Consider the following 54,589-nt stretch of genomic DNA (forward strand, 5'->3'; position numbering starts at 1 on the left):
GATGGTATAGAAACAGGGTGACCTAGATCTGGAAGATCTCGACGAGACGAAGCTGCTGGTACAATGCTTGTAGTCGTCAGAAGTATAGCTGGGCGGCAACGCATGGAGAACACGCGCAGAAACAAGCTGCACGTGAGGATCATGCACCGATCTTTTTGGCACGACTCCGCATTGTCCCAGTAGATCGGCAGTTGTAAGATAGAGTGGTGGGGCGCATGTAGGCAGATGGCAGCCGGAGAGCAACAGATCTAACTAAAATTGAACGAGTAAAAGGATGGGAGAAAAAATACTATCTTAAAAATATATATACAATACAAAAATAAAAATGAGAAGGAGATGAGGGTGAGAGATACAGCTCCACCCTCTTCTCTGACAATGGCTCTGACGGAAATGAGGTTTTTCGAGGGAGAATGTAGACGTTCTCTCTCAAATGGTTCCTCCTCCTTTTGACCTTTTCGGCAGTCCTTTTTCATTATTTAATTGGTTAGAGATATGATTTGAAATTCAATATTTAAAGACTAAAAATCTGATCATTTTTTTTTATATATTTTTCCTCGACAAAAAACAACCAGCTTTTAGATTTGGTGGGCGTTGTACCATGATCTTAATTGTTCTTATTTTGGTAGATCTAGACCATATTATATGTATTAATTATATCTTCGCTAGGATCAATGTTCTTGCAAGGATTAATATATATATATATATATATATATATATTAACCAAAGTCATGGAGTGCTAGCTAGCTAGCTGCTTCTAGAATAATCTGGAGATCAAATTCGAAATATTAATTTGAGGTCATGGCCCACCTTGGACCTATCTTCCACCTTGCATATCGACAAATTAAAAGGGATGAATCAAACAGAAATATTTTGGCTATAAAATAGATTATAGAAAAATAAATTAATTATAAACTTACATAATTTAAAATAATATATTAGATTGTAAATTTATTTTTATTATAAAATAAATTTATAAATTCTATTAATTTATATATTTATTTTTATAAAATCTCTTTGAAATTACTTCTCTTAATCAAATACATGCATTGGCTTCCCATGCATTCCCGTGAAAGGTGGCGTAATTCAATATTTCAAAAGCAGTACTACTTGGTACTTAATTGCGCAGGCTAGCCAGCTTTGAGTGTACTGCGCGCCTGTGTTCTTTTTCTTGGTTCTGATCTCATGTGATTTTCTTGCAAACACTATGACAAACAAGGATCCAAAACAAAACAGATCGATCGACTATTACAACGCATTTTTTCGTACGTCCATGTCCAACCAAGAAAATTAATTAAGCTTAATGTCTGTGAACATAAGCTTTAAGAAATTATTAAATGGCACTCATGAGATTTAAGAAATGAAGATCAGAGGTAGCATAGTCTTGCATGCATGCATCTTCGCACCTTGTGTACGTCTGTGAACATCAGTGCGTAAATGCATAACGTTTCACTAGCAATGAAATGCAGATAACTTCTGAACCACAATTAATAGTGGAAGCGTGAGGTTTAGTACTGATCTATCTCATGATCAGTACTATCGATCTCGGCGTACCAAAATGGCAAAGTGAAAAGTAATATATCATGTGGTGATGGCCGGCAACTATCATGAAGCTGAGATCAGTATGGTGAGCCTGAAAGACTATTATTTTCATGTTTTTCCTTGGTAATTTACTGCCACAAGATTTTCCAATGAGCCCCCACAATTCACGGGGAAACAAGCAAATACACACTTGCTATGTGTATTAGCTAGCTAGTCACGCCAGTTTCTTTCTTTCGATCTTTTCATGCTTTCACGTCCATTTTATTTATGAAACCAATCATTCATGAATGACAAAGATAATCATGGCGCCCCTATTCTTTTTTCTGCATGATGATTTAATTTGTAAAGCTTAAAGTTATCTGGTTGCAGATCAGAACCGCTTCATGATGCGCAAGCACGATTTCAAAACATGTGGGGAACAAGATATCCTTTGAAGTGCATATATGGTTTAGGTCATCGGATTCTCATCATCGAGAAGTGATATATAGATTCATCAGCACTTTTTGCACCTGACAATTGACATGATCATGCATTAACTATTTAGTAGACAGCGCGTACTCCATACGATTAGAAATATCCAATTAAGGTGATCATATATATATATATATATATATATACACACACACTAGCGGTGGTAAACGTGCAAAGCATCTGCCAAATTGAAGAAAAAAATAAAATGTAATTTCGAATATTAAAATAATCTAATGTATTAGAATAAAATTATTATTTATTTATGTTTATTATTTATTATGAAATTTAAATTATATTAAAAATTCAAATTAATTAGATACTTTTTTTTTCTTAAAAATATACAGTAAAATTTCATTATTTATTTAATGATGAAAAATTAGTATTTTATAAATTAAAGTTTATTTTTAGTATATGATATAATATTATTCTCTTAAAAATGTTCAGCAAAACTTTATCTTTTATTTAATGATGAAAAATTAGTATTTTATAAATTGAAGTTAATTTTTAGTGTATGATAGAATATTTATATTTTAATTATCTATTTTATGTTAGTTTAAATCAATATTTAAACTTCTATCGTTAGATTAAATCTGAAGATTAAAGATGAAGAGTTGTAATTTAAAACATATAAACCAATATTTTTCCTCACTTTTCCTTTCTCTCTCTCTCTCATTCCCTACGCACGATTGTGGTATTACGTCGCACATTGGCATTCACACAGATGAACCCAAAAAGAAACATAAAAACCAAACAAATATGAAAAAAAAAAATCATATTTACTGTTCATTACTGTTGATGAATAGTCATGAACAATATAGGGATATGCGAAAAAAAAAAAATCACACAGCCTCTTTACTGTTCATTACTGTTAATGAATAGTTATAGGATAGCCTCTTTTTAAGATATAGGCAGATATATATATATATATATATAAATTGAAGTTAATTTTAAGTGTATGATAGAATATTTATATTTTAATTATATATTTTATGTTAGTTTAAATCAATATTTAAATTTCTACCGTTAGATTAAAGATGAAGGGTTAAAATTTAAAATCCAAAAACTAATATTTTTCTCCACTTTTCATTTCTTCCTCTCTCTCATTCCCCACACACGATTGTGGTATTAAGTCGCACATTGGCATTCACACAGACAAACAAAAAAGAAATAGAAAAACTAATATGCGAGGAAAAAAATAAAATAAAATAAAATAAAAACCTTTTTACTGTCCATTACTGTTGATGAACAATAAGAGGATATGCGGAAAAAAAAAACATGCGAAGAAGAAGAAAAAAAAAAAACTCTCTTTACTGTTAATTATTGTTAATGAACAGTAATAAATAGTACACATATAAACGCTTTTAAATAATAGGCAGATATATATATTATATATATACACAATTAATTGCAGCAAAAGCTAATTTTACGAGCATCATGTGTACGTAAACATAGTACATCAGTAGTGTGGCATTGCAAGCATGTTGTAGTAATAGTCTAAGTTGTAATTTGGATAGTGAGATAGTGAGATGAGATGAGATGATTTTAGATGAATATTAAAAAAAAGTTGAATAAAATATATTAAAATATTATTTTTTAATATTATTATTGTTTTAAGATTTGAAAGTAAAGTTGAATTGTTTATTATATTTTATGTAAAAATTTAAAAAAATTATAATAATGAGATGAGACTATCCAAACCAACCTGTTAATTAGTTGTTTTGTTTTCAAACAATGCATTTTCTTCACTGATATTATTGGGTAAATTGTCGTAATCTATAAAAATGAGTTAATATTTCTTTTCAAGCAACTTATAACTGAGTTTGAACAGATTTTACTGTTAAAGAGAGAAAAAAAAAAGAAGGCCGAAAGAAAGAAGCAGAAGAAGAAACAAAGTCGTGAAATCAACGTAAAATTGAGCTAATTCTTGCCATATCTCGAAGAACATAAAACTACAAATCGCGAAATTTGATGGCCTCAGTTCCTTGGTTGGCCAGTAGTCCGGTCCGACTCTAGCCAGGCATGATATTATTGTCACTTAGCAGTAATTTGTCCGGTGTGGCATGTTAACTTGACCGGTGCTGGACCCATGCAGCCACACCGGACAAGTTTAGATCGAACCCCACCACCGCTAGCTAGCTACCAGGTTCCTTGAGCGGCTGGCACTCTTCATCCTTACGATTACGAACCCGCGTAGCCCCCCTCTTCATGTGCTACCTGACACTCTCCTCTATTATCATCCTTCCAAACAAACCCAACTCTTCTCTCTTCCTGTCGTCATCTCTCTCTCTCTCTCTTCCTATATAATAGACAAACATTCACAGACACACATACATACTCCCTCTCTATCTCTTGATCTCCACCACCTCCTCTTCTCTCCCATGGTTTCAATCTTCAGACCATGCCTTTCATTCCCAAGTTCCACTTCTCCCTCTCAAGGTCACCCTCTGCTTCTCTTATTGATCATGAGTTGTTATTGTTAATTGTTCTTCTCCTCCTTTATCTTTTCATCATAAAGACTCGGAATACAATTTGTATTGATATTTGTGAATTCATTAATCGAATTGAATTATATATATATTGTAAAATATATTTATATATGAGGATCATTACTTTATCATATTTTCTAAAGTTCGTTCTTCTAATTAACGTGGTTGCAGAATTATGGGACTGTTCATTTCCAAGGATTCCTCTAACGGCAACAGCGAGAGCGACAACAACGAGGATGACAACCCTATCTCCAACTCCGTCGAATGCTACGCCTGCACCCAAGTCGGGGCGCCGGTGTTCCACTCCACCAGCTGTGACCGCGCCCACCAGCCCGAGTGGGAGGCCTCTGCCGGCTCGTACCTAGTCCCCATCCGGAACCGTCCCGACAGTAAGAAATCGACCAAGAGACCGGGGCCGTTGCGGCGAGTGCTGGACCCGCGCACCAAGCGCGTGCAGCGGTGGAACCGGGCGTTCCTGCTTGCGCGTGGCATGTCCCTGGCGGTGGACCCGCTGTTCTTCTATGCGCTGTCTATCGGGAGAGGTGGGGCCCCATGTCTCTACATGGACGGCGGGCTGGCGGGGATGGTGACGGTGCTCCGGACGTGTGTGGACGCGGTGCATCTGTGCCACATCTGGCTCCAGTTCCGGCTGGCGTACGTGTCGAGAGAGTCGCTGGTGGTCGGGTGCGGGAAGCTCGTGTGGGATGCACGTGCGATCGCTTCCCACTACGTGCACTCCATCAAGGGCTTTTGGTTCGACGCTTTCGTTATACTCCCAGTTCCTCAGGTTAGCAATAAACCCTGGTATTGATCATGTTTCCCTTGAAGCACTGTAATTCTCCCCTGCTTTCTCTGTTTTTGTTCTTTCTAAGATAGTTTCTCTCTTTTCTCCCCCTCTCATGTTGCTCTTTTTCTTTGTCTTGCAGGCTGTATTTTGGCTAGTAGTACCGAAATTAATAAGAGAGGAGCAGATGAAAGTTATAATGACAATACTTCTAGTTATTTTCTTGTTCCAATTCCTCCCTAAGGTCTACCACAGCATTTACTTGATGAGAAGAATGCAGAAGGTCACTGGTTACATCTTTGGCACCATTTGGTGGGGTTTTGGCCTCAATCTCATTGCCTACTTCATTGCCTCTCACGTAAGCCTTCTTTAATGAAAAAGGAATCAAATTTTACTATGTTTTCCGCGTGAAGAATGTGTATTAATATAACTTTTCTTTAGAGTCTAGTTTGTCTTTTTGGGTGTATATATAATATATATCATATCAGCAGGTTGCTGGAGGATGCTGGTATGTTCTTGCGATACAACGTGTAGCAGCATGCCTGCGACAAGAGTGTGACAGAAGAAACTGCAATCTCTCGTTGTCTTGCTCAGAGGAGGTTTGTTACCAGTTTCTCTTACGGACAAGCACAGTAGGAAGTCCATGTGCTGGCAACTCAACAGCGATGGTCAGAAAGCCATTGTGCTTAGATGTTCATGGCCCCTTCAATTATGGGATCTACCATTGGGCTCTTCCAGTTATTTCTAGCAATTCTGTGGCTGTTAAGATCCTTTATCCCATTTTTTGGGGCTTAATGACCCTCAGGTAATATTATAAAAGATTCTGCACTTTTTTTTTTCCTTTTACTTTTTATCTTTCACAAAACTCAAAAGGTTTGGTGCGTACGGTAACTCCTCAAAAATATATACTGCTTTTAGGATATATAAATTTTATGTTTTCTTTTTTTGAAAAATGTGAGATTCATGAAAAAAATATTTTTCTACGGGGATGCTATAACTTATCCATTATTTTAAAAAATATTATGTGATGGTTATATATTTTGTAAAATTGTAAATATTATTTATTTTTTAATATCGAATATTACTATATATAATGTGTGTAAGGGTGGACAGTTATTTTAAAAAAGAATAATTAAAAGAAAAATTAAGTCAATCCGGTTAAAAAGTCAAACCGGTTCTGTCTCAATTCATGCTCTGTTCGCCGGTCGTCAGCTTGAGATAAGAATCCCAACTCTTGGGTTTCTGTGATTGGCTATTCATGACATAAGCTCCAGCGTGTGAATGTCCTTCTCGTAGCTGTTCTCTAAAATTGTGTTTTCAAGATCAATTTCATTTTCAATCTAAAAAGTGATAAAACCTAGGTGGAAATTTTCTGCACAAACAGACATTCACTTGATATTCGTTTTGTCTGAGCATCAACTCTTACTACATTTGCAGCACCTTTGGCAATGATCTTGAGCCTACAAGCCAATGGCTAGAAGTAATTTTCTGCATAATCACTGTGCTTAGCGGGCTGATGCTCTTCACTCTGTTAATAGGAAATATCCAGGTGTGTACATAATTAATTTCATTTCTTGGGCATACATACAAACTTTGAGAATTACTTGCATACATGGAATGGTCTAACATGTATAGTCTAACAAAGACCCCCTCCTATTGCTACTGTCAAGGTATTCTTGCATTCGGTCATGGCGAAGAAGAGAAAAATGCAGCTGAGATGCCGAGACATGGAATGGTGGATGAGGCGGAGACAGTTGCCATCTCGTTTGAGACAGAGGGTTCGCCATTACGAACGCCAAAGATGGACAACTATGGGAGGAGAAGATGAGATGGGAATGATCAAAGATCTTCCCCAAGGGCTTCGAAGGGACATTAAGCGCTATCTTTGCTTAGACCTCATAAAGAAGGTATTGAAAATTGTCTCTCTCTTCTATCAAACATATATCTCTTGATGAACTTCTCTTTCTGATCTTTAGGTTCCTCTCTTCCACAACTTGGATGATCTTATTCTTGACAACATCTGCGACAGGGTCAAGCCTCTGGTCTTCTCTAGAGACGAAAAGGTGCATAAAAATCATACACTTCAAATACAACTTAATCAACAGTACCTTATCACAAACTACCATAAATTTAACAAGCTAAAAGGATATTTGATATTTTCATGAAACAGATAATCAGAGAAGGTGATCCCGTGCTAAGGATAATGTTTATCGTTCGTGGACGTGTAAAACGCAGCCAAAACTTGAGCAAAGGCGTGGTTGCCACTAGTACACTCGAGCCCGGAGGCTTTCTGGGCGACGAGCTCCTCTCCTATTGCCTCCGCCGCCCATTTGTAGACCGGCTTCCAGCCTCGTCTGCAACATTTATCTGCATAGAATCTACAGAAGCTTTTGGGCTTGATGCTGTGCATCTGAGATACATCACGGATCACTTTCGATACAAATTTGCCAACGAGAGACTGAAGCGAACAGCAAGATATTACTCGTCAAATTGGCGAACATGGGCTGCTGTTATTATACAGTTAGGTTGGCGCAGGTGCAGGATGAGAAGAAGGGGTCCGGTGATTCCTGCTGCTACTGGAAATGGAAGTAGTGAGCATAGGCTTCTGCAGTATGCTGCAATGTTCATGTCAATAAGACCACACGACCATCTAGAATAAGTTCGTGTTTGCTTTTGAAATTAATCTAGTATCCCTGTATTTAGATCTCACGCTTCACCACTCAATTAACAAATTGATTAGTCATTTGTTATATAATAATTTGATAAATAATCAAATACATAAAATAATAAAATTGCCTAATACCAATTTTGGTTACAAAGGGAAACCCTTTGAAGATCTCTTCAAAAGTAAAATCTTTCCGGATAGTCAAATTCAGAAAAATCAATTTTATTAGGTGAAAATCAATTACAAGTAATTTCTCAATTATAAAACTTTTGTAACTAGACTCTCTTACTTGTCCAAACAAACGACGTTTGTCTTCTAACACAGTAGCAGCCAGAATCTCTGGCGATTTTCAACCTATCAACTTCCTTCCTGGAACTCCAGTGGCTGAACTCAGTCACTTCAACTCCGACTCGGACTATGCACGCACTCAAAGAGAGAAAGGAAAAAACAATAGAAAATCATTCGCAAGAATTCTCATAGTCAAGCGCTTAGATCTATCTCCAATCTCCAAGCTCTAAGAAATAATTGATCAAAGATCACTTCCCTCAGTCGAAATCCTTATTTAAATAATATGCCCAGTATTTGATCTGTAGTAAGACTCTGTTGACGGATTAAGTCTGTTAGAAATTTAATGCACAATAGGACTCTGCTGACGAGAGGACTCTGCTGGAAATGAGTCTGCTGACGCGTCTGTTGACACCTAGCACTAAGTCTTCTCAGTAGATACAGTTTCCATTCAACTGATTAATTCCAGATTTCTTGAACTTTGGATACACACTTTCTCGACTTATTTAAACATTATCTAATAACGATTTAATTTAAATTAAATATTCTTAGATAAAAATAAGATATTTACATTCATCCAACTCAATAATGTACCAAGTTAAACAAATCTCTATCGTCTTAGTCATCTAATCCTAGCCAATCACTTTTACATTTATAGTTTTAATTTTTTTGTTTTTCACCCTTTTTGGGTCCATACAATCCATGACCAGTTAATAAAATTGCGTTGAATGTTAAAAAAATATTGAGTTAGAAATTCCCCATGAGTATAGCTCACAATAAGCTTTTTATGTTGCTAATTTTAAGATTCTGTTTAGATGTAAAAATCATCTCAATTCATCTCAAATTAATTATTAATAGAATCTATTATTTTTTTAACTTTTCATACAAAGTTAAACATATCTTAACCTATTTAGATTCAAACACATTTTAATGGGATCAACAAAATTATTCACAGATCAACTCAAATCATCTGAGATCATCTCAACATCCAAACGCAACCTAAGTCCTTAAGACTTTAATCCATGTTTATTTCCAAGAAAATAATGTTATCAAATCATCTGAAATTTATCACAAAGACGAAAAGGATAAGGCCTCGTTTGGTTACGCAGTTCAAATGAGATGTTTTGTTGAAAGTTGAATAAAATATTATTATAATATAATTTTTTTTTTTAGATTTAAAAATTTTGAATTATTTATTATATTTTACGTGATAGTTTGAAAAAATTGTAATGATTATATGAAATAAGAAGAGATAGTTTGATTTTATGTAAACAAAACCAGCCCTAAAGAAAATTTTTAGTTTCGACCTTCATCTTTTGTGTTTTTCATACACCCGTTTATTTTGAACAAAAAGTAGAGGAGCATTTTATATTCACGTGGTGAGAGTTCCTTTAATTCAAATAATTATTTTTAAATTAAATAGTTTGTAATCCTTTTACATCTACATTTATCACACATGATATATACAATGAATTAAAAACGTTTCACATATGATTAATTAGTGTAATTAATTAGAATTAAAACCTAATCATTTTAATAATAGTGTTTAGCATTTGATTAAGCCACGGGATCTTGCTTTCCAATCAGGGAAGGATTACTTTTAATTTTCTACGAGCAATTTTTCACAATAAATATTTTTCACAAGTCAACCCAGCGCCTTTATGTGGGATGCTGGGAAAGTCTAGTTTCTTTTACTAGAAATGGAATGCCAGATGTGAATTTGCCAGGACCATGTATCAGAGAATTGTGGCGAATCCAACTTCATGACATGATCAACATTGACCGAATCTTCTTTGTGATCTCAGAATTGCAAGAGGTACTCCAGAAACTTGTAATGTTTGCAAGGAAATCTTGATACTCCAAAAACTTCCTTGAGATTTTCTTTTGTTTTCATTAAGTTGAATGCACCATTCATTTACTGCCATTCTTGGTTGATGGTTATCTCAAATGCTAGTCAGTGCTTTTCAACTTTGGGAAAATGCGTTTGACATAATTCACGACCATCTTATTTAATTATGTCATACCTTGGTTTTAAGTTTTTTTCCCTACAACAGTTCTTGATTTTGTTCCTCTAATTTTCCTGCCAGTTCGAACATTTTTTAGTTGAGTTGAGTCTACTCATCGTCTTTTTAATCATCATCCTCTCATTATCTCATGATGTGCAATTAAATGTTTGGAAAACTATTTGATATGTTTCTCTTGTCTACCAATCATTTGATGCCACATTAAGGGATGTTAAGAGGATGATGGTCAAAAGCTTGATGAATAACATATTTCTGTGTAGTTAGCTGCTTTTCTGTATCTGCTCTAAAGAACTTTTTCGCCCTTGTTCACAGAAATCCAATCAGATGTACCGACCATATGTGGAAGTTTCGAGGAATTGCTGCAGACAAATTAAGAAGGGTTATGAAAGAATTTGCAGTCCCCAGTACTATCTCTCTTTCACCAATGGTGATGAAGGGAATAAACCACAGTTGGAAGAACGTGTTGTAGTCCAAATGGACACAGAAAGTCCCATAATCTACCAGAAGACCTGTCTTGATCATTGTTTTGATAAACCTTTACAAGTACGTAATTCATGATTTTTGCATATAGATTTATACATTTTTGTTTATTAACAAGAAAAAATCCAAGTTGGAGATCATCTAGACTCACTAAAATCTTTTGATTGGACAGGTTACTGGAGATGTGCGTGTTATATTCTACCAAAAAAATGTTTGGAGGGCGTCTGTTCTATTGTTGCTTCAATACAGCTTTTATTAGGAATGGTTTGTTACAGGTACTTTTGTTGTCTTCTATAATAAGAAGAGAATGTCAATCTAACCTTAGAACTTCTGGCAACTCCTTTGAATTATAGCATTGCACCAATTTCACTAAATGCTTGCGTGGCTTGTACCAGAACTAGTTTAGGATTTTAGGAATATTCATTATAATAAGTTTACTAGTTTGAGAAATACTCAGACAATGGAATCACTTTAAATTAATTTCTCAGATTCAGAATCGTGTGATATATATCCATTCACCAAAAATCAAATCATTGATTTGTTTGTGCTTAGTCTGGTTATCTTAGGCTTTCTGAATCATTGCAGCTCACTTTGAGGGATCTGGATAAAGTTGGGAAAAATGGAAGATCGATATGTGTCCCTGCTTTCTGCTTGGAGTTGCTATTTGGTCCTGCTAATGCAAAGCAGCCATTAAGGATTCCATCTGAAGATGATGCTGAATTTGATAACTTGTTCTGAAATCTTAGCACATGTTTTGCATGAAGAGATTACATTGAGTCATTTGTCATTTAAACATATATTTTTTCTTGTAAGATCTTCTCACACGATGTGCCATTTTTACAAGTACATCCAGTCTTACATACAACAGTACTATAGACCACCCTATTCGCCTTGCCGTCTAATTTTTCATTGGCAGGAGGCAGTGGGAATAAGAGGAATTTTTTGTAATTCGGTATAAGAGAGCATATTGCAGAAAATGAGATTGATCTGATTCCTGCATGTCTTGTTATATATTATGTTTGATTTATTAGCAGTTGATTCTTTTGATGCAATTCATTAGTTTAAAGAGACTCCAATTATAATATTGATTAATCCTCTTGAGATATAAAAACCAATGGGATTTGAACATTATTATCATATCCCACCAACAGGTCAATAGTAAAAGATGCTGTTCGAGGATCAGGGGCTCCATGAAAGCAAAAATATAGAATATAGTGGTGTTGATGTTGGCCCGAGGAGCGGGGGGTGGCGGTGATGGCGGTGGCCAAAAAACAGGTGTGAGAGGACGCATGACTTGTGAGAATTTGAGTATATATGGCATCCATGGTCCCTGAAGCATGTAAACCTTGTTTTTAAGTGCAAAAATAACATCAAAGTACATCTTCTGTGGAATATTGGAGGCATAAAAACGGGGGACGGGCTATGTTTCACAATGGAAAAAACGTTACTACTTTTCATTCATCTTGTCTGTCATTCTCAGTCGCATCAACTTATGCAATGCGTTTAAGAAGTTTCATGAAGTTAAATAAAATCATTTTAACATGTCATCAATTGGTGTCAAGATAACAAAATCTAGATAAAAATAACATTCCTCGTGAAAAAGAAAAATCATATATAAGATCAGTTCTAAAAACTGTGAGTTTGGGGAGACAACCACAATCTTTCACAATACTTTCATCTATGATACAAAGCTCAGCTAAATCGAATTTCGTTTAGCAGTATCAGTCCATGCAAATCATTCATAAGGAATCATGCAAGTCCACTCACATTATGGAAAGTTAGAACTGAGAAGACATGTAAGATACAAAATCCCCATGGCTTAGAAAAGCGGGCAGAAAAAGCTCCTACTACAGTTGCCCCGATCTATCTTCAGAAAAATCACCTGGGCTCTCTCTCTACTTATTTTGGAGGAAGAGGAGGACTATTAATCAGACATCTCTGCCGTGGGGGACGCCTTGTCCTCTTTCCCCATCCCGCCAGGCTTCTTTCCTCAAATCCCGGCTCTGTACAACTAGGTTGCTGAACCTGGGGCAGGCATGCTGAAGTTTCAATAGAAGAGGGATGTGGAACTCCTGAACGCCTCCTTCCCCTTCCACTACTACTCTTACTGGGATTTCTGTGTGCTAAACATGACTGCCAAGTGCCACCAGTTGCCTTAATCAACCCTTCAATTGTCTGAAGATCCTCGGTCATCTCATTCCTCGAAAGAGATGTAAGACTAGGAAGTATATCTCTTTGGAAGTCTTTTCGCTGCCTCCCTCTCCTTGTTTGACCTCTCCTAGGCCTTCTTGGCAATGTATTTTCATCTTTTGGGTTTTCCAAAATCTGAGGCTTATAACAGTAGTCCTTTACCTTGCTTTCTGTCAAATTTAATGTCATTAACTCGAAGTAATCTACCCCATCAGGAATAAGCTCCTCTCGAAAGGATTTGTCCTTCAACATTGAAACTTCTACAACCTCATTCTCAATATCACCCTTATATGAAGAGATTATATCTGCAAGCCTATAAAGGGAATCAGCGAGTGAAGCTTCTGACTGGGGACGAGTGGCATGTTCTTGAAGATTCTCCGCAGCGTGGCCTGGAAGACCACACACATGAGATGACGAGATGGCAACTAAAGTGTCTGCTGCCACCATGACCTCACGAGTCACCCTGGATTCATCGTGTAATGAGTCAAAAGGTTCTCTAGTTATGCTTTCTGCAGATCCTTCCACAGGCGCAGAACCTATTTCTTTCTCAATGCCAATGCGTGCCTCCAAATCTATCTTAGTTGCAATTGGAGAAGAGGGTGTAGATGGAACGTCTTCATCAGTTACACAAATATTCAAGTCAATCTTATGTCTTAAAGCAGCATTCTGGTTAACCCATCCCTCTGGTACAATTCGATCTTCAACTTTACATGGCACTTCAGATTTGGGTGACATGGGATCATGAGCCAGATCAGTTGTAACTAATCCAGCTTTTACAGGGTTTCCATGATCAATGCCAGAAGCAACAGGACCATGTTGTGAGGAGGCGTTATGATAAGGAAGGTCCTTCGGTACATGAGGCTTGTCCATAATGGGAAACCCAAGAATCCTTGCATTGCTTGAGTAGTCACCTATTTCAATTTTCCCATGCTCACCATCATCAGCACGAGTTGCTGGCAAGGAGTCCTGAACAAAACTCTGAGACGGACCCTCTCTCATTTGAGTTTTGTTGACAACCTGCAGAGAATGGTTTTGCCAAGAACTCAAATTCGTCTGATCAGAGCCTCCCCCTTCTCTCGAATATTTGCCATTAGAATTTGGTATTGGTCTTGGCCAAGAGCACGCTCCCTGTGAATTCTCCCTGTTCTTTAGCCAATCAACTGACACGTGACTTTTTTGACAATTTAATGGATTATTTAGAGAGACTGCATCCATCTTAATTTCTTTTGCAGAGTTCACATCCATGATACAGCCCGAACCCTTAGGGTATTCTTGAGGTTCATGTTGCTGAAATTGTTCAAAACTAAAATGACGGTCACTGATATCATTCAGAAAGCCAAAGCGAACTGATGGGAGGTGGCCTTGTGATTCCTTGGACTCTGACTGGGAACCAAGGTGGACATCACTTTGGTGGGATACTTCAGCTCTTGAATCTGGAATTGATCTTGAATAATTATCTTTCAGCAACTCCCCAATTACCTTAGGACTCGACTGAGAAGAGGTATTTCCATGAGTTGATACTAAGAATTGCCTCAAGCTGCCTGGAGGTTTTGTCCCAGCTGAAATAGGAAATGACTCAGAGTTGGACACATCAGATTTAGGAACTAGTGGCGTCCCCAGACCAAGTGGATGTGAAGCCACAACAGATGCATCATTATTTATGTCAGCAATTTCTACACCAAAAATTGTCCTCTTTATATGTTGCTGAATCTTATGCTGATCAGAAAGAAAACACGGTGCAGGGTCATGAGCTTTCGGACTTTCAACTTGTGATGATTCACAAACCTTGGGAAAATCTTCAGGTCGAAAAACTCCACAGAAAGAACTTCTGCTCCTAGTTTTACCTGAAATGGGAGACATATATACCATTAGTCCAAATTCAATAATCCTGGAACATGACGTGCTCCTTTAGTTAAGGAAAAACCCATGCATCCAATATTTTCAATCAAATTGACAATGAACATGACATGCATTTGAACATAATTTCCTGTCAAAGAACATTTAGCTGTCATTAAATCAACTTGCTCAATAAGATAAACCATTCAACTTAAAGTTCTCTTTTATATATTTAATGACTTTCCCCGCGGCTGGAGACTTAAAAGAGCATGACAATTTGAAATTAACTTTTCCACATTATTACTATCGTAAAGACATAAGCATGCAAGTTGTGAAGATTTATCTTCTAACCAGATATATTAATTTTGAAGCACCTTCCTAAAATACAAATGAATATGGGCAAAAAACCCTTTGCTCTCTCTTGGAAAAATAATGATCATTTTTCAGTAGATTTTTGTGTATCTCAGTTTTCTGAGTGTCCCTTTGCCTTATTATTCAGAGTTCCCTTTCATTCAACAAAAATAATTAAAAACTCAGAGTCCCCTTTCTTCTGTTGTTCTATCCAATATAAGTGGGTTTTTTTTTTTTTTTTGTCTGTTTGGTTATTGACGTGGAGAACCTGTTAGTTCCTTTTGTTTTCAGTTGAAAAGAATAAAATTGGGTATTATAAGAAGTATTCACTAATTCGAAAAAGAATTAAGAAGCTTCTAAATAAGGTGAAATATACTTTAAAAGTCAAATATATGCATATATTTGTACTAGTTTAAAACATCATAGCAAATTCCAAATAACATTAGTATATAATAAGCCCTTACCAGCTTCAAAAGGATAAGATAACCAATCTTGTTGCCGAGTTTCATTCTCAAAACGCAGATTGCTAACTGCTTCATCCCTTTTATTATGCATATTTTGTGAAAATTCCTTTCCCAACAATTTGAAGCTTGAATATGCACTTGCAGATAAATTCAGTCTCTGCATCTCGTCTTTGGGGTGGTAATTATTGTCAATAATGGCCGAAGCAGATGCTTCCTCCGCCTGGATGGTTTCATTTGGATCCATTGGAGAAGTTTTCCTCAAATGCAAAGTGGAACCCAAAGCATCAGCATTATTCCCAAGGCAAATAGATAACTTTTCATCCCTCTTAAAAGCAATATCATCAGTCCTGCTAGGAGGATAACTATGCACGCCTGAGACTTCAGAAAATCCTCGCTGTTCCACATCTTTGTTGATGAATTCATCAGTTGGAATTTCAAGGTCAAAAAATCTTCTCTGAAGCTGGCTGGATTTTGGTTCCAGAGATTCACAGTCCTTCCACCTTGCTGCACTTTGGGTATGACCACAATTGGATTGCATGATCATCCCCTTCACAGAATTAAAATGAGTTTGGATGCTATCCACATCTGACGCAGACGGTATACCATAACTAGAATCCATCAAGGATAAGGTGGGCATTTGCCACCTCTTTTTGTCATCTTCTGATGGAAAAACATTTGATGATTGCGACTTCCAAGCTGATATCAGATGTTTGTGTGGTTCATTGCCTCTGATATTCTTCATCAAGTCCCTTTGTAGTTTGTAAAGACGATGGAGTTCATGGAGCTGGATGACAGAGCATCAAATTACTGAAAAAGCATCGAAGTCAAGCTTCATAGCATAAAATAAAAAGGTTTGATAAAGGCATACCTGATTTCTGAATATGGTTTCATGCTTCAATATAGTTTGTCTAAGTAATTCCTTCTCATATTCCTCATATCCATCCATGTCTGGTCTGGTCAAGAATATGTCCTGGTACCGTCCACTTCTCATTGTTTTCTGTTCCTGATGTAGAAGCCAGGCCCCTTTGCCAGCATTGTTGTTTAGACCCCTCAAGGGATAATATCCTTGCAGATACATCTTAGACTGCACTTCAGTTCCCATTTCTGCAATCAACTAAATAAATGGCACTGATCAATTTACAAGCAGAAGAAAATACTTTAGTACCAATTCAACTACAAGCAATGGAACCAAATACACAGTATTCCAATACAATTAATAAGAATGCCTTATACAATATTGGCACCGACCCAAAGTTTGGGCACGCACTTGAAACAAAATGCTGGAATTTATTCATCTGAATACAGTAACTCTTCAATTCACGTAATTGTACAACTTCAATCAAAGGTCCTATGACTGTCTCTCTCCCACAAATAGAAAAACATCAATTATCTCAAGCTTAATGTTGTTCTGAACTATCGTTTTACATTTAATAAGATTGCATAGCATTTAGAGAGAACAAAATGCACCCGCTAAGAAGAACCTGGTGTCCAAAAAACGAACTTGAGCAAACTAGCACCAGCAGAAAGCGCTCAGTTCATGGAGAAATCCCTAACAACAAACTGCTATTTTTGCTTGACTGATAACTTGATTCGTAAAAATCCTGAAATGCTCCAATTCAAATGCTATCAGAAAACACAATGTGAATCATCCAAATCCTTCAAATCAAATTCCGTGGGAAAAGTGTAATTCCCAGTCAGAAAATAGTATAGACCCCATTAGAGTTGTCAATAACAGCAAGTCTGAGTAATATGGGTAATGTGGAAAATGGATAGCCTGCAGAGAGGGAAGAAAAAGTGGATAAACATCGATTACTCATATCAATGTCGACTGTTTAACCCCAAAAGGAAAAAAATGATAACTTAGAACCAAAGAGGGGAGGGGTCATCCACAGAATTAAAATACAACAAATTCCAGAGTCGAGAATTTTCAAACCGAGCAGTAACAAATTATCATAATCAAATATCCAAACGTAAAAATTGAAAATAAGAAGAATAACTTGTACCCATATCCACTTCTACCCCTTCTCAAAGATTGCTCATAATTCTCCAAATTCGGGACAAGCCCCACACAAAGAACCAGCTCCGTGATTCTTCATAGCCACAGTACAAAATAAAAGGTACCCACAAAGCAGAATAACCCAGAAAGCTCGTAAACGTACAAAAAAAAGGTAACTACTAAGCCAAAATACAATCTGGGTCTCTCTGTACAGATATCGAAGACATTGAAGGAGCTTAGATCATCCCCAGACAAAAGAATATACAGGAATTCAGATCTACCGAGCCAAAATCTGATAAGGAAACATAGAGATCCCACATCCCAGATAGGAGGTCTTCTCTACATAAAAGCCACAACACCTCCCAGCACCTCTTCTACAACAAGAAGAACAAGAAGAAAAAGCAGAGTAACTTCTAAATTTGTCAACTTGCGGTCTGCCATTATTCTATGTGCTTTGCTTCACCTAATGGCTTAGGTGCAATCATTTCTTTTACATTTAAAATATTACATTTCTTTTTCTGGGTTTTCAGGATGTGAAAGACTTGGGTTTTTTTTTTTTTTTTTTCTTATAGTATTATTAATTTCCTTTTTCCACACTTTTCTAGATTCTCTCCACTTCCATGCTTTTTGGGCACAACATATTTGTATTGGGAAAGTACTTCAGAAAATGTTGGCACCTGGCTTTCCTGACGCAACGACCTAACAGTTTCCGAAAGTGGCTGACCCTAATTGATTGGATTTTCTTAGTCAGTGTTGCAGCCACGCGCGTGTGCCCACCATAGTACCGCAGATCCGCAGCTGACGACGACACCTTTGTTGCGTCAAGTTTTGCCTTGAGAGGCTGCCGGGGATGGCCTTCCACCTGCTTTGGACACGCGTGGTATCTGATTTTCCTTTAAAAAAAAAAACAAAAACTAGAGTGCAAGGGTTGTCGTGGATTAGACAAAGGAAAATCATTTTTACTTTGCTTGTCGTCGGATTAATGCTAGCCATAAATTCTAAATACATAATTTTTGAGTAATTGTTTTTATAAAAAAAGTGAACTTTATAACAAAATAAAGCTTTTTATATTTTTTTTATAGTGAAAATAAATCTAGATTTTTTCGCAATGTGCTCTATTCATTAAAAATCTATATATCTTAAAATTAAATTAAATCTAACATTACTTTTTATTAGTATTTAATTATAATTATAAAAATAAATAAATTATCATGTAATTTTTTTTATACTTTTTCCTATTTGATGCTTTCTTAAATATTATTTAAAAAACAACTTATTGTAAATCTTTAAAAACTATAAATAACTTTTCATGTTATTATTAATTGACGTAACAGATTTTCATATTAAGTAAATAAATAAATAAAGTTTGTCTTTGATTTTACATTTTGCTATACAATTTGCATTGACCCCAAAATTGCACATTATCCTCGAGATGGGTTTACTGGACAAATATTATGGGTAAATATTAATTTAAATTATATTTATAAGCAGGTGCATAAAGTATATCATCCATATTATTTACACAACAATACTTAATTTGTAAGATAAATTTAAAATTTAAATCTCTTGTAAATTAAGTTTTATCATGTCAACGACAAATAACGTATATTTTATATAGTAACTTGTACATAGAACAAGTCTAATTAAATTAGATAACTCAAAGATATAGCAAGAAAGAACATAGTTTGAGCCCTCTCTCTCTCTCTCTCTCTCTCTCTCTCTCTCAAAGGTTTGTTGTATGGTTTTGAAGTGATCCAAACGTAAGGCTGAAAATGATCTTTGTATGATATTTTGTTCATATATAATTGTTGAAACGGTAGAATAAAAAATATGCAGCTAGCTGTGTGAGAAAAGGCAGCCAACTTCAGTGTTGTGTGTCCTACTCTTGCTTGTCTCCTAATACTGCCTCGGTCTTCCCTTTTTGCTTTGGGTAAGAGCCCTTATTTTCACCCATAAAGACACCACAACAAAGGCAAAAACAAGGGAACATTACATTAAAATTTTCAGAACAGAGATTCCAACTTGAACATCTAAAAATATAACCGAGATAAATACGTAAAGTGAATCTTTCAACATTTATTGATTATTTAGTTTTGTTTGAAATATTTGTGTTAGTCTATTTTATGCATCTATGTCTTTTTCAGTACTTAAATCTCTTAAGTTCAGACAATAATTTAAAGAATATTTCTACTGAAATCATCAAGCGAAACTTAAGATTTCATCTCTGTACTTGCTATATTGTCACAAAATAGACAATCAAAAAATAAATAAAAATAAAAATCTGTTAGCATTGCAAGGCATCATGTACGTACAATCAAAGAAAAGATAAATGTATAATGAGAAAATATACTTACAACCGTAAATTGCGTAACCGTCGCGTAATCGCTTTAAAAAAAATAAATAAAATATGGGATCCATATGAAAAAAAATTAATTTTTTAATAGTAGACTCCACTCTTTTTCAAAACGATTACGCGACAGTTACGCACTTCACGGTTGTACGTAGAATTACTAATGTATAATATACTCAACCATCATAACGCTTTTGTCCCAAATTTGGAAAAAAAAAAACATGGATATCTCTTTCATGATAATGTCCATAAGAGTGACCCATGACAATCCAAGATTAAGAATACGGATATGTATGTATATATATTCCTAATAGAGAAAGTAATTTGGTTTGTTTATTTTTGCAGATGAAATAATATGAGATTAAAATTAAAAATTGAATAAAATATTATTAAAATATATTTTTTTAATATTATTTTTATTTTAAAATTTGAAAAGATTGAAATGTTTAGTTTATTTTGTATGAAAATTTGAAAAAGTTATAATAATTATATGAGATGAGTTGATATAAATTGTGAAAACAAATGAGACCTAAAATATCATAAACTTACTAACAGTGAAGTAGCATGATATATTCATAAACTTACTAATAACTTGTGTGCTGATATCAACTTATGTGATATAAACATTCATCTTGGACTACTCAAACTAAGATATCATCAGTTGTAATCTGGTTTTATATTTGAAAAGAAAGATGTTAAATGTATTTAAAAAAAATTTATAAAAAATTTACTTCTTCACATATCAGTTATTGATACGTTAAAAATCATAAAATTCAAAATTTAAAATTTGAATTTAAAAAAAAAAACTAACAAAATAAGTTTTATAAGTAAAAATATAAGTACACGTAGCACTACTCATTTAAAAAATAGGAAAATGATATACATGCAATTTTTTTTACCGCTTCTTATACAATTATGTTTTAAATAAGAGATATTTTGATAAAATAACACCATTTGATAAAAATATTCTCATTTTAAAACATAATTATATAAAGAATTGTTAGAATGATTATATGTGTACCATTACTTTTTGAAATATGGATCATGATATTTATAAATTGGGCATGCAAACACATCATTTATAATAAAAATTATTATTATTCTAATTTAAAAAATAAAGCAACATATTTAATGTGTCAATAATAAATGAAAATTGATATTTATAGTATTATTTTTTAATGGATATTTGTAGTATTAAGATGTATAAATCTTGTAATTTTTTTTTTAAATAAATAAATTTGAAATACATATTAAAAAATTATTTTTTAATAATAAATCTCACATTTTTTTTTCTTAAAATGAATATGTTGAAGTTCCACACCCTCAAATTGTAACTCGCATTAATCGTAATAAATATTTTTTAAAAATAATTTTTTTAAAAAAATATTTAGGAGGAGATTTGCGTCAATCGTGATTGAATGAACGATCTTCGTCAACTTTAGATTGTCTGAGCAACTTTAAGAAAGGTAGAGCAGAAGAAGCATGCATGCTGAAAGGAAAACCTTATCGCACTACCTAAAAAGGGGAGAAATTTTTTGACTTTTGATGCACAAAAAGACGTCCCAACCTCCCACTTTGTAAGACTTTCAGATCAGTTACCCACCAGGACTTCATAACATCCTAGTCCAAATAAAAAATCTATATTATCTCTTATTATTTATATAATCTTTATATATTATATATATATATATTTATTCTTTTTTTATTTGATTAAATATTAAATATATAAATAATAAATAGAAAAATTAAATTAATTTAAAAAAAATAAACTCAAAAATTTTTTTTTTAATTTCAAAAAAATATAATATATAAAAATTGAAAAGATAGTGTAACATTACTCAAGTCCTAAAGGCTGAAACCAAACAGAATAAAGCATTATGGGACCTGAAGTTTACTTGCAATTAGGGCATTAATTAAACATAGATGATATTTACAATTTTAAAATATATAAATTTTACGTATTTTATTATAAATAATAGATAAATTTAGAATCTACATTAAAAAATTATTTTATTTGTGAACGTCGTATTTGGTAGGCCTTTAGACCAGATTCCAACAACTCATATTTTCCAAATTGGGCCTGCGAAAATAGAGAAGAAAGTAGCTAAGAGAGGGCAGTCTTGGAGTTGGAGAGTCTCTAATGCCGAAATCAGTAAAGTCTCTTGAAAGTTTATAAATAAGTGAGAGAGTCTATGGATTAGAGAGAATTTCTCGTACCTGATAGTTGTTATTTATACAGGAAGTTTGGAGGGATAGATCGTGTTTATCCCCGTGGAGTCTATGTCATCTGTACTATTCATTTTGTCAGAATCTTTTAATGCGACGTGCTTCTATGACGTCGTCATTAATATATCATGTAGCTCGGATAGTGATATTATTAATGCGGCATGACTCACTATTCCGTTGGTGGTAAGTTGATGTCCTATGTCAAAGGATCAAGAGTTATCCATCTTCCTCGTTCTGCCATGTACAATTTTCCATGAGCGGAGCGTGGCAGAGCAATGTCAGACATGTCTATCCCATCAGCTATCATTATTTATTTTTCCTTATAGATGACTTACCTCATGGGCAAGTTTTGGGCCCTGGGCAGGGTATCAAGCCGAAGCCTAGTGGGCTCGTGAAAGTGGGAGAAAATTCCCTTACATTGTTATTCATAGTACTTGCTAACTTAGTTACCCAATGGAAGGGAAGGAGCCTAAATCAAGGGAAGTTAGCAGTGCAAAGAGATTAGATTCTCGGATGAGACTAAGGGAGCATGCAAGATTTGCACACCTTACAAATATATCTAACATTACTCTTGATTAAACTATGGATGACTATAAACCGTACATAATAATAATTTTATCTAATAATAGTAACTAATCATGTGATACATTTTAAGTGATTATTTTTTTACCATTACTACTTTATACAACACGGTTTCCCGAAGTGTTTGCAATAATTCAACACAAAAAGCTATTCATACAATTTGAAAAAACAAAGGGGCACTACTACTCAGTCTCATCATTTTTGCCATCTCAAAGTTACCACTAGTTCAAGTTTATTTTTTGTATGATGGGCTAACTAGCATTATTAAAAAAAACAAATAAATTTTAAGTTTCCAATGAAGGCCAATTAAGAAGTGTGATGCCCAACAACAAATTCCAACACCAAGCTTTTTTCTTTTGTCTTTAGATCCAAAAATTTTTGAGCGCATTGTAGTTTGTAAGCTAGTGAGCTTCATGCATGCATGATCATCATTTTACAAAAGTTTCTTGGTGGTGAAATTCTAGCATATAAATTTTAGATAAATTCAATTTAATAATTAAAAAATACTTCTTATTAACTTAATCCTTTATAACATGATGAGAGAATAATGATAATAAAATAATAAATAATATATTTATATATTTTATAACTTAGGATTTTTTATTTTTTATTTTTTTTTGTGATTGTGTGAATTGTTTAGAGAAATGATATTATATTGTCCTAATTATACCGCTCATTTTATTTTATTGATGTAGTATTACTATATACTGTCACGTGATTTATTAAAAAAAACACACAAATAGAAGATTTTAAGATTTTTCTTTTTATATTTTCAGGTGACCAATTTATTTTAAATATATATTTTTTATTATTTTATATCACATCAATAGAGAGCTATATAACTGGAGTTAATTCTCAATTGTTTATCATTCATTGCATCAACAATAACAATGGTACTCTCTGTCCCCACCTGTAAGGGAATTTAAATTTGAATCACGTAACGGCTCTCTAACGGTCATTTTGATGGGACCCCGGTGAACAACATATTAAAGAAACAATGTTGCACGCGTGCATTACGGATAGCCCACACGACCAATACGGGGCAATATCAATGGGTGAGTGGGGTTTTTTATTTTTATTTTTTTGGATCATTAACGGTAATATCAATAATAAAAGTGAAATGGGAGAAAATCTCAACAAAATGAAAAATGAAACACAATAGGACAGTAATCCTACATAACCTTCTCAACATCTACATATCATATTTTTCAAAATTTTATTTTGAGTTTATTCTTTTTAAATTAATTCAATTCTTCTATTCATTATTCAAATATTAAATATTTGATAAAAAAAATGATAATTTTTTTTTAAAATAATATGATGTATAGAAGTTATGTGAATAGATTTTTTCTTATTCTTGGTGGGTATTGAAATCGGTAATATGTGAATTTGGTAATATGCATGTGATCTTTTAAAATAAGGATATTTATATAAAGTGATGTTATTTTTATAAAAATACTCCTTATTTAAAACATAATTATAGTAAAAGTTGTAAAAATTGTAATATGTCTATCATTTTTCATGGAAATAATTCTTACCTAATACGTTGATCTATGTTGGTCTTAAAGATTATGTATGAACCAGATGATGATAAAAATACAAACTTTTCATGCATTTACTAGTGATTTTTATTGAAAAGTGTTATTTTTTTTTAATTTTATCCACATAATTATACATGATGATGTGACAATTATTGAAATAGTAAAAATTTTAAAATTTATAATTTAAATTAAAAAAATGATAAAATTGAACAGATACTCAATATATATAATAATATTGTGCCTAAAATTATATGTATATATAACACTATTTGTACTAAATAGCTTAAATAATCTTGTTTCACTCATGTAATACATGAAAAACAAAAAAGCCTTATAAAATAAAGATCAAGGAGTGGCGTAATATTTATTAATTTACAAAAATATAATTTAAAATTAAAAAAAAAAAAAAACATGATCTAACTTATTATACAATACAATATCAGTTTATAAACTTTTATAAAATGCGTTGATAAATAAAGCATTTCCCCTCGATAAAATGCATAATGCAAATCCGACCTGTCTTTTGAAAACACCGACACGGTGCCGTGCAAACGAATAACCTCCAAAATTCAAATTCAGAGATAATAAAAACTAAAAAACACGAAAACAAAAAGAAAGAAAGTGAGAATGATTGGGAGAGAAGAATTCAAATCCCATAGCATTCCATTAAACGTCTTCGCAAGAGACAGAGAGAGAACTTCGAACTGCGGAAAATCCTTTGTTAGAACTTAGAAGAAACGAATTTCCCGAGAGAGAGGAGAAAATCAAGAGTGAGAAATCTTCGTCTGTAAAAGGAAACACGAGAGATAAAGAGAGAGAGATTCGGAAGCAGAGAACAGAAGCAAGTCTAGAAAGAAAGAGAGTGTGTAAGATAATTGTTGCTGTGAGAAGGTTTTTAAGAGAGAGAGACAGAGAGAGAGAGAGAGAGAGAGAGTTGGGGGATGTAGATTTAGAAGCACAGGAGGTCCATAGAGAGACGGAGAAACAGAGTTCAAAATCTGAAAGGAACTATGCCGTTCTCGGCGGAAATACCTGAAGTCCCTAGCCCGCCAACTGTGAAGAAGAGGTTCCCAAGCTGGTCGAAACTCTGGGTCAAGAACGCCAAGAAGCCTCTCAAGCATGTGGTCTTGACCATGCAGCTCCAGTCTCTTTCTTCCCCCGCCATTAAGTCACCCAAAATCCCCAAGACCCTAACCCCCACTTTGCCCAATTCCGACCCTACTCTCTCCCTACCCGACCCCCTTCTCCTTAAAATCCTCTCCAAACTCCCTGATTCCCAGCGTAACTCCAACTCCCTCGTTTGCAAGCGCTGGCTTAACCTCCAAGGTCGACTTTTCCGCTCCGTGAAGCTCTTAGATTGGCAGTTTCTCGAGTCGGGTCGGTTGGTGTTTCGGTTCCCGAATCTTACTCGTGTGGATTTGGTTCCTGGGTGTTTGGTTACACCCCAAAATTCCGGGATTTTGCTGAGCCACAGAGTTGTTTCTGTGCAAGTCGAATCCTGGTTTTCAAAGAAATGGAAGTTATGTGAAGACTGTTTGTTGCCTGCAAAGCTTATTGATAGGGGGCTAAAACTGTTGGCGAGTAGTTGTCCCAATTTGCGCAAGCTTTCGGTGATTGGCATAAGTGAATTGGGGCTGTTGAATGTAGCTGAGGAGTGCTCGACGCTCCAAGAGTTGGAGTTGCATAAGTGTAATGACGATGTGTTGCGCGGTATTGCGGCGTGCACGAATTTGCAAGTGTTGAGGTTGGTCGGCAAAGTGGATGGGTTTTATAGTTCCGTGGTTTCGGATATTGGGTTAACGATAATGGCACAAGGGTGTAAGAGGTTGGTGAAGCTCGAGCTTCATGGGTGTGAGGGGAGTTTTGATGGAATTAAGGCGATCGGGCAGTCTTGCCAAATGTTGGAAGAATTGACTATTTGTGATCATAGGATGGATAGTGGATGGTTGGCGGGGCTTTCGTACTGTGAGAATTTGAAGACTTTGAGGTTTCAGTCGTGTAAAGGGATTGATCCGAGTCCGGGGCCAGACGATTACTTGGTTTGTTGCCCGGCTCTCGAACGGTTACATTTACAGAAGTGCCAGTTACGGGATAAGAAAAGCCTGCGAGCTCTTTTTATGGTGTGTGGGGCTGTCAGGGAGATGGTTTTTCAAGACTGTTGGGGCTTGGATAATGACATGTTCAGCTTGGCTAGTACTTGCAGGTAATCGTTCTTTTACTCTGGCAAATGAATTCATCGCATTTTCTACTTGTGTATGATTGATAACTCGATATACATGAATCAGACTGAAATTCTTAGCATTCATTTGTGTATTAATACTTAATCTTTGTGTGTGGTTGTCAGTTGATATACATGAATCAGGTTGAAATGTTCCCTAATGGGATCCATGTGTTTTACTTTTATGCATATTGCATACCATGCTGATCACACTAGGCAATGATGATAGGTGGGTTAATGCTACCAACTTACGGCTATGGGCTCAACTGGAAATAGGAATAATTATGTTTATAATTTCATCTATCGAATAATGTTTCTTTCAATATGTTTTAGTTATGTAGAGAATGATTATGGTATAGCTGCTCGACAGCCCAAATTTTATTCTGATGACTTCAAAGATACCATATTTAGGATTTGAATATGTGCATGGAAATTTTCTTTGATAAGAAGATTGATGGATCTTGCTTTTCTAGCAGGAGGGTAGAGTTGCTATCTTTAGAAGGATGCTCATTGCTAACTACCGATGGTCTGGCCACTGTAGTTCTTTCCTGGAAGGAGCTACAAAGTCTTAGAGTTGTCTCCTGTAAGAATATAAAGGATAGTGAAATCTCCCCTTCACTCTCAACCTTGTTTTCTGTTTTTAAAGAGTTTAAATGGAGGCCAGATACGAAGTCTCTTCTTCCATCGAGTCTTGCGGGCATTGGCATGGGAAAGAAAGGTGGTAAATTTTTTAAGAGGATGTGAGACATGAAGTTGATAACAAGAACCTGCAGCTTAATCCTACACGGATGATTCAGACAAACATCCCTGAAAAGAGTTGTGAAGGCTGTACTGTTCTGTTGTCCTTAATTTAAATTTGAACTGTTAAAATAGATATAGATGTGAACAAGGGAAGGTGGTAGGCATTGTACATTCTGCCTGCCCCACTTTCTCGGCCGGGTTCCCCCCATCTTCAACTGCAACTTTTAATCTCCCAAGGTCAAATTATCACGTCCACGTTTTGTAACATCGTCAAGTATCTATGTTATAAAAGTACTTCTGCGTGCAAGATAGTGTAAACGATTACACTTTCTTATAAATCAAATCTTATCATCTCAACTGTGTGGAGACCGTCTTGCTCTTCACACCGATTTGTAAAAGTAGTTTTAGATGGCTTGTAAGCATGCATGCGAGACATATACTCTGCAACAATTATATGAACATAGCTGAGGATTGGTTCTTGGATTTTAGAGATGGAAAATATAGCGCGCTAATGCAACTAATGCTGCAAAATTCAGTTGGTACATATGCAACTTACTATTGGAAAATGGTTAGTGTCATGGATTATTTGCATGAATGAACAAATTGGATGGAGGTGAATACAAGTAAGTAAAACATCCTCACTCATTCCTAGTAGTAGAGAGATTTTTTTTTCTTTTTGCAAACGGTGTTTTCCATAAAAGGGATCCAAAAGCTATCGCATTAATGGAAATGGAATAGAAAGTTTTTGACGGAATCCTGTGTTTTTACAGATGAGATGAAATAAGATAAGTTGAGATTAAAATTAAAAGTTAAATAAAATATTATTAAAATATATATTTTTAATATTATTTTTATTTTGAAATTTTAAAAAAATTAAATTATTTATTTTATTTTGTGTTGAGATTTAAGAAAGTTGTAATAATTAAATGAGATAAAATGAGATGAGTTGAGTTGAGTTGAGAATGATTGTGAAGACAGACAAGGCCTAAATGATCAAAATTATATCTCATAGTAATTTGCCATTGTCTTTTAGAATCTAATCTTTAAAATTAGTCATCGACTTGTGAAATGCATAAGAATATTAAAGTAGAATAGCCAAGAGGTGAATAAGCCAAAAAGATAAACAATGATGAGTCAATACATACAATAAGATGAATGGTCTTTTTCTTTATCTAAAAAATAAAATAAAATGATAGAACTTAGAAGAGTTAAGTGTAAGAAAGTCAAAGGATTGAGAAATAAAGAACCGTTATTATAAGATGAAAAGTATTTTCCGTATATATTGAATTAGTTATTATAAATGAGGCACCCTAATAGATTAAATCTTATTTTAATCTTAAAGTTAAAAAATTGGGTAAATTTATTGTGATAATAAAAATAATACAATGAGAAGTGTGTGAATGGTTGATATATGTTATTAAAATAAAATGATGAGTTGACTTGATAAAAAAATGATAATTCAAAAATTATATAGATAATAAAAAGGAAAAAAATGTATATATCTATTTATTATTTAGATTATACAAATTTATTTACAATATTATTGTATTGCTAAATAAAAGCACTTAAAAAAGCCAACACACCGCTTGGAATTTTGGAACAAAATTTTTAGAGTAAAGCTACTCTCATCGCTCCCGGTCTCGCTATATTTTTTTAATTTTTTTAATATATTTTTCTTACTTAGTGATTAAGTAAGTATTTTTTAATGATATTATGATTTTTTTATTTTTTTTTAAAATAATTTACAATGTTAAAAAAATACATGTATAAAAAAGTAAAATAAAAAAACACAATATTTTACACTAATGGTGGCTCCCAGCCCCGCTGGGAGCGGGGGCTGTAGAGCCACCCAAATTTTTATGTGCAGTCATTTTTATATATTCCTTTATATATTCTACTAATGTGATTAGTTGCTTCATTTTTTTAATATAAAATAATTGATTTAATCAATTACATCATTAAAATATACAAAACAAAATGTAAAAAAAAATATGTATGTACATAGCAGAACTCATCTTGGAAAGTAGGCTGGTTGATTGGCGTCTCAAAATTGAGAAAACCTCAGAACCGGTCCTTCCATCCACTCCCAATTAACAGCCCACCAATAATTAAGTGACACGTAACTTTCCACCACAATTATCATGTGGATGCATAACAACAAATTCCCACTAGAGAAGAACATACGAGAGAAAGAGAAAGACGGAAACTGCTCCAGTCTTTAGCACGAACAGAAAACTACTCCAGCCTTTTAATTCCTTCTCTCAAACTTCTCTCTCTCTCTACCTTCAGAGATTCTCAAATATCTCCTCCTATGTCTCTCAAAAAAAAGAGGATGAATGCAAGGAAAAGAAACATGAAGACACTGCACAAGTACACCACAGCATGTAGAGAACACCATGCAACAAGCAAGTTGATGAAAAGCACAATACAGAAGATGAAAAGTATAAAGCACTGGCACAGAAAAGCAGAACAACAAAAGGAAAGCATGGCACAACAGGTCAACCTTAAAGGCTGCATTGATTATACACGAAAGCAAATAAAGTGATGAAAAACAATGTCAAAGAATTAGACGGCAGTAGATTTCTTGTAAAACAGTAGAAAATAAAAAGTTAACTTTAGGACTCTTCCTTTTGATCCTTTCGGTTTTCCTTCTATAATGTGTATATATGTGTGTGTGCGTGTGTGTGTAGAAGAACTTTGTATCAACTTAACTCAAGAGAATGAGAATAAGTTTTTTCTCCATATTGAAACTTCATTTCAAGTTCTTGTTGTTCTTGTTTCATTTCTAACTTGGTATCAGAGTAGGCTATTTGTCCTGCTGTGTTTGCTTAAATCTGCAAACAAATTTCATCTCTTAAGCCATGACATCCTCCCCTTCCTCTTCTCCTGTTTCCATCGCTGAGGACCCAAGCAGTCCATTCTTCCTACATCACAGTGACAATGTCGATACTGTCATTGTGTCACCCTCATTAACTGGTTTGAATTATATATCTTGGAGCAGGTCATTTCTGCTCTCATTTCAATAAAAAACAAACTGGGCTTCCTAGATGGCACCATTAATACTCCTGAGTTATCAGATCCCTCATATGTGTCGTGACTGAGATGCAACAACATTTTATTGGCTTGGATCCTGAATTTTGTTTCAAAGGATATTGCTTCTAATGTATTTTTCATGACCTCAACTAAGCAAGTTTGGAACAAACTCAAAGAAAGATTTGCTCAACCTGATGAAGCTCAAATTTATCACCTCCAGCACAAGCTCAGTAGCATTGTTTAAGGGCACCTCTTTGTAAGTGATTACTTCACACAACTTAATACTATTTGGGAAGAACTACACAATTACAGACCACTTCCTTGTTGTTCTTGTGGAAAATGCACTTGTGATGCCTTAAAAACTGTTGGTGAGGTCCAACAAGGAGATTATGTTTTTAAGTTTTTAATTGGCTTAAATGATAGTTATGATTCTGTGAGGGGACAAATCATTTTACTAAGTCCCTTACCTTCATTAGACAAGACATTTTCACTAATTTTGCAAGAAGAAAGACAAAGGCAGGCTAGAAATATAGCACTACCCATCTCAGAGTCATCTGCCCTTTTAGCCTACCAAAATCTTCCAAAGAAAAGGAAAAAATCAGACCTGATTTGTCAGCACTGTGGTAAGGTTGGACACATGAAGGATAAGTGCTATAAATTAGTAGGATTCCCACCAAACTTTAAATTTACAAAAACTAAATTTGGAAGTAATCCTACTGCATCATATTCTGCAAATCAAGTTGCTGCACAGGTTGCCTCATCACCTCAGGAAGTACCTGCTTCAACTGCTTCTCAGTTGAATCTCTCTCAAGCACAAGCACAACATCTCATGGCTCTTGTCAATGCTCAATTCCCTCAGCTGAGCTTGGGACAAACCAAACCAAACCAATTCTGCCTACTCCTGCTTCTGCCAAACCAGACACTACTGAAACCAGCTCTTCGAACACACCCTACTCAAACTTAGCAGGTAACTATCATTGCCTCACCACTCTCTCATTGCCTCTTAAAGAATTCCATCTCAGGTTTACAAACCACTGCAAACACAACTCACCTTCTCCAAATGAACAATCTAATGCTTATAGCACACCATGGATCATGGATACAGGAGCCACTGATCACATGGTATGCTCAACCTCATTTTTTGACAAGCTCTCTTCTTCCATACAAGCCTTTATGTAGCTTCCTAATGGTACAAAGGCTCAAGTTACACACATAGGCACCGTCAAACTTTCATAATCATTAATCATGATTGATGTCCTATGTGTACCCTCATTTACTTTCAATTTGATCTCAGTTAGTAAGCTCACTCAGAAACCAAATATATGCTTATTTTTCTCAAATGATTTGTGCTTCATTCAGGCCCTCTCTTCATGGATGACGATTGGACTTGCTAAAGTCCATGTTGGCCTATATTACCTGCTGCATTGTCCTCATGACAACAACAACAACCCTCCTTCAACTCTCTCAAATCAAACTCGAGTCAATCAAGCTGCCACACAACAAGATTTTGATTTATGACACTTTAGATTAGGACATTTATCTTCACAAATGATGAGTTTAATTCATTCTCATATTTCTAATGTAAAGTCCAAGGATCATTCTCATTGTAAAATTTGTCATTTGGCCAAGTAAAGACATATTTCTTTTCCTTCAAGTGTATCATCTAGTTCACTCCCTCTTGACTTAATACACTGTGATATATGGAGACCATATTCTCAAGCCTCACTTCAAGATTTTCATTACTTTCTAACTATTGTGGATGACTTTTCTAGAGTGACTTGGATTTTCCTGATGAAACTAAAATCAGATACAAGATCCATTTTACAATCATTCTTCCAACTCATAGACACTCAATTCAATAAGAAAGTAAAAAAAAAAAATGAGGATTGACAATGGTCTTGAATTTGATATGGCAAACTTTTATAAAGATCATGGCATTGTCCACCAAAAGTCTTGTGTGTATATCCCTCAACAGAATGGTGTTGTTGAGAGGAAACACCAACATCTCTTAAATGTGGCCCGAGCTCTTCTCTTCCAAGCTACATTACCCACTCAATTCTGGGGAGATGCAGTCCTAATAGCTGCATACATCATCAACGGAATACCCACACCTCTTCTTTCAAATAAATCTCCCTATGAAGTACTCTTTTCCTCACCACCTTCATATTCTCACTTTAGAGTCTTTAGATGCTTGTTATGCTAGCACTACCAAGCACCACATAACTATGTTTGAGCCACGTGCTAAACCTTGCATTTTTCTGGGATACCCTGCAAATGTCAAGGGTTATAAGCTTTATGACATGGAAACTCATTTCACATTCATTTCCACAAATGTCGTATTTCATGAATCTGTCTTTCCATTCCAATCTCCCACCTGCATTCCTTATCCCTCTATTTCATTTCCTCAAAATCTGAGACTCCCTTACTACCAGATGACACATTCTCACCCACTTCCATGTCATAACATGTCCCAACAGATGACTCACCTCCACCCAATCACATGTCACAATCCATCTCACAATCTGAAACACCCCAGCCTCTTACTTCCCTTGATTCACCTCCTCCTTCACCCCAACAACATGAGCTTCCAATCACCTTATCCCTTCGAAGATCCACCAGATAAAGACATCAACCTGCCTATCTCCACCAATATCATTGTCAAACAGTAGCCTCCACATCCTCTTCAACTCTTCACCCACTCTACCATCACTTGACCTACAAACACCTCTCCCCATCCCACCAGTCTTTTTCTGCTTCTCTTTCATTATTTTCTGAACCATCATCCTATAATGAAGCTGTCAAATTCAAGCATTGACAAGATGCCATAAACACTTAACTCAGTGCCTTAGAAGAAAACAACACTTGGATTATTACTTCTCTTCCCCCAACAAAACTGCAATTGGTTGCAAATATGTCTTCAAAGTCAAGCTCCAATCTAATGGCTCCCTTGAAAGACACAAAGCAAGGATTGTAGTAAAGTGATACACTCAAAGGGAAGGTTTTGATTTCCAAGAGACCTTCAATCCAATGGCCAAGCTCACCACAATTCGAGTATTTCTTGTCTTGGCCTCCTTTCAAAACTGGTTTTTATCTCAAATGGATGTTCATAATGCCTTTTTACATGGGATCTTGATGAGGGAATTTATATGGATTTACCACCTGGTTGCCACATTCACAGAGAGCAGCTTGAGAGGGAAAAACTGGTATGCAAGCTAAATAAGTCCATTTATGGACTTAAACAAGTATCAAGGGAATGGTTTTCGAAATTCTCCTATTCGCTAATTGCCATTGGTTTTTAGTCAATCCAAATCTGACTACTCTTTATTCACTAAAGGGAATAAAAAAAGGAGCCTTCACAACACTCTTAGTTTATGTGGACGACATCATAATAGGAGGCAATTCTCAAAGACAAATTGATCTGCTCAAAGCTCACCTCCATGGAAAATTCAAAATCAAGGAACTTGGACCCCTCAAATACTTCCTAGGACTAGAGGTTGCAAGATCATCAGCTGGAATAAATGTTTGTCAAATGAAGTACACCCTCGAAATCTTGAAAGACTCAGGATTACTTGGCACCAAACCTGCCTCCACACATATTGAGTTAGATCACAAATTGAGTCATACCACAAATGAGATCTTACAAGACCCTACAACCTATAGAAGACTCATTGGAAGGCTCATCTACCTGACCATTACCAGGCCAGACATTACATATGCAGTAAATGTGCTGAGCCAGTTTATGGACAGACCATCACAAGCTCACCTACATTTAGCTTATAGAGTCCTCATGTATCTAAAAGGTTTTATAGGAGATCAGTCACAGGTTTTTGTATATTTATTGAGAACTCATTGGTAAGTTGGAAATCAAAGAAACAAGTGACTGTTTCTAATTCCTCAGCAGAAGCAGAATATAGAGCATTAACCTCTACAAGCTGTGAAATTGTTTGGCTCCTTGGTCTGCTAAAGGAACTCAGCATTGACCATACACAACCTGCTCTCTTGCTCTGTGATAACCAAGTAGCCATTCATATCACAAAGAACCATATCTTCCATGAGAGAACTAAACATATAGAACTGGATTGTCATTTTGTTAGAGAAAAGATTTTGGCTGGAATCATCACGCCTGTCCATATTGCCTCAAAACTCCAACTAGCAGACATCTTCACTAAGGCCTTGACAGTTTCTGTTTTTCAGTTCTTATTGTCCAATATGGGAATACTCAATATCTATGCCCATTTTGAGGGAGAGTCTCACAAAACAAAGGATGAATGCAAGGAAAAGAAGCATGAAGACACTGCACAAGTACACCATAGCATGCAGAGAACACCATGCAACAAACAAGTTGATGAAAAGCACAATGCAGCAGATGAAAAGTATAAAGTACTGGCACAAAAAAGCAGAACAACAAAAGGAAAGCATGGCATGACAAGTCAACCTTAAAGGCTGCACTGATTATGCACAAAAACAAATAAAGTGATGAAAAGCAATGTCAAAGAAACAAACTGCAGTAGATTTCTTGTAAAGCAGTAGAAAATAAAAAGTTAACTTTAGGACTCTTCCTTTTGATCCTTTCGATTTTCCTTCTGTAATGTATATTTATGTGTAGCAGAACCTTGTATCTACTTAACTTAAGAGAATGAGAAACAATTTTTTTCTCCATATTGAAACTTCATTTCAAGTTCTTGTTGTTCTTGTTTCATTTCTAACACGTTCGTGCTAAATTTATCTCAAAATATCATCTTTTTGTTTCCGTCTCTACCTTCAATTTCTCTAAGATTCTCACTCATTCATCCTCCAACTTCTTGATTTTAGGGAGAGCCAGAGAGAGCGACTTGCATATCTGAGTTGAGCATTTTTTTTGCTTCATGTGCGTGAAATATGTGGTATGTGAGAATACTTTGGTGTGGTTTTCATAGGGTGCTCACCATTGTGTGTGTGTTTTTTTTTTTTTTTTTTTAAGTATGGAAAAATAGAAGAGAGGAAGCTTGCGGTGGGGTTGCTGGTTTCCCGTGGGCTGTAGGTAGCGGTGGCGCTGTGGCGGAGGAAGCTTTTGGGATTGTCGTGCATGAGAAGAAATTGTGCTCTGTTTTTTAAGAGCAAAAACATAGGTTTGTTGGGTGGTTGAGATACGACCTCTGGGCTATTTTCATGTCATGGTGCAGTGATTTTTTTTTTTTTGCAAGGGGACGCACGGTGGGACTTTGGACTGCTATGATGATGGTTATTGTTGGGTAGATTAACGGAGGTTAAATGTAATTCACTAGTCTTTTTGTCTATGTATGTGTGAGTGCACAATGGCTTCCAGATTTGAGATTGATGTGGAGGGGCTATTGTGGGTTCTATCATGGAGGATGGCAAAGAGGAGTAGATATTGAGGGTGGTGGAATTGATATTGCTATAATTTTTTTATATTTTGAGAGTTATATCGTGTGAATGAGTCTATTATTGGTTTGATAAAATCTCTAACATGACAGCAGATGAAAGAGATGCAATCGGTCGAGCCGCTTAGGAGCGGAACTCTTCCTTTTGTTTTTTATTACCAACAAATAATGCGTGTCCTTTTATTTTCGGTTTGGCGTGTTCGTAGAAAATCTCACGACCCTTTTGTCGTCGACGTGGCAAAACCATAGTAGTTTAAAGTGCAGCGGCCAGCAAGAGACATCTTTTTTGTTTTTTGTTTTTATATATTCTTCGAGTGAGCGAAGAGCGAGGGACATTTTTTTTTTTGTTGATAAATTCTCTGAATTTGCGAAGAGCCAGGGAGAGGGAGAGTCATGAAGAAGGACAAGGGAGTGGCAGTTTCAAGCCCTAAAAGCGGAGACGATACAGAGAAAGATTCACCCTTACCCACCATCAGATTCTCTTCACGAAATGCTTCCTCCAAATACGACTTTGTCAAGGTTTTCTTTTTCTTCCCCATCTCTCTATTTTTTTTCTTCGTTCATTTTTGGTGCGAAAAACTATGGAATCGAAATTATTCTTATTTCTTTTTTATTTCGTTTTGAGATTCTATTCAATTAATTGTATTCGGTGCGGTTGATTTGAGCTTTCTTGTTTCCCTATGTTTTCTCGGCAAGCAGTCTGAGACTCTGAGTAGTTTCTTTAATTTGATCGAATGTTTTGTGTAATCTTGTAGTTAAAATTAAAATAGTTTTTATTTTTCTCAAACTTTATTGGGTCTTCTATTTGTTATAGGTAAAGGTTTGGTTGGGTGACAATGCGGATCACTATTACGTTCTATCGAGATTCCTTCTCAGTAGAATGCTAACTGTCACCAAGGTACAAATTCGCTTCCAAGTTCGCGTGTTGTTTTTGTGTTATTTTTTATATGTTGGTTAACGTTGTTCCAGAGTTGGTGTGTTAATCTCAACTTTCTGACGGTCATTATTTTTTGTTTCTAATAATTTATGTGTTTACAATCTTATGGAGTTTCTAGAATTGAATATCACATCATGTTGATACTGAACATGTTGCAGTGCCCTTACCTCGCTCACTTCACATCAACTTGATTAAGCGCATGGTTGTATTTGTTGCCTTTTCTGTTGGGATCATTATGACTGCTGTTTGCATTCTGCTTTATAAGTATAAGATACCGTTGTGTCCAGAACTTCAGGATCACTTGTTATAACTTTTTGGTCACAGATACCAAATCATGTAGCTATTAAAATTGCTCTTGAACTGAAGAAGCTGCTCATAGACAACAGCCTTCTAGATGTGTATGCCATCTTTCCTTTCTTTCTGTCTTTTTTTAAAAGTTCTTTTATCCAGATTTAGTTAAAAGTTTCACTTCCATACTTGTATCATATTGCAGCTCTCAGTCAGATTTGGAAGCTAATCTGTTTAAGGTATGCCATGTGTAGAACACTACAATTTAACCAAATCCTGCATTTCAGGGTTCTGTTATCCCTTGTGATATTCACTTACCTTATTCTCTGCAATTCATTCAATGCACGTGGGAATCTGAATGAAAGTACTATTGCTTTCCTGGCAGTAAGCTTGCTTACAGGTCAAGTGTACATAGAATTAAAGGTTCTAGGGCACTTCTAAGTTGTATGTAACTTAAGGGCTGCAGATATAAGATTCAAGGTACTTGCATGAAGGCTGACATGATTGTTTTCATATTAGTACAGAGCAGAAAGAGAGCGATTGTTTCTTATAAGTTACCAAAGTTACTTCTACATAATGGGATTCTCTGCCTTCTTAGAGTTGCTAGTGTTAGTTGCCCATTAATTTTTTCTTACCTTTATGTCTCTTATTTAGTGTAGTATTGTCAGTTAGAATGGAAGTCCAGTGGCTCATTTTTCAAAACTAGGTGACAATTTCCTAAATGTAATTTAAGGAGAAAAAACAAAGCCTGCAGTTGTACTTAGTGTTTAAGCGTGCCCAGTTCTTTCTTCTGCTTGTAATAGTGAATGAGGTTGCATGTGATAATGGTCTCATTAGTGCAAAATCACAACTGATGGCCCACCCATGCTTACTTTGTCTTATCTCTCCACTTGACCATGTTGAGCTTGAGTTAAAATGCTATGTTGTATCCGTCTCTCAATGTGTTTGAGTTGATGTTGATGTGCCTGGTAGTTTCCATTCAAGGGTTTGAGTGTTCGGGTTTTGAATTTTTTTTATTTGATTGATCTCAACTAGTTGTGTAAAAACAAGGGCCTTTTCTTAGATGAGAGAAAGTTTAATTCAAATATCTATGTAAGATTGTGATGGATTTAATAACATTTGTTAAAAGTAGAGTACTAATTTATTTTTCCTACTTACTGGGTCACATACATGAGGATTCTAACAAGAGTAGATGTGCAGCTCATGGAGCGGCGGGGTTATGGGGAAGAGTACATTAGTCGTTACAAGATGATGACCAGGTCAGTAAGCATTCTTTGAATGTAGCTCTGAATCTTTTCCAGATTACTAGCTGTCTTTTTCACTTGGTGTTCTCTTCACAATTAGCTGTTGCATAGTACTGTTTTTTTTTTAAAAAAAAAGAGTAAGAAGATCTTGTTCGTAAGCGGAATGACACAGCCCTAGCACACAGGTAGTATACATGAAAGACTCTAGCTTTTGTTCTGAATCGTACTGTTCATGCTTAATTCTTCTTTTCATTAAAATTGATGCGCATTCTGCTGATTCTTTTGTAGATAAATTTGTTTCATCAATTGTGTTTGTTTGTTAGATGTTTCATTGCTATCAAGATTTCCTTTTTTGGATGGTTTGGACATAGTATAACTTTTTTGGAGGTGATTTAATCAAATAGCTATTTGTGACATGCACCATTGCACCTTTCCCTGCAGGATAAGGGCTGACCCTTTGCTATTTAATGAGGGGATATTGAGCTTTTCAAGTTGGCTTTTAGGGTTGAGTTGGAGATTTTATAGGCTTTGAGCTGGACCTGTGTGGACAGTCTCTGTTTGGGAAAGTCTGCCTTTGATAACTTAATAAATAAATGATCGTAGTCATGTGAACTGGTATTGCTTGTGCAGATGGATAAGGGAGGAAGTTAATCAGTGTCTTTTGTGTTGCTCAGTTATTAGGGAGGCTTGGGGTTTTTCTTTTCAAATTGATTATCTAGGGTTTTGCCACAATTAGGTTTAGGGCCAAGGCAGTGTGGGTTTTCAGAGGCAGACAATGGAAACCAGCATTAAATGCAGAACTGTATAGTTGGGGTGGTGTGTTTTGTTGGGGAGAATATCCCTTGAGGGGGCTAAACATTCTTACTTGATTAAAAGCCATACTTTCTATGTTCCCTTTTTGCTAGGTTGACAGAGTCGTCCTGTATCTCTGTTCCCTTGTTTCTTGATCTTATAGTTTCTTTGCATCTTTCTTTTGTCATGTACATGGTTTTTCTTTAGATACTTCTTGTGTAAGTGGGTTGTCCCTCAGCATTTTTGTAATAAGTTCATTATTATTTACAAATTTGAGTTGCCATTAGTGCATTGTATAGTAATGTCATATTTCTTGTTGCCTCCTTTTAGATTTCACCATCAAAGAGTGCCACTGGTAATTCTTGTATGTGGAACTGCTTGCGTCGGAAAGTCTACCATTGCTACCCAACTGGCACAAAGGCTAAATTTGCCAAATGTCCTACAGGTCATACCTTCTAATCTATAAAGATATGCCGACTCTTTCTTTGTCATTCATATTCTTTTTGGGTTGTATACTAATGCCTTTTCACATTTGTGTTTTTAATTGTTATAGACCGATATGGTATATGAATTGCTGCGAACAGCAACAGAGTATGTCCTGACTTTTTTTTTTCCTTTTCTTTGATCTTATTGCATTTATTCAACTTTTCCGATAGTTGAGGTTTATTGATTGGAACGATTCAGAACTCTAAACATAGAAGAAAGAGTATCAATGAGGACATTTCTCTATTTTTTCTCAACTAAGCATGATGTCTTGTATGAACCAGTAAACTAACAAAAGAAATTATAGAATTTTTTATTGGTTATATTAATAGTTTTACTGATCTTAAAAAAATCTTTATTTCTGTCCTTGAGAAGAACAGGGAGGATGCAATATTAGAATCCAGTTTAGCATGAATATTTCTCCCTGTGACAACTATTTTTCCTCTTGTTTAATATGATTGATCACTAAAGAAAGAGAAACTTGCTAGTCGTTTTCTCTTTTATACACCTGTGTATTTGGCTATGCCTATTAATATTAATAAATTTTACTTATCAAGAAAAAGGAACTTTTACTTATTTTTGATTGACCAAATCAGATTGCTTACTCTCCTTTACCTGATTTAGTGCCCCATTGGCGTCTACTCCTGTATGGGCTCGAGACTTCAGCTCCTCTGAGGAGTTAATCACTGAATTTTGTAGAGAATGCAGAATTGTTCGTAAAGGTAGTAATCCAGTTTTTTTTTTTTTAAGATGCTGAGGACTTTTTTGGATTAGTGAGTTAATTGTTGTGATTTTCCTTTCATAGTTTTGAATTTTTATTCGACAATCTGGATTATAATGATTTGTGCATTTTTATTCATATGTGATTATATGATGGTACTGGTGAGATTATTTGTTATTGATCTGTGTAGCATTTGCTTACTAGGCTTGGCTGGTGATTTGAAGAAGGCTATGAAAGATGGGAAACCAATTATAATTGAGGTATGTTTACTGTTAAGATTATATGCATAGTAAAGCATTCAAGTAAAACATCCGTACTTTGTTTTCCATCCTCTTCTTCCTACACTCCTCCTCCCCCTATGTGGTGTTTTGCCATGATTAACATTTTCATATGGTCTGAGTTTTTTATATTATGATAAACATTGAGCCAATTACATTGTTTTTAATTTTAATGGCAGGGAATTCATTTAGATCCTAGCATTTATTTGATGGATGACGAAAATAAAACACCAGCTAAGTTGCTGGAAAAATCTAAAGAGGCTAATTATGCGTCTGTGACATGTGACGATAACACTGCAACGGACTTGGGAAAAAATTCTCCTGGTGCTTGTGGAAGTAACAGTGAAAATAACAATAGTCTCTTGCATACGAGTTTAGAAGAAGGCATATCTACTGATCTGGTGAATAAAGTTTCGGACACTCTGGAGTCAATCAACTTAGCAGGAAGTGTCTCTGGGAGCAAAGGTCAACTTACACTCTGGATTCTGCTGACATGTTTAAAATTTAGTAGATCTCTTCTGAGGTTGCATAAAACTTTTATGCTCACACAGGCGAGACTGTTAGAGATCCAGAGACAGGAGGAAATACTTCTGTTAGGAAAGAGAAGTCTGGTGCTGAACCAATAATTATACCTATAGTTCTGAAGATGGCTGAATTTGATCATAAGGTTTGTCGATGCTCTTATGCACTTTTATGGTTTCAATTATACAATAATGTAATTTCAGAAAGCTTTCTTTAAAACAAGGAATAAGTACAAGAATGGAGGAATATAAAATAAGGCTAAATGTGCAGGCATTACTAGAGGAGTGGATCACAACCCGAACATTCAAGGATAAATGTCTAGTCCAGGTACTAATGATTTTTAAGTTTATAATTTTCTGTTAACAACTTTTCAACATGTGGGTCATGTTATAGGTGATTTAACTGCACTGATCAAAAAAAGTTATAGGTGATTTAACTGTAACGAAACATAATTGGCCATGCTAAGGAACAAGAAGGAAAAATAATAAAGAAAAATATAAGTCAAAGACAATGCATTATTCATTACATGCAGTGGGTAGCTAGTTCTTCCAGTTGAAAACCAAATCAAGATTTTTGAGCGAGTTTTAGAGGGAAAAGGCCATACAATGCACATAACATAAAGATGCATGAATTGCCATATCTGTTTAGTCTAAGAAGCAGATGCCTTAATTCTGGTCTGCAATGTCTTTCAGGGACTTTGGGGTTTTCTGCTGTTTATTGTTTTTTTTTTTCCTGATAAATTTAATAGTACCATTGGGCTTCATGTGTTATTTGGAATTGTTAATCGTGGAAATTAGATTAGTAAACACCCCATAAGTGTTGCTTTGTCCACTAATATAGATGTCTTCTTGATAACAATTTTTTAATTGTTAAATATGGATGGCTACTCTCTTTTTCCCGTGTTAATTCAACTATATGGGATCCATATTGTAGCAAAATTGGCTGATTATTTGAAAACTTAGTGCAGATTAAATGCATTCCAAGCATGTGTATGCAAAATGCCCTTCTGGTTTTGGTCAACGGTGCTGCATACTAATGTCTGGACGTGCTAGTTTCTCCTTATTTCATTTCCTTTCACGTCTATAATATTGGCTTAATTTTTTTATTAAAATAAATTTGCAGTTCAACTTCTTTGATTGATTCTATATATATCTAACGGTTTTGGTTTTTTTTTTTTCTCTCTCTCTCTCTCTCTTTTTTATAATCTATTTCTCTCAAACACACCACTTTTTGCAGGACAAAGATAAACTAATGACCAACTTAAAAACTATTCAGGACTATCTTTGCTCGTTTGAGTCACAGGTATGCCCGCTCATATTCATTTCTTTTGGTTGATATGATACAAGCAGGGTTGCTATCATCTTGCATTTTAGTAATGGTTAAGAACAGACTTAGTTATATGAGGGACCTTCAGACTAACAGATTAGCAATTTTAGTTTGATCTGTTGTTTCTTCAAAACTCTATTACTTCAAGTCTGACCATCATATTTGGTGAAACTTTCTTGTTGTGAAGATTGATGAGTGTCTCTATTATGGATTTCTTTTTAGTTTTATGCATTCTTCTTTAACGTGAGTTAATATGGGCACTTAGCAAATTTACCTGAGGTTTGTTCTTGCTCTCGGAATTCCTTGCTTACCCTTGTATGCTGGGTATCTGACTTTTGATCTGGACTAGAGAAGACCAAGTAAAAGATGACTGAAATTGAAGGGGGAGGCAAGTAGGGCCACATGTATCAGGATCTGCATTTTTTTTTAGTTTTATCTTCTTTTTTCCCTTTCTCTTTTTTCAAGTATGACTATAATTTTGTTGAGATTTCTGTTTGAAATTCGTCTCCGACCCCATGTAGATCATTCTATTCTCACATAACCAATTATTATCTTTGAAACTGGAGGGAAACAATCTAACAGATACCTTTAAAATTTTAGGGTGTTGACTAACTTTGGAGAGGCTCGGGAAGAAAGGTGCAGCATCTTGAGTCAAATTTTAGTCTTGGACTTGCATCTAGAGGAAATATTTTCAAATTTCCAAATGTTTTCATCAATTTTCATTTGCATAATGTTAATAAATTTGCAATTGTTGACCAAGGTGTGAGTTCACTTAGATATCATTATTCCAAGTTCAGGTTAAAGGGACACAGTATCATCAATTCCAAGTTCAGGGTTCTATCAATTATAATTAATTATAATCATAATATTTCCAGTGGAATTGCAGGACCAGTCAGACTAAATCACTTGGAAAAGTTTATCAAAGTTCAACTGAAAAGGGACACAGCAACATTAGTTACAAGTTCGTGATGATAAAGTGTTGTCTATTGATTATAAACTCAAATCATAAATTATAAAAAAAAATTATAAACTCAATTATTGGCATAGAATGAGCAGTTCAATTGCATGATCAGTAGGTAACAGCTTAGAGTGAAACTTGTTTTGCTTTAAATGCATATTCTTGCAAATGATTTGAGTTGAAAGGCATTGATATGATCTTCTACTGGATTTCAGAGTGCCCTACGTTTCTATTTGACTTGTTTGTAGTTATGAATTTTACACTGTTGCGTCTTTATGAATTCCCTTATGATTTTATTTATGTACTCTAATTCCGAAAAGTAAAAGTTTTACAGTGTTGCCAACCATCTTTATCATTTTCCTCTTGATTTATTTCATTTTCTTGGAATAGGGTTTGACTGTTGCAGATATAAGTGCAACGACATTCCCACAAACACTGGATTGGCTGCACAGTTATCTTCTTCAGGTATATCATAAGATGCTGGCTGCTCTAAAGGGAGCAAGAGCAACCCTTATTTGATAGTTGCTTCAATATTATAAGATGCTGACCTCTTCTTGCCATCTGGCTGCTCTTAAAATATTTTTGCTAGCCCAGCTGGCTTGTCTGAAGTTAGATCTTTGGTGTTGTCTACATCAACAAGTGCTTCAAAAGCTAAGGCAATGAGCGAATACATAACTTAGTAATGATTAGTGAGACATGTTGTGACAGATACAGAATTTGATTCCTTGTATCTTCACCCGCCTATGAAACTTAGAAATCTCGAAACTAAAAACGTAGTGGGAAACAACTATTACCTAATTGTGGTTGTCAAAAATAATCCATGCACGGTTGGCATGGTAGCAAATTTGTGGGAAAAAGATCTTAAAACAGTCTTAATTCTCGATCCTTCAAAAAATCACGTGGTGCTCATTGTCTGAGTTTTCACATGTTTTGGAGTAAGAGTTTGTTTGGCCAGCTCAAGGCATATCCCATGATGATCAATGGGATGGGCCTAAACAATTGCTTTTATTTTTGGCACTTGCTTGTGGTGCTCCGTGAAGAGGGAGGTGACCTATATGTTCTCTTATTGCATGTGCTGAGAGTGAAAATCTGGTTTTGGTGGTTTCAATTCCTCATTTTCCGTAACTTATCAAAAAAAAAAAAATTCCTCATTTTCCGTATGAAATTAGCTGTGCTGGGAGCCCAACACACAATACTGCAGCTGTGCTTGGTGTTTCCCTTGTATGTGCATGTTAGGGGTTTTCTTTGTTTCTGGACAGAATGTTGGCCTGATTCCTTGACTTAATAATTTTTTTTTTTTTCGTACAGTGCATTGAGCAGGGCATTTCATCTGAGTCCAATGAAGATGGAAGATAATCAGCTGAAAATTAGAACACGTGCACAGGTATTAAATGAACTTGTAGTTTTAACCCTTTACTATGTGTATTTTAGGCTTTTCATTTTGAATTTTTTTTTTTTCATTTTCTGTTGGAATCTCTTGTATACTTTATTGTACTAGGTCTAGATCCTTTCTATTTTTTACAGAATTATATTTACTTATCAATAGCGGTGAAATAGTGATTACCAAAGGCTAGATGTAGTTGACTACGACAAGATAGTATGACGATTACTTGGTTTCATTTCTTTTGCAATTTAAGTTTCCTTTTCCTCATGTAGTTAGCCGTTGTAATGATATCTATTCAAGTGGCAGAGAACAAAATCAACGAGGCTTCTGGACGCAATTACATGGGAAAGCAGCTGAGAGTTGAAGGATCAAATGTAAGGAAGTGAATGGAAAAGGGAGTTTTTCTAAGGACCTTTCTTGAGCCTCTGACGCAGCTTCTTTTAACTGCAATTCCATTTCAGTGACCAATTCCCAGCCTCTTACGAAAACATGTACTTCCCGAAATTTGACTACCCAATTTTCGAGACTGGATCATGGCGCTCTAGAGAGGATTCATGCAGGTCCCCCACTACATGGTTAGATACGTTATTGGCATCATGTAACCGGTTCACCATTTTGTAGAGGGAGTGATTACAGTTAAGTCTAGTCTAATTATATGACAAATGCATTGAAGTCATATTTTTCTTGATTACCATCTCCTTTCCTTACGATGTAATTATTCTCGAAATGCATTCTCTGTTCACCTTTGTAGATAAATAACATTAACACGAACCGATGTGATTGCTGTTCCTGTTTTTCTTGTTACCTACTGCCTTAATGTGCATTGAGAAAAGACAAATGAAGAAAAACCATTTGTGATTTTGTCTTCGTTTTTTCTATTTTTTAATTTTCTTCTAATTGAAATGGTAGTGTATAATTCTTCTGGACTCACCATCTTTTTGTGAGATTTTTAGGCCTCGTTTGTTTTTGCAGATAAAATGAAAATTAAAGTTAAAAGTTGAGTAAAATATTTTTAAAATATATATTTTTAATATTATTTTTATTTTAAAATTTGAAAAAGTTGAATTGTTTATTTTATTTTGTGTGGGAATTTGAAAAAGTTATAATAATTAGATGGAATGAGTTAAGTTGAGGGGAGTTGTGAAAATAAACGAGGCATGTGATTCCTGAAGGCCATTACAGATCGCAGAAACAAAAATATACATAAAGAGATAGTGGGGTGGATTTTTGGCAGTCATACATTGCAAATGGGTGTGCTATATTGTAGTTTTACTTAAATTTCACCATCCCACAGATCCTGAATCGTCCTGTATGGGCTTGTTGTTTCATTAACAAGGAACTCCCCTCTCATGATCTTCCACTCTTCCAACTTGTCAATTTCAAGGAAATCTTGATCGTCCAACTTCAGATCAAAGGACACCATGTTGTCCTTCATCCGATGCTGATTAAAGCTCTTGACTATCACACTTGATCCTTTCGATAATCCCCATTTCAGAGCAACCTTCATACATAGTTTAAAGCAAACTTAAAAGACAATCTTTTACAAATTGACAACTCAATTCCCACGGTAATATGTGTTGCAAATTAAATTAAGAGAGTTGTTATCTACCTGAGCTGGGGTTGCTTTGTGCTTGAGAGCAATGGATTGAATGATTGGGTTATCTACCACAGCTGTCGATCCCCATGCATTACCGGGCGCGCCAAGTGGTGAATAGGCGCTTACGTGGATTTTGTCGTCTGCACAGGTCTCTCGGAGCTTGCTTTGCCTCCACATCGGATGCATTTCCACCTGTATGGAAGAAATTTAGTGGTTTCAGCTATTGTTTGTAATTAAGAAAGATAAGACTCCATGTGATGAGTATCATGGCATGAGTGAATTGTTAAAAACTCCAAATCTATATTTTGGCCGAGCATTGATAAATGTTAGCATACCTGATTGACGGCCGGTGGTACAGAAGCAAAATCAAGCAGCCCTTGGATCTTCTTGCTGGAGAAATTGCTGACACCAATGCACCTGCACAACCCCATGTCCAGGCACTTCTCCATCCCAGCCCAGGTGGACTCCATGTCCGATTCTTCAAAGTCCTCCTCTTTTGGGATTGCATAAGAAACCCATGGCTTTAACTTGACTGGCCAGTGAACCAGATACATGTCCACATATTCCATGCTCATCTTCCTGCATTTCAATACAAAAAAATGAAAGCCTAACATTTAAAATGGTTATAATTTGATAAATTCTTTCGAAATATATAAGCCCAGATGTGGTTTTGACTTTCTGAAGTCTTTACAAAAAGGTATTAGAGATTCAGAGTCAATTCCAAGCCTGATGAATACTTTTGGAGTATGACTCGAACTTTCTTAAATCCTTTTTTTTTTTTTCTCTCTGGTTCACTTTCTGTTCTGCGAGTGTGGATGTTGAGAATGCATGTGCTTTTAGTGCTTACTGTAGAGTTTTCTGGAGTGCTGAAACAGGATTATGGTGATCACTCCCCCACAGTTTAGACGTAACAAAAATATCTTCTCTCTCTACAGTCCGATCGAGAATTGCTTCTGTTAAAGCATTTCCCACCGCTGGCTCCGAACCATATATCCTTGCTGTATCAAAATGCCTGTAACCCATCTGCATTTTCAACAGCTACGTTAGATTTTTCATGCAAAAATCTTTGAGTAAACAATGAACATATATAATTTGAAATATGAATAACATATTTCTTAAAAGAAAATACCAAGAAAAGTTGTGTACCTTGAGGGCCATATGGATGGCTTTCTCTGTTGTCTCCCGATCATTTTCGAAGGAAAAAGTGCCAAATCCCATGACAGGCATTGTAATGCCACAGTTCAAACGCACCTCATGAATATTGTTCCTCATCTCTCTCAGCACTGTATCTGAGTTTTAGTTTTGGCCACAACAAAAACTAGCTCTGTATCGTTCCCTATATATACGCACACACAATACACATAGTAGAAGTCAAGATCATCAATGATTTCTTTTGTTTGACCCTTCAGCAACAAAAGAGTCACAACAGTAGGAATATCAATATACTTGTTTGTGGAAGTCAATGAAAGATGTGGGAATTAAGGATGTTAAATTAAATAATTGAACTACACAAATCAAAGCATGGGATCTTCCTTGTCTCTTGGGATTTTTTCAAATTTCATTATCCTAAATTAGGGTTTTTTTTCTATTTATTGAAGAATTTTATTTATACATATTAAATTGTAGAAGTTTTATACTAAAGTCAACTAGATACTACCTCAAGGAAACACCTATATATATATATATATACTTTAAATAGAATTTTAGACGTGAAGGATTGTAATTAATTTTAGGTTTGTGGGGGCGGTGGTGCAAAATAGACGTTTTAAATAGAATTTGTTGACACATCATATTATAATTTATAAAATAGAGTGTTTGACATGCAAATTTGTCAATGATTTTCTTTTATTATTATATTTGGTTGTTCAGTTTGGTCAATTAATTTTTAAATGAAAATTATTTAAATGGCATTATTAATAAACAAAATATTGCCTCCGAGTAGTTGACTTTTCTCGAGAAAGTGGAAGGGAGCATGTTCTGTTTTGGTCAGATATGCCATATGACATGACTTTACCCTTTTATCGGCTGAAAATAACCAACAAGAAAGTAAAAGTGTTTTTATTCAGTTTTGGTCGTTGTTGATAGTTGACCCTTCAACCTTAATACAATAAAATCTAAAAAAGATAAACAAATAAATAACAATTTCCATTTCACTCCCTTCAATATTTTCATCCACCTTCACATGTGCTTCTATCCAACTTGATGACCACCTTAAAACGTAGGGTTATAACATCTGTTAATTGTTCTACTTTACATCATGCAGATTTCTCATAACATATATATATATATATATATATATATAATCCTCAAGTAGAATTACATGGAAAGACCTCACAAATACAATACAACAGCAATCACTTGCTCTGCTTAGCTGCAACAGTCCTCTGAACTGTGGAAACACCATCCACAAATTTTGTCCGGAAAAGAACATTAGCATTATTGAACATGCCTTCTTTCAGTGAGACCACAATAAACTGCCAACACAAAAAAAAAAAAATTTATATATATATATATATACGTGCATTTGGAGAAAAATGTCACATTTTATGTGGTTTTGACAACTATAATTTATCTACCAAAACCAGACAGTACACGTAACACAACTTTATGTGCCAAGGAGTAGCCAAATATTGTGGAACAGCATTGCAATAACATTAAGCTTTATTTTATTTTCATGTAAAACTCTTATGTATTATTATAGACTAGACGAGTTAATGCTTGATATTTTAATAAGTTGAAGCAGAAATGCAGAAGAACACAAAGAAGACGAGACATGAAATCATAACATAAACCACAAGCAATCCATCAAACCTGGGAGTGTGGGAAGTGAGTTTTAATCATTCGCCCTATGTTCTGAGTGTGGCTTAGATCAAGTGCTGCATCAACCTGTTAACCATCTCAACTCTCAAGAATCAAATCATTTACAGCTTGAATTAAGAACACTTCTTTGCATTAAATTGGAACTGATGAAATGATGAATTGAAATGATGAATGCCATCCAATATGTAAAGCAATTTTAGCTTACAATACCTCATCCAATATGTAAAGTGGAGCTGGTTTAAAAAGGAGTAGAGCCAAGATAAGAGAAAGTGCAAGCAAAGATCGTTGGCCTCCACTGAGTTCTGACAGGGATTGTTTCCAAACACCTCCAAATGCTACACGAACCTCAAGACCATCAAGGAAGCTGCATCCTTCAGGAGGTTCTAGCTTTGCCAAGGTTCCCGGTAACAGGGTGGAAAAGATAGATCCAAAATCACTGAAGCAAATGAACAAACTTCTGAAAGCATGATCAAGTTTTGTGAAACAGTAGAACCATAAAAAAACATGGAGATAGAGAATTACATTTTTTTTTTATAAGTAAATAAGTATCTTTAATGAATAGAATGAAACTAGGCAATGCCCAAGTACATAGGAAGTATACAAAGTGAGACACCTAATTACATTCTAGTAAGCTAAAGATAGAGAATTACTTTCAATGCCATTTAAACTACTAAGTAGAAGAACTAGCATAAAACACGACTCACCTGTTAACTTTAACCCAAGTAACTTTTAGCGTTTCCTTCTTTTTCTCATCTAGCTCTTCTATGACCTTCTTGATTTTCGACTTGTCATTCTAGGCACGACAAACCTAGTGTAAGTACAGAAAAATCAAGAAACAGGAAGTTTGGTCAGTTCATCGATAACCAACCTCAATGATGTTTTTCTTCGACATCAATTCATTGTACTCGTCTTCTGCTTTCTCAAACATTGCCATCACTTTCTTGTTCACCCTTTTCTCGAGGCTTCATTGAGGAAAACAATCAAATAATCACTACTTTGCTCCATAAAATACATTAACTTGTCAACCATTTTTCAAGACATAAATAACAAGGGCCCAATACATTTTTCACCCCTAAATTACCAGGGTTTTTACACTTTATTCCCTAAACTATCAAAACCAACACATTTCATCCTCCACCTGCCATTTACTATCAGATAGCACCCATAACAATTAGACTTGGGCAGAAGGTCTATTTATCGGTCTCTAGTAGTTTGAGGGCTCTCAATGTGTCAGTTTTAGTAATTTAAGATGCAAAATATAAAACACTTGGTAGTCTAAGTGTGAAACGTGTCTTTAACCCAAATAACAATGAAGAAATAGAGCTTTCTAAGTCTCACACCCTGATTGTTCTGCCTGCAGTCGCTCAAGTTCTTCGGTTGCCTTAAAAGGATCACAAGATGAAAAATCATAATCAGTTCCGCGTCTTCCAAATAACTGTTTCTCAGATGTAATCCATGCATGCTTCTCTAGCAGTTTGTCTACTTTTGTAGAGCAATCTTTTTGTTCCATCTGCATTCTTTTTACCTAATACAAAGAATCAAAATGCCCTGGTTTAGTACATCAAATAACGGGGAGCAGATGAGGAAATAAGCAAATTACCTCATTTTCCATCTTCTTCCTCTGAAGATTAATCTCACTAAGTTTATGCTGAAGTTTCTGCTGCTCCTTAAGAATACAACTAATCTGGGAGTCACATTCCTTCATTTTCAAACGGATCAAATCAAGCTCCGATTGAGCCTGTTCATGATTATTCCTTGTGGCAGCAACCTATAAAACTGGGGCATGAGACAGTAATATTTACATCACAGTATTTGTCAAAGCAAATATATGTTTACCTTCAATTTATGTTCTTCTACTTCAGCAGTAAGACTATCAATTTGTTGTCTCAAACAAGCTAGTTGAGTCTCTAAGGATGCACGTTCCTCTACAACAGCTTCCATTTCCATAACAAGCCTCTCCTTCTCATTTTCATGCCCCTACTAGCCAGCAAAACCATGTCACAAGAAGTTAGAGAGCTATTTGAAAATAAGCACCTATTTGCAATCCAAGGCAAATGGTAGTAACAGTCTGAGCAAATGAAGATAACAATTAGTTACCAAAATATATCTGAAATAACAGTGACCCAAAAATCTCTAAATATATGTGGGCATTCACAAAGGTTTTGTGTTTGTATGGCATTCACCTCCCCGGTCCTTGAGTTTTCATCTAATCAAAACATCTTGAGTTATTTGCATCTTTACAACTTCTAGTCAATTTTCAACTAGAGGAAAAAATAGTTTATAAATGCGCCATGAAATCATTAACCTGAAGGGAATACTTAAAATTGATAGAAAACCTCAAGGACTAGTGTTATGGATACCTCATTGAGGTTCTATCTGCCCACTGGTTTCTTTAACTTTTTAAGAGGGGCCAAAATGGGACCTTTTTTTTTTACAAGTGGGGCCAAAATGGAACATAGGAAAATTCGATGGAATAAAATGGCTAGCAAAATATTTTATATGAAATTAGCCAACGAAAACAATAATTGACTAATATAATCAACAAGATAGGTGCACGATGATTCATTGTCGAGGAATGACTTTAGTAAGTAAAGTGAAATAACAGGTGCTTGCCTACAGATTATACAAAAACTTGAAGATAAAGTTCAGCAGTATCAATTCCTACCTTGAGAGCTTTGGAAGATGACTGCATTTGAGATTTTATCATCTTAATCTTTTTCTCCAAATCCTTGAGCCTGCCCTCCCGATTATTATCATGCTCTTTGATAGATTTCTCGAGCAATGAAACTGTATTAACACAGTTTTCATACAAAAGTTGCTTTTCTTTAGCCGCGGATTTTGTTTCTTCAAGCTCCTGCTCAATCCTCTTGACTAATTCACTGAGCTAAATTGCACCAAGAAAGGAGAAAAAAAACTTAAAATACTAAATAATTCATAAGTTCTTAGGGTACATGTGAAAGAGGAAAAGAAGCAAACCTTATGATGCTCATTTTGCTCAGCCCTGCCCTGAAACAGTTTAAGGTCATATGATTTCAGCTCTAGCTGTGCTTTGAGGTCCATGAACTTTTTCTGAAGAGGCCGGAGCTCTGCAATCTGCAATGGGAGGAAAAGAAAAATAAAGAAAACAAATAAATAAAAGCTGTCAGAAAATGTATACCACAATAAGCGCCTCCAAAAGTGATACCAATTTCAAAGTGAAAAAAAAAAAAAAGACAAGAGCCAGCTACAAATGAAGATCATGTCACTTCCATGCACATGAAATGAATACACGCATAAAAATAAAGTAAAAACTAAATGAACCCAGCATGGTCTTGTGTACCCTTCACTAATCTTCATATTGCTAGCAATGCTTAAATATTCTGCCAATGCACCAAAAAATAAGAATATTTTCAGCATCCACTGTTATTCACTCAACACAAATGATTGATCAGATTAATAGAGATAACGATGCACACATTCATGAATTTAGCTTTTAGCTTATCGGTTAAATTTTAATCATATAATAAAAATTGATATACTTCTCAAAAATAAAATAAGAATACATGTCACAATGAAGAAACCTAGTTTTACACTGAAAGAAAAAGAAAGAAAACTGTTAATTAACCTCTTGACTGCCCAAGCAAAGTGAATTGTTTCATGTAGATGGCACCAAAAGCACAAGGTAAACCCCAAAAGGAAATAATTAAAGGCACTGAGATTGCCATGAATTTCACAAAGGATATGGCTATACACTGAAATAAAAAAATAAAAAATTATGTATCCAACCTCAAGAAGTAGATTAGGTTTAGTCCAGGAACAAAAATAGTTCATATAAAACTACCATGAGAAAAGGAGAAAATATTTTTCTAAATTGAAGATCACATTGAGATACCCATCATAACACAATCTGTGGATATGAATCAAGTGTTGCACTCCAAGACTAACACAACATGTGATCTATGTACAAGATCACATTGAGATACCCATCATAACACAATCTTTTTTTTTTTTTAATCGATAACCCATCATAACACAATCTGTGGATACGAACCAAGTGTTGCACTCCAAGAATAACACAACATGTGATCTGTGTTGATGTACATACAAGTGCTGAATTCCGCATCCCTTGAAACACAGCTACTTTAAGCATGTGATTGAAACACAGTTATTCAGGCAAAGATGAGAGGGCATTCAAGGTCTACCTGCGTTTCAATTTCAGACAACTTTTTTTGATGTGTAGAAAGTTCTGAATCAGCCTCTGCCAAATCATGAAGTTGCCTTAAGAAATCACCGCCACCCCTATGGCAATAAACAGTTATTATAAAGGTTGGAAAGTGAGAAGATGAAGAAAACACTTAAAAGCATATTCTGACACAAGCATAAAGCAACATTAGCTTTGAGTTAGATGGTAAACCAAAGAACAACATTAACTCTACGTAATCAGCCAAGAAGAATAAAAATCTTATTTAAAGCATCTACTGACACGAGCATAAAAGTAACATTAGCTTTGAGTTAGAGGGTAAAAGCAAATAACATCAACTCTTAAGTAGCCAAAAAGAATAAAAATCTTATAGCACAGAGAGAGTGAGGGTGTTTTCAAAAAGATCTATGTGTGCCTGTGACAACCTTCAACTAAAAAAAGTAAGTACTAACTTACTTGCGGCTTCCACCAGTCAAAAGACCGCTTGGCTGAAATATATCACCTTCAAGAGTGACACTTGGGGTTCGAATTTCATTATTAAATGCAACCTATAAAACATTTTACAAAAGTGCAAAGCTGTTAGAAAGAAAACAAAATGTGCAACTCTTACGAATGGATTTTGATTTATGATAAAAGGCATCATTGGAGGAGTATCCCCAAGAGCTGCATACAAAGACCAATGATTACCTCATTTTCAACCGTAGGCTAGGGTTTACACTTTTGAAGATGTATATGATAAATAGTTTTAAATGCGACCATCCTAAGGAAAATATCAAGGAAATCCCTATGATCTGGACACTTCTTGGCTTTGAGAAAGTGGCATGTCATTTTTTTTTTTTTTTCCATAATTAATAAGAGATTTTATTACCAAGAATAGGCATAGCCCAAGTACATAGGAAGTATATAAGAGAAAATTCCTACATACACTCAAGAAACTGAAAAAAGACTAAAAAAAAATCAAGTCATCTCAATTCAATACAAGAGCCTTAGCCCACAAACTCAAAGTATTAAAGAAAAACTCCCTAAGTTCACCCATCAAGCGTTCTCTGTCTTCAAAACACCTCCCATTCCTCTCCAAACCATAAGCACCACATCAAACACAAGGGGATCATCTTCCAAAGTGGCATGTCAAATGCTTGAGGAAAGGGCACTAGTGTACAACTGTGTCCAATACTAAGCTAGAAACAGGTGAGAGAATTTTCAAACAATATATAAATCAGAGGATGTCATGCATTTTATTCAAAACTTGCACTTGGTTATTCTTTTCATGATTGTTTCACAAAATTATGGTTCGATTTCTTTCAAAAATAGTTGGATATATGCACGTACCTGACATTAGAAAGAGACACTTCAAATCCTAAAAGATATATATACACTTATAAACTCAATAGGCATTATGCTACACTATGGATATAA

At 35.2% G+C, this 54,589-nt stretch overlaps 7 protein-coding genes across 19 annotated transcripts in view; 4 read left to right on the forward strand and 3 right to left on the reverse strand.

Moving 5' to 3' along the window:
• The first annotated feature begins 4,283 nt into the window (after positions 1-4,283).
• On the forward strand, positions 4,284-8,023 carry LOC108991534 (cyclic nucleotide-gated ion channel 2-like). The gene is made up of 8 exons (XM_018965819.2): positions 4,284-4,446; positions 4,668-5,283; positions 5,423-5,638; positions 5,772-6,085; positions 6,718-6,829; positions 6,951-7,187; positions 7,257-7,343; positions 7,451-8,023. The coding sequence occupies exons 1-8, from the start codon at positions 4,409-4,411 to the stop codon at positions 7,937-7,939; spliced, it is 2,109 nt and encodes a 702-aa protein (XP_018821364.1). The 5' UTR covers positions 4,284-4,408; the 3' UTR covers positions 7,940-8,023.
• A 1,912-nt stretch (positions 8,024-9,935) lies between these two features.
• On the forward strand, positions 9,936-11,472 carry LOC118349589 (phosphatidylinositol 3,4,5-trisphosphate 3-phosphatase and protein-tyrosine-phosphatase PTEN1-like). Its single transcript, XM_035694797.1, has 3 exons — positions 9,936-10,046; positions 10,567-10,797; positions 11,320-11,472. Exons 1-3 carry the CDS (start codon positions 9,936-9,938, stop codon positions 11,470-11,472), a joined length of 495 nt encoding a protein of 164 aa, XP_035550690.1.
• Positions 11,473-12,329: 857 nt separating this feature from the next.
• Positions 12,330-18,117, reverse strand: LOC108991532. Of its 7 annotated transcripts, none has more exons than XM_018965815.2 (5): positions 17,579-18,117; positions 17,077-17,349; positions 16,444-16,689; positions 15,576-16,359; positions 12,330-14,768 (listed from the first exon to the last, which is right to left on the reverse strand). In XM_018965815.2, exons 3-5 carry the CDS (start codon positions 16,675-16,677, stop codon positions 12,634-12,636), a joined length of 3,153 nt encoding a protein of 1,050 aa, XP_018821360.1. In that variant the 5' UTR covers positions 16,678-16,689; positions 17,077-17,349; positions 17,579-18,117; the 3' UTR covers positions 12,330-12,633. The 7 variants fall into 7 exon arrangements, with proteins under 7 accessions (XP_018821360.1, XP_018821361.1, XP_018821358.1 ...); XM_018965816.2 differs by having other exon boundaries at positions 16,444-16,679; positions 17,057-17,349; XM_018965813.2 differs by having other exon boundaries at positions 17,057-17,349.
• A 6,784-nt stretch (positions 18,118-24,901) lies between these two features.
• LOC108991535 (F-box protein At5g07670-like) lies at positions 24,902-27,713 on the forward strand. Of its 2 annotated transcripts, none has more exons than XM_018965820.2 (2): positions 24,902-26,473; positions 26,962-27,713. In XM_018965820.2, the coding sequence occupies exons 1-2, from the start codon at positions 25,281-25,283 to the stop codon at positions 27,230-27,232; spliced, it is 1,464 nt and encodes a 487-aa protein (XP_018821365.2). In that variant the 5' UTR covers positions 24,902-25,280; the 3' UTR covers positions 27,233-27,713. The 2 variants fall into 2 exon arrangements, with proteins under 2 accessions (XP_018821365.2, XP_018821366.2); XM_018965821.2 differs by having other exon boundaries at positions 26,965-27,713.
• Positions 27,714-35,936: 8,223 nt separating this feature from the next.
• On the forward strand, positions 35,937-45,437 carry LOC108991539. Of its 6 annotated transcripts, none has more exons than XR_001996156.2 (17): positions 35,949-36,162; positions 36,458-36,541; positions 36,905-36,978; positions 37,074-37,107; positions 38,069-38,127; positions 39,235-39,349; positions 39,458-39,495; positions 40,012-40,109; positions 40,313-40,368; positions 40,566-40,851; positions 40,938-41,053; positions 41,179-41,235; positions 42,145-42,210; positions 43,583-43,657; positions 44,501-44,576; positions 44,849-44,950; positions 45,038-45,427. XR_001996156.2 is itself a non-coding variant. In XM_018965832.2 (16 exons), exons 1-15 carry the CDS (start codon positions 36,037-36,039, stop codon positions 44,546-44,548), a joined length of 1,332 nt encoding a protein of 443 aa, XP_018821377.2. In that variant the 5' UTR covers positions 35,937-36,036; the 3' UTR covers positions 44,549-44,576; positions 44,849-45,437. The 6 variants fall into 6 exon arrangements, 3 of the variants coding, with proteins under 3 accessions (XP_018821377.2, XP_018821380.2, XP_018821379.2); XR_001996159.2 differs by having other exon boundaries at positions 44,877-44,950; XR_001996157.2 differs by having other exon boundaries at positions 35,950-36,162; positions 44,883-44,950.
• Positions 45,438-45,849: 412 nt separating this feature from the next.
• LOC108991541 (NADPH-dependent aldo-keto reductase, chloroplastic-like) lies at positions 45,850-47,445 on the reverse strand. Its single transcript, XM_018965836.2, has 5 exons — positions 47,320-47,445; positions 47,021-47,196; positions 46,509-46,752; positions 46,186-46,365; positions 45,850-46,077 (listed from the first exon to the last, which is right to left on the reverse strand). The coding sequence occupies exons 1-5, from the start codon at positions 47,443-47,445 to the stop codon at positions 45,850-45,852; spliced, it is 954 nt and encodes a 317-aa protein (XP_018821381.1).
• Positions 47,446-48,305: 860 nt separating this feature from the next.
• The window catches only part of LOC118349590 (structural maintenance of chromosomes protein 2-1-like), a 10,053-nt gene continuing 3,769 nt past the window's right edge, over positions 48,306-54,589 (reverse strand). The window contains exons 2-13 of the mRNA XM_035694798.1: positions 53,630-53,721; positions 53,175-53,271; positions 51,970-52,086; positions 51,659-51,877; positions 50,830-50,970; positions 50,594-50,761; positions 50,334-50,518; positions 49,862-49,955; positions 49,698-49,786; positions 49,204-49,429; positions 48,985-49,059; positions 48,306-48,647 (exon numbers count right to left, since the gene is read on the reverse strand). Of these exons, the coding sequence (XP_035550691.1) occupies positions 48,528-48,647; positions 48,985-49,059; positions 49,204-49,429; positions 49,698-49,786; positions 49,862-49,955; positions 50,334-50,518; positions 50,594-50,761; positions 50,830-50,970; positions 51,659-51,877; positions 51,970-52,086; positions 53,175-53,271; positions 53,630-53,721 (1,623 nt within the window). The 3' untranslated portion in view covers positions 48,306-48,527. The remainder of the gene's footprint in view (positions 48,648-48,984; positions 49,060-49,203; positions 49,430-49,697; positions 49,787-49,861; positions 49,956-50,333; positions 50,519-50,593; positions 50,762-50,829; positions 50,971-51,658; positions 51,878-51,969; positions 52,087-53,174; positions 53,272-53,629; positions 53,722-54,589) is intronic.

Source organism: Juglans regia, chromosome 10 (genome assembly GCF_001411555.2).
Source record: "Juglans regia cultivar Chandler chromosome 10, Walnut 2.0, whole genome shotgun sequence".
Taxonomy (NCBI): domain Eukaryota; kingdom Viridiplantae; phylum Streptophyta; class Magnoliopsida; order Fagales; family Juglandaceae; genus Juglans; species Juglans regia.

Coding starts and splice junctions, on each gene's coding strand:
- LOC108991534 (XM_018965819.2), top strand. CDS start 4,409: ATGCCTTTCATTCCCAAGTTCCACTTCTCCCTCTCAAG. Junction 6,086..6,717: donor TGGGGCTTAATGACCCTCAG/GTAATATTATAA, acceptor CTACATTTGCAG/CACCTTTGGCAATGATCTTG. Junction 6,830..6,950: donor TGTTAATAGGAAATATCCAG/GTGTGTACATAA, acceptor GCTACTGTCAAG/GTATTCTTGCATTCGGTCAT.
- LOC118349589 (XM_035694797.1), top strand. CDS start 9,936: ATGCCAGATGTGAATTTGCCAGGACCATGTATCAGAGAATTGTGGCGA. Junction 10,047..10,566: donor TGATCTCAGAATTGCAAGAG/GTACTCCAGAAA, acceptor CCTTGTTCACAG/AAATCCAATCAGATGTACCG. Junction 10,798..11,319: donor GTTTTGATAAACCTTTACAA/GTACGTAATTCA, acceptor GAATCATTGCAG/CTCACTTTGAGGGATCTGGA.
- LOC108991532 (XM_018965812.2), bottom strand. Junction 16,360..16,443: donor AAACCATATTCAGAAATCAG/GTATGCCTTTAT, acceptor TCTGTCATCCAG/CTCCATGAACTCCATCGTCT. Junction 14,769..15,575: donor ATCTTATCCTTTTGAAGCTG/GTAAGGGCTTAT, acceptor CTCCCATTTCAG/GTAAAACTAGGAGCAGAAGT.
- LOC108991535 (XM_018965820.2), top strand. CDS start 25,281: ATGCCGTTCTCGGCGGAAATACCTGAAGTCCCTAGCCCGCCAACTGTG. Junction 26,474..26,961: donor AGCTTGGCTAGTACTTGCAG/GTAATCGTTCTT, acceptor TTGCTTTTCTAG/CAGGAGGGTAGAGTTGCTAT.
- LOC108991539 (XM_018965832.2), top strand. CDS start 36,037: ATGAAGAAGGACAAGGGAGTGGCAGTTTCAAGCCCTAAAAGCGGAGAC. Junction 37,108..38,068: donor TGGAAGCTAATCTGTTTAAG/GTATGCCATGTG, acceptor GTAGATGTGCAG/CTCATGGAGCGGCGGGGTTA. Junction 39,496..40,011: donor TTGCTGCGAACAGCAACAGA/GTATGTCCTGAC, acceptor TACCTGATTTAG/TGCCCCATTGGCGTCTACTC.
- LOC108991541 (XM_018965836.2), bottom strand. CDS start 47,445: ATGAGGAACAATATTCATGAGGTGCGTTTGAACTGTGGCATTACAATG. Junction 46,753..47,020: donor GCACTCCAGAAAACTCTACA/GTAAGCACTAAA, acceptor ATTGAAATGCAG/GAAGATGAGCATGGAATATG. Junction 46,078..46,185: donor ACAAAGCAACCCCAGCTCAG/GTAGATAACAAC, acceptor CTATGTATGAAG/GTTGCTCTGAAATGGGGATT.